Source organism: Mercenaria mercenaria, chromosome 4, assembly GCF_021730395.1.
Source record: "Mercenaria mercenaria strain notata chromosome 4, MADL_Memer_1, whole genome shotgun sequence".
NCBI classification, from domain to species: Eukaryota; Metazoa; Mollusca; class Bivalvia; order Venerida; family Veneridae; genus Mercenaria; species Mercenaria mercenaria.
In genome coordinates, this window is record NC_069364.1 from 15,457,896 (window position 1) to 15,517,500 (window position 59,605).

At 34.1% G+C, this 59,605-nt stretch overlaps 2 protein-coding genes and 1 long non-coding RNA gene across 3 annotated transcripts; all 3 read right to left on the bottom strand.

Annotated features, from left to right (window-relative positions):
- Positions 1-20,691: 20,691 nt before the first annotated feature.
- Positions 20,692-25,057, bottom strand: LOC128556728 (uncharacterized). Its single transcript, XR_008370798.1, has 3 exons — positions 24,929-25,057; positions 22,941-23,006; positions 20,692-21,629 (listed from the first exon to the last, which is right to left on the bottom strand). It is a non-coding gene; the product is annotated as an uncharacterized LOC128556728 (long non-coding RNA).
- Positions 25,058-25,925: 868 nt separating this feature from the next.
- Positions 25,926-28,685, bottom strand: LOC128556557 (uncharacterized). Its single transcript, XM_053542060.1, has 4 exons — positions 28,550-28,685; positions 27,598-27,770; positions 26,519-26,666; positions 25,926-25,972 (listed from the first exon to the last, which is right to left on the bottom strand). Exons 1-4 carry the CDS (start codon positions 28,683-28,685, stop codon positions 25,926-25,928), a joined length of 504 nt encoding a protein of 167 aa, XP_053398035.1.
- Positions 28,686-54,422: 25,737 nt separating this feature from the next.
- Positions 54,423-57,553, bottom strand: LOC123553218 (growth hormone secretagogue receptor type 1-like). The gene is made up of 2 exons (XM_045342962.2): positions 57,447-57,553; positions 54,423-56,049 (listed from the first exon to the last, which is right to left on the bottom strand). Exons 1-2 carry the CDS (start codon positions 57,447-57,449, stop codon positions 55,513-55,515), a joined length of 540 nt encoding a protein of 179 aa, XP_045198897.2. The 5' UTR covers positions 57,450-57,553; the 3' UTR covers positions 54,423-55,512.
- Positions 57,554-59,605: the final 2,052 nt, after the last annotated feature.

Consider the following 59,605-nt stretch of genomic DNA (forward strand, 5'->3'; position numbering starts at 1 on the left):
GCGCATGCGCAATGCTATCTTCATGCCCCGTTAAAACAGAAAGTTGTTTTGTAAACACAAGTGAGTTATCATCAAAAACCCAAACATTATACGGCCTTATAAAATAGTGTTTTTGTAGACATGAAGAACAAACATCTAAATGTTCTAGATAAAACAATTACATGAATAACAACGAAATAAAGAGGTTATTGCATGTGTCTGGAAACTGGTCCTGTCCGGAAAATGGTTCCTAACCAGTATAAATTTTGCAGTTTTCAAACTTTTGATCTGTAAATTTTTAATGATTGTTGTGGGTAATTATTTTAGGATATTTTATACATACCAGTTTATGTTTCCCATTCATGACAGTCCTCAAAAAAGCCTTGTCCACTCAATACTTTTGAAAGGACTCGTTTCATGGATTTAATTTTTTGTACACAACACAGGTATATATAATCATAAAATGCAGTCCATGTTTGATTTCGGCTTAGGCCCAATAATTTTTCATAGAGTTGCGGCCTCTTTTTGACTTAGGTCAGTTTAACAAAAAATGTCTTGTTCACTCACGGCTCATTTGGGGGCATTCGTCATCTTCTTTAACATCTGTTGTTTAATATTTATTTTAGATTTACCTACACAGTATGATAGAAGGAAGGTTGGCCGACTAGAAGACTGGGACGAATTAAGGAAGCCAGTACTTCAGGCTTTCCTAGAAGAGCAAGTTTTGATGAAAAATCTGTGTGGACAGTGCCAGACAGAGTGTGCTGAAATGTTCAGATGTGTTGACTGTGTGCAGTGGCAGTCTTTGTGTAAAGACTGTCTACATTTGCGACATGGACATCCACATTTGCACATGTTTGAGATATGGAAGGTAAATATCGTTATACAAGACTATACCTGCTTCTAATCTTTAATACCATAGTCAGTCCTGTTGGTCACTTGTGTTTAAAAAAAGTTAAACATCAACATTTAAAACATGACTGTAAAAAATTAAAAATCTTCTGTGGTTCGTGATGGCTCGGATCTTTAAAGGTGGTCAGTCACATTTAAACAACATTTAATGACATTTTTTACTTTTTGTATATTCTGGTAGAGAATTATTTAAGGAACAAAAAGACCGATTACATAAAGTTAGATTCCTATTTGAAATGTATATTTTATTATTTTTTATAAAATTTTGTAATTACTCCCCTTTAATATGAAAGTATATAAAAAGCTGGGTATTTCTTTTTATTTCGATACAATGTCTAGTTTTACATTTGCATTTGATAGACATATCAACTATTGAACAATCTGAACCAAAATGCAAGTTTAAAAGCTATGTGTAGCTTCTGAATTCATTTATTTCCAATCTATCTTGGTTGCGCAACCAAGATAGGCAAAGGGAGGTAATAATAATTTTTCAAACTTGCGTTTCTAAATGAAATTTTAAAAATACCTCCAGTGAAAATCTAATTTGTATTAAGTGTTAAGTGAACATAAATGAGTGTAAATGATCAGATGCTTAAGTTTCGAACAAATCCGTTACATGGCCAAAATCTGATTATCCACATTTAATACATGTATTGACATCTGAACAGTTCTTCCCAAAATCACTCAAAATTTATTTTGAATAATTTATTTTGATGAATTTTTATCACAGTGTGTTCTTCACTTTTAAATTGTTATTAAACTGTTAAATTACCAATCTTGAATTTATTCCAGAACGTATCTTTTATTGGCTACTCTGAGGAGACACCAGTTTGGCACAATTACTTTCATCAATGTGATTCGATGTATTTGAAGCCATTAATTGTCATAGATGGTAAAGGTTAGTGCTTTTCAATGACAATATGTGTAGTAAGTTGGTAGCTAGTAGTTGGCTACAATCTTTTTCTCTCCCCCCCCCCTCTGAAACTCAGTGGGAGCATAATATAGATTTGGTCTGTCTGTGCGTCCATCCGTTTGTCCGAAAAGAATTCATGTCATGCCAAGCTCAAAAACTATTGGATATGTCCTTTATACAGCCTTGCACATGTATTTATCATGACATGATCTTGTGCACCTTCTGTTTTAATTTGACTACGCTCCCTATTTCCAGATTTATTGCCCCTGAAACAACAGATGTGAAATATTACAAAATGCATATTTTCACCTTGTGACGCAACTATAGCTTAAAAAGTAATTGATAAAAATTAATGAAACCTTGCATGAGTGGTTATCATGACTTGAACTTGCGTACTTTCTATTTTTGATCAGGCTTTGCCTCTATTTCCAGAGTTATGGAAATTGACGTTTGTGAATACAATTTGATATTTTCTTGGGAAAAGGCCAGAAATTAATCTTTACTTTTATTAGGTAACATTGTTTATTGACAACCATTTTGTAAGTTTATGTGATTTTTTACTGTGGACTCTGTCTCAGTAGGTCTCAGTATGTTCTACTGGCAATTAAACTTCAGCTTGGGTATGGTTTTAAACCAGATCTTGTTTTGTTTGTTAATCACATTCTACTACAAAAAGGTTATTTGGTTTTTGTTTCTTTTTGGAACAACTGATGTTATACGTTTTAGCACCAAGAAATTTTAACCAAGTCATTTAGGAGCAATTTAACTTTAAATGGCAATTCCTTTTGTGCGCTTTTTCAGATTATGCTACTCCATCTTCCTACTGCAGAAGTTGTTGGAAGAATGTGGAAGTGATGACAAAATCTGTATCATGTATGATATAGCATGCAGTCTGAAGCGTCACTTACTAGTAAGTTTAATGTCAGTCAGTCCAATACTTGTTAATTTGAAATGATTTTATTTCAGTCCATTCTTTGATCTTTATATCATATCAAATGGTTTTACATAGACTTGTATAGTAAGAACTGCAGAAATCTTTTTCTCTGAACTGCAAGGCAATGAGCTAAGTATATGAAAACAGTAAAAAATTATAAAAAAAACTGCAAACACAAGGCACAGACTATAGCATCACCTAATGGGGTAGTGTCAACTCAGCCCCAGGTGTCAAATCATATAGCAACAAACTTTGTTGTATACCCATTGTGTATGCCCAATGTAAATAGGATTGTATTATGGGAGTGGTGTCCCATTGGTCCAGCGCCTGGATTTTGTCACCTTAACTCCTCATTCATTATAAGACAGACTTGAAATTCTGACCTTTTTTCCTGAATTATGGCCTTTGATTTTTTGTGATAGGGAAATTTTGTCATCTCAACGATATATTCATTATAACACAGATTTTCTTCAAACTAGCAGTGATGACCAACATTGACCCTTCTTGTGTGATAAGAGGATTCACGGACATGTCTAGCTGAAAACAAAAAAAAAATGCCTCAGACGTATTACTGTTTGGTGGCGCTCGTGTTAAAATGTATTAAACTGCATTACTATAAGTGCCTTCATGACCCTTTTGTATAATTCAGATTCATGGCCGCACAGATATTATACAGCAAGTGGAATTTGCCATACCAGTGTTTCATGCATACGGCCACAAAATGGAATGTCAGGTAATGTTCATAAAACCTTTTTCTAGAAAATGCATGTATAGGTTGGAATACTTGTACTTCGGATTTTGTTTGGGTCACATTAAAAAATATGAACCACCCCAAGAAAAACCAACGTAGTGCGTTTGCGACCAGCATGGATCTGGACCAGTCTGTGCATCCATACAGTCTGGTCAGGATCCATGCTGTTTGCTAACAGTTTATCTAATTCCAATAGGGTTTGAAACAGCATGGATCCTGACCAGACTGCGCAGATGTAAACACACTATGTTGGTTTTCTTTTGGTGCAGCTCATATGTTTGCCATAACCTGACCCTGTTTTTAAGGGTTTTTTTAAACATTCAATACTTGTTAACTATCAAAAGGGTAATCTATTACAACAAGGCAAAGAAAAATTAGAATTCTCAATAACTATCAAAGATATTTGTTTGAAACTCGACATACTTCTCAACTTAAGAATTTTCACTTAAGGTCAAATTTTCCAGATCTGTAAGAGTTGTTATTAACTTTAAACTCAACATTCTTGATCACAGTGATGACCACATTCTGTAGACAAGAGGAGGTAACTCTGTCAAGGATTTTTGATGGAATTATTGCCCATTTTCAACTTTAATATAAATTTCTCGAACTGCTTCCTCTTTACTATCCAGTACAAGAAAGTCAAGCGTCCAGCACCAGTGAGCAGTGCTCTTGTTTAGTATTATCTTCACTAAACTCAGAAGTATGCCCAAACATTATAAAAAGTTATAAAAGATCTCCGACAGTGTAAAAGAAACAAAAAAATTAGAGAGCAGAACGCACTTGAAACATCAGGGAAATTTATGAAAGCTAAGCACAAAGCACAAGACAGAAGCAGATGAAGGACAGTATTGGAAGCCCTATGCCTGCTTATGGATGAAGAGGATTTTTATTGCCACATTTTTTGTTTGCTTTTCAGGTGCTTTATAGCCCCAGAAGAGTGAACGGCCTAGGGTTAACTGATGGGGAAGGTATGGAACGGTTATGGTCATATCTAGGCAAGTTCTCAAAAATAACAAAAGAGATGACCCCTGAAAATCGTATCGACCTTCTAGTAGATTGCCTCCTGCACTATGGAAGACGGATACGTAATAAACTTGGTGAGCATTATTTAAGAATCGGAAACATAATACTTTCTTAAGACCGTTTGAAATATCACAAGAACTTCATCAACAAAATGAAAAAAAAAAAATGGCAACAAAAGCCACAAGTTAATGTTGCAAAACAACATAGTCTGACGGATCAAATATCACCTAAGTCCTTTAGAGAAGAAGGATTTTGGATATCCTCTGACCCAAATTACATGTTTTTAGCAAACAAGTAAACATGTTAAATTTATTGGACAGTCCGGGCCCTGTTAATGCATTACAGTAAGGGAAAATATAGGGGAAAAAATTAAACTTTTTCATGGATGTCATTTTTTCAGGTGGGTTTGTTTCCTACAAAAGCCTTTTTTGGAGAAAAAATGTAAAATTGATTTAATTGTTTTGAAAAAAAATGATTATTTAATTAAGGGGAGCATTGGTTTGGGGGAAAGTTGTTTATGCTCAGGGTGAGAGTTTGCCCCCCAAAACAGGTGCTGATAAAAAGGGACCCCCAGAAAGGGTTTTTTTCCAAAAAGGCAAACTCAAGATTTGGACTTGAAAAAGCTACAAGCTTTCCTCCCCAAATTTTGCCCCCCCCCCCCTTTAAAAATTAAATTATTTTAAACCCCCCTAAAAAAAAACTTTTTAGGGGGATCTTTTTGTCCCCCAGGGCCAAAAAAAGTATTTAAGGGGAGTTTACGGGTTTTCCCGGTTGTCTGTCTTTGGGCCTTTTGTGGACCAAAATTTGTGCGAACCATTTTCCCCTTACCCCCTTGAAAAAATTTTAAAGAAACTTCCCCAGTGACAGTAACAACAGAGTTTTGTGATTTTGTTTCTTGTTAAAATACGGTTTTAACAGTCTGCATAGCAATCTTGTGCACGCCTAATTTTCCCAAAACCCCTCGCAACAATTTAAATAAAACTTAAAAAAAGTAATCATTTCCCAAACCCCTATTTGTGCCCCCGGTTGCATCATTGGGACCCATTTTTCTTTCTTTTAAAATAACTTCCTGCATTTTATGGGATTTTTGTTTTTTTTTTTACTTTACTGAAAATTTCAGTAAATTTTATCTTTAAAGTCCACATATTTAAGGAATTATGCAATCGTTTGTGCATAAAAATTGCAGTTGTACTGGTCAGTGCATGCCGGGGGGGGGGGGGGGAAAACATTCATCCCCTTTTTAGTTTGGGCTCTTTTTTCTTTTGGGTTAAAAATTTTTTTGAAATCTGTAATTTAAATTTAACAAAAAAAATTTGAAAAAAATTACCCTTTTTTAATTATTTAATTACTGGCTTTTTTTTCCTCCCTGGGAAATTTGGTAAACTAAAAAATTTGAATTTAAAAAAAAAAAAATTTCGGATTAAAAACAATTGTGTAGGGATACACTAAACTTAAGTTGTTTTGTCTTAATTTATAGCACACCTTCAAGGAATTTTCCCAAAAGGAAATTTATTCATGGCCAAGGGTAATGTTTTTGTTTTTCTTTTGTTTTGGTTTTTTATAGCAAAATTAAGTAAAACAAAAAAGAATGATATTTAAATGAAAAGTTTGGGCCTGAAAAAACTAAAAAGAGCTATTGATAGGGGAAAAAAAAGAGTGAAAGGAGGCCCTGAAAAACAGCTAAAAATTCTTACAGGGGGGTGTTTGTACTAGTATATTAGTTCTTTCAAATTTAAAAAACATGTTCTTTGAAATCTTTCCCCAGGTTTTGTGAGGCGGTTCGGGGGTTTCTTTGCCTTGGTAGCGATCCCCAACTTTTGTGATATTTTGGGATCGCATAAAAATTTGGTCAGAATGTCAAGATGAATTCAATGTAAAGTTCGAATAGGGGTTTTTTTCGGGGGAAAAAAAAGTTGGTTGAAATTAAAAATCCTTGTGTAGGGCAACAAAAGGGGCTGCTTTTTTTTTTTTGGGACCTTATTATCTTTTAAATTGTGCATGAAAACATAAAAAAAATTTTGATCCCTTTGAAACAAATTAATTCATTAAAATGGGTTACTGAAAACCCTATTTTCTTATGTTTAACAGTTTTGGAAAAAAAGTGTTTCTTATCCGGCATTTTTTTAGTAGAAATAAGAAAGGGTTTAAATTTTTTAAAAATTTTTTTTTTTTAAATATCCAAAAGGAGTTGTTAAAGAAGTTGTCCAAAAATGGTTGGAAGATGAAAAATAGTTGTAAAAGACAGTCTTAAACCCGGGGGCCCGGAAAATGGTAAAGCTTTTATTTTTTAAATTTCCCCATAAGAATTTAGAAAAAAAAAATTTGTACAGAATAAAGTAAATGGAAACACATTTAAAAAAAATTAAAATAAATGCATGCAAAAAAATTTTAACCCACACACTCCCTTTTTTACCTATAAAAATTGAGTAAAAAAAAAATCTCAATTATTCACAAAGTTATACAGGTTTTGGCCAACCAGGTATAACCAGTTTATGTTTGTTTTTTGTAATGAAAATCATTAAAAAGGTATATTTTAATTTACCTATGTTAAAAAATTCCCTTTCAATTTTTTTTTAGGCCCGTTTCATTATTCTGGATAATCAAAAAAACTTCATGTTAAGATATATTTTCAGTTTCATTTTTTTTACTTAAAAATTCCTTTTTTTTATCATTTTGTTGAAAAAAGCAGTTTTTATAAAAAAAAAAAATAAAATAAAAAATAAAAAACCCGGGAAAAATATAATTTTTTTGAAATTAAAAAGCCAAAGTCTGCTTATAACAAAAAAATGAACATGTTACAAAGTAAAATCAAAAAGTGAAAAAATAGACCTTTGATGTAGTCCTATGGGGTAAAAAATGACTTTTTAATTTCTGCAAAAAAACATTGTTTTTTGTTTGTTTTCGGTCATTGTTATGCAATAAATTTAAAGGTGTCATGTCAAGGTTTTTGTCACTTTTTGCCTGGAAAATGGGTTCTATGAGTTTGGGGAAAAGGGAAAAGCTGTTAAACCCCGCCTAAAATTAAATTTTTATGGAAAATGGCACAAAAAATTGTATGTGAAAATATTATAAAAAAGCGGTTATGGCGGGGAAAAAACCCCTATTGGTTTTAAATTTTTATTTTCATAAGAAAAGGATTACGGAAAAAAACTGTCTTAAAAAAATGGTTGTTTTTGTCATAGCTTTAAATGAAACTCCCATTAGTAAAATTTTTTACCCGTATATTTAAATTTTTCCCCCTAAGGCCCGGGGATATGCAGAGGGAAGGGAAAATTTTTGCCTTCTTTCAAGGTCAAAATTGCATGTAGAAACTGCTTTTGTACCCTGTATCTCTTTAACTAAAAGGGGTTATTGGATCTGTCCAGGGGAATTCTTTCTTTATTTTAAACGACTTTTTATAATATTTGGGAAATTTTAAAGATATATATCCGGGATGTACATGTGTTTTTACAAAAGGTTTTTATTGTGAACAGTGCCAAAATAATGTTTGATCATGACTTTTTGTCTCATTTAAAACAGCCCTAAGTAATTTTTCCCTTTAGGCCCTTGACTTAAACCCCCGGAAAAACAGTACTGTGTTCAAATTTATGATATGAATGGTTTCCCAAAAGGGAACTTAAAACTTTTCTCTGTACGATGGGCATTCACGCTGTCTGCATTTATGAAATTAACTGGAAAATTCCCAAAACCCCTTTTCAGTATATTTAGGGTTTCTTCAGAATAAAATAAAAAATTTTTCATGAAATTTGAGGGTTGTAAAAGTGGGGATTTGTAAAAAATAAAGTGGTTTTAAATTTTAAGAAAAATTTTTTTCTTTCCCCCCTTGCAAAAAATTTGTTTAAATTTTTTAAAAGAACCCCCCTTGTTTCAAAAAATCGCAAAAAGTTTCGCTGTGGTACAGGTTAAAAAGGGGGGAAAATCTTTGAATGACAGAATAAGGGTTTAAAAATTTTTAAATAAAAAGTAATCTGCTTCCGGAAAAAAAAGGATCTTCCCGGTTTTGTCCCTCTTTTTTGCCGCTATATGGAGTTTTTACCGGTGAAAATCACAGCAAAAATTGAAGAAATCGCAGACCACAGCAAACAGAAAATCAAAATTTGTTCGTACGTAGAAACAAAATTCCAAATAAATTTACAAATTCTTGTTCATTTCTCACGTTTTTAAATGCAATTTGGAATTTTGTTCGTACGTACGAACAAATCCTGGCTGTTCGTACGTATGAACAATAATTCATATTCCGTATTATTTTTCAGTTTGACATGCTGTTCAAACAGCTCAATTTGTTCGTACGTCCGAACAAAATTCCAAAATAGCTTTAAAAATTTATTTTTCATTTCTCACTATCATTTGTTGTACGCATGAACAGCCTGGATTTGTTCGTACGTACGAACAAATGAGAGAACTGAAAAAGAATTTATTCTTAAAAAAATGCAATTTGAAATTTTGTTCGTACGTACGAACAAATCCTGTCCATATTATTTTTCAATTCTGATATTCTGTTCAAACAGCCCAGATTTGTTCGGACGTACGAACAAAATCCCAAACTGCTTTAAAAATTCTTTTTCATTTCTCACTATCATTTGTTCGTACGTACGAACAAATGAGAGAACTGAAAAAGAATTTTTTCTTAAAGAAATGCAATTTGGAATTGTTCGTACGTACGAACAAATCCTGTCCATATTATTTTTCAATTCTGATATTCTGTTCGACAAGAATTTTTCTTTAAAAAAATGCAATTTGGAATTTTGTTCGTACGTACGAACAATCCTGTCCATATTATTTTTCAATTCTGATATTCTGTTCGAACAGCCCAGATTTGTTCGGACGTACGAACAAAATTCCAAACTGCTTTAAAAAATTCTTTTTTCATTTTTCAATATCATTTGTTCGTATGTACAACAGTCTGGATTTGTTCGTACGTACGAACAAATAAGAGAACTGAAAAAGAATTTATTCTTAAAATAATGCAACTTAGAATTTTGTTCGTACGTACGAACAAATCTTGTCCATATTTTTTTTCAATTCTGATATTCTGTTCAAACAGCCCAGATTTGTTCGGACGTACGAACAAAATTCCAAGCTGCTTTAAAAATTCTTTTTCATTTCTTACTATCATTTGTTTGTATGTACGAACAGCCTGGATTTGTTCGTACGTACGAACAAATGAGAGAACTGAAAAAGAATTTATTCTAAAAAAAAAAAATGCAATTTGGAATTTTGTTCGGACGTACGAACAATCCTGTCCATATTATTTTTCAATTCAGATATTCTGTTCTACAAATCCTGTCCATATTATTTTTTAATTCTGATATTCTGTTCGAACAGCCCAATTTGTTCGGACGTACGAACAAAATTCCCCAAACTGCTTTAAAAAATTCTTTTTTCATTTCTCACTTACCTATTTGTTCGTACGTACGACAAATGAGAGAACAGAAAAAGAATTTTATTCTTAAAAAAAATGCAATTTGGAATTTTGTTCGTAACGTACAAACAAATCATGTCCATTATTTTTTTCAATTCTGATATTCTGTTCAAACAGCCCAGATTTGTTCGGAACGTACGAACAAATTCCAAACTGCTTTAAAATTCTTTTTCATTTCTCACTATTCATTTTGTTCATACGTACGAACAAATGAGAGAACTGAAAAAGAATTTATTCTTAAAAAATGCAATTTGGAATTTTGTTCGTACGTATGAACAAATCCTGTCCATTTTATTTTTCAATTCTGATATTCTGTTCGAACAGCCCAGATTTGTTCGGACGTACGAACGAAATTCCAACTGCTTTAAAAATTCTTTTTCATTCACAATCATTGTTCGTAATGAGCAGCCTGCATTTTGTTCGTACGTACGAACAAATGCAAGAACTGAAAAAGAATTAACTTTTTAAAAAAAAAAATCAATTTGGAATTTTGTTCATACGTACGAAACAATTTCCAAACTGTAATAAATTCTTTTTCATTTCTCATAATCATTTGTCGTACGAACAAATGAGAGAAAAGAAAAAGAAATTTAATTTAAAAAAAAATACAATTTGGAATTTTTCTGTTTGTCTGGATTTGTTTGTAACGCATTGAAAATAATCCAAATATGAACAAATGTGAGAACTGAATAAGAATCTGTAAACATTTGGAATATTGTTCGTATTTATGTAGCGTAATTAATTGACCTGCGGCGCCATAGGTGCGACACTGAATATTATATATTAACTGTATAATACTTGTATGCTATTTAAATGTTAATCCGTCCATCCAAATCCTGAAATATCTTACAAATAATTTATAAATATATGTATATGATTAATGTCAAAATCCATTGTAATTGTATGAATGTCATCTGTATTTTCAGGCCATACAATATGCTTGTAATGTATTTATCACGAGGAACTTTTAGTTCAAGTGAAATAAAATTCTGTTCTGTTCTGTTTGTATTTATGGACAAATGCCACTTAATATCATTTTGCAAAAAATACAAATATCACTGAAAATTTCAAACATATTTTAATCTATTTATTTAAAAAAAATACCAAAACAAATACTTATGAACATAATAAATATAACACAAAAGTCTAACATAAATAAACAAGAGTGCCAGAATGTCACAATATACGCCCGTCACAGCAATTTCTTACACTAGCACCTGTATTTGCAAATGGAATTTTAATTTTGTGGTAGTGATTATTGTAATTCTTTTGTTTTTCTAAATCAACATAAAAACATCTTACTAGGTAGAGATACCTTAAAATACACCTAAAATTTGAAATGGCATCTATGTTGTACCACAGAAAAGTGGTCTTGGTTTTTTCCCTACGGTCAATTATAAACAAGAGTGCCAGAATGTCACAATTATACGCCGTCACAGCAAATTTCTTTACTCTAGCACCTGTATTTGCAAATGGAATTTTAATTTGTGGCTGTTTAGTAATCATTGTAAGTCATTTGTTTTTCTAAGTCCAAAAAAAACTCTTTACCAGGTAGAGATACCTTAAAATACACCTAAAATTTGAAAGTAACATCTATGTTGTACCACAGAAAAGTGGTCTTGTTTTTTCCCTACGGTTAATTATAAAAAAGTTACAATATAAGTTATTTATAGTAACAACTAAGGGAAGATAATCTCAAAAAAAAAATTGTCCACACAAAAATCTTTACCAGGTAGAGATTGGTTTAAATACACCTCATAATTGGATGTAGCATGCATGTTGTACTACAGAAAAGTGGTCTCGATTTTTCCCTACGACTATAATGAAAAAGTCTCAATAAGCTATTATAGTAACAACAAAGGGAAGTAATTCTAAAGAAGGAACTGCGCATGACACTTCATCTCATGATGGTGTATAATTGTGCAAAGTTACATCAAAATCCCTCCATGCATGAAGAAGAAATGCTTCGGACAAAGTCATTCTTGTATCTGACCTTTGGCCTCTAAGTGTGACCTTGACCTTTGACCTGGTTCTTGCGCATGACACTCCGCCTTGTGGTTGTGAACATTTGTGCCAAGTTATAACAAAATCCCTCCATGCATGAAGAAGATATGCTCCGGACAAAGTTTTCTTTCTTGTATCCTTTGACCTCTAAGTGTGACCTTGACCTTAGACCTAGGGACCTGGTTCTTGCGCATGACACTCTGTCTTATGATGATGAACAATTGTGCCAACTTTCATCAAAATCCCTCCATGCATGAAGAAGATATGCTCCGGACAAAGTCATTCCTGAATTTGACCTTTGACCTCTATGTGTGACCTTGACCTTAAACCTAGGGACCTGGTTTTTGCGCATGACACTCCGTCTCATAATGGTGAAGAACTGTGCCAAGTTTCATCAAAATCCCTTCATACACGTAGAAGATATGCTCCGGTCAAAATGTGGACTGGTACGAAAAACTTAACCAAGGTGTGACGCCGACGCCGTGGTGAGAAGGATAGCTCTACTTATTCTTCGAATATTTGAGCTAATAAAATCATAAATGAAGCTGCTATTGTGCAGACAAGGTCAAAACAGCTAATTCTGGCCCTTTCAGGGGCCATAACTCTGGAACCCATAATGGAATCTCACCAGTTCATGAAAGGAACCAAGATCTTACGGTGATACAAGTTGTGTGCCAGTTTGGTTAAAATCAAATCATAAATAAAGCTGCTATTGTTCAGACAAGGTCAAAATAGCTAATTTTGGCCCTTTCAGGGCCATAACTCTGAAACCCATACGGGATCTGGCCAGTTCAAGAAAGGAACCAAGATCTTATGGTGATACAAGTTGTGTGCAAGTTTGGTTAAAATCATAAATGAACCACTATCGTGCAGACAAGAAATTGTTTGACGGACAGACGCACGGACTGATGCCGGACGAAGGGTGATCACAAAAGCTCGACTTGTCACTATGTGACAGGTGAGCTAAAAAAAGGATCTGCCAAAGATAAACAAGAGCACCGCAATGCAGGGCAATATACACAAGAAACAAAGTCATATGACCTTTGACCCCTAAGTGAGACCTTGACTTAAAGCGATCCATCTGAAGAGAAAAGTCGTTTCAAGGTATTTCTATTTTCAGCCCCTAAAAGGGGCCAAGTGCCCCCATTTGAACAAACTTGAGGAAGGACCTTATAGTGATTCTACAGATCAGGTTTGATGAAAATCCATCGAACAGTTGATGAGAAGTTGTTTAAAGGTACTTCTATGTTTAGCTCTCGCAGCCCCTAAAAGTGGCCAAATGCCCCCATTTGAAAAAAAAATTGGCAAGGACCATATAACGATGATGCTACAGATCAAGTTTGATGAAAATCAATCAAGCAGTTTGTGATAAGAAGTCATTTAAACATATTTCTATTTTTAGCTCTAGCAGCCCCTAAAAGGGGCAAAGTGCTCCCACTCGAACAAACTTCATAGAGGACCATATAATGATGCTAAAGACTAAGTTTGATGAAGATCTATCCAGCGGTTCATGTTAAGAAGTCATTTAAATGTATTTTTCTTTTGATGAAGATCCATTTGGCAGTTCATGAGTTGTTTTAAAGGTTTTTTCTATTTTTAGCTCTAGCGACCTCTAAAAGGTGCCAAAGCCCCCATTTGAACAAACTTGATAGAGGACCTCACCAGGATGCTACAGACCAAATTGGTATTAGTTTGACACGTAGTTTCAGAGATTTTTCAGTAAAAATGTGGATGACGGACGACACATGGCCATCCACCCTATACTAATAGCTCACCCTGAAAAAGCAACCAATGTCCATACTTCCCATATTTATGAAGAAGCTAAAAACACAAACTAGCTCATAAATTAAAGAACAGAATATAAATTTTATATTCAAAAATGATGTGGAGGGTGACAGAAATTACTAAATACACAACAACAACACACTAGATGTAAAAAATTGTGGGTTAGCATAATTATGATAAATTCTGTGAAATCATTAATTTTTGTGCGGAACTAATTTTAGTGGATTTGTGGTTGATTAAAAGCACAAAATTAATTCCTATGAACAAATAAAATTCCAGTTGTCAAAACATGAAATTCATTCATTAAATCCCCATGAAATAATCCTTCTGGTTAAAACCACGAAAATTCATGCCCACACAATGAGCTGATTTCGCAGTATTCCAATGTTTTTATTTTTTTTCGGGTTTAACTCCATTTTTCAACAATATTTCAGTTGTGTAACGGTGGGCAATAAATTAACCAGTGCTTTTGGATTCTAGCTGTACCAGTACAAACCTGTTCTTCGCAAGTAACCGCCAACTTCCCAACATGATTGGAGGAGGAATGATTACAGACACAATGTCTTTTATTAAATAGTCACGGAGAACATTTGGCCAGCCTGGGGATCGAACTCGCAACCCCGTCATCTGTAGATCTGCCCTTTCACTACTGAGCTAAGCGAGTGGGTTCAAATATATATATATATATATGAACATTTCTTTAACTTACAAATAAATTTCAAAGATAAACATTTCATCAAAAAAACATGCATTATATGCAAAAATCACATTAAAATAATATTGTTTTAATATTTTCAAAAGTTAAAGCATTAACTCTAAGAAACAACTAAAATGTCAAAGTTGCAAAACCACAAAAGAAATGAATGTCCAACTAAACAGATTTATCTATAAAGATCAAAGGACAGTCTGAATAAGGGAAAGGAATCCAGTCTCTAATGTCCCTTTATTTATAAAGCAGGTTTGCAGCAGACTCCTGTTCTTGGTGTGTCGTCTATATGTATATGTATGTTTATGAGGCGAGGTCCCGCCATAACACATTCTTATCATACAGTACTTGGTTGTACTAGAGTCAGTTTATAGGAAAGTTTTAACACTAGATGCCCACGGGCAACATGTCAAGCCCGCCAGCTGTCAAAAGGACTAGGAGTTGCACAGGACACCCTGTCTCATTGAGGCAAACATTTATGCCAAATAAAAAATGATTGCAAAAAGTTACAAAATAAGTTATTCATAGTAACAACAAAGGGAAGTAAATCTTTAAAAAAAATCTAAGTCCACACAAAAATCCTTACCAGTAGAGATAGGTCTAAATACACCTCAAAATTGGATGTAACATGCATATTGTACTACAGAATAGTGGTCTTGATTTTTCCCTACGACCAGTAATAAAAAAGTTCAATATAAGCTATTTATAGTAACAACAAAGGGAAGTAATTCTAGGTTCTTGCACATGACACTCCATCTCATGATGGTGAACAATTGTGCCAAGTTACATCAAAATTCCTCTATGCATGAAAAAGAAATGCTTCGGACCTTTGACCTCTAAGTTTGACCATGACCTTATAGTTAGACCTAGGGTCCTGGTTCTTGTGCATGACACTCTGTCAAATGGTTGTGAACATTTGTGCCAAGTTACATCAAAATCCCTCCATGCATGAAGAAGAAAATTAATGCTCCGGACAGTCATTATTGAATTTGACCTTTGAGATAGGAACCTGCAGTTTGCGCATGACACTCCGTCTCACTGAGGTTAACATTCATGCCAAATATAAACGAGATTGCTCCACGCATGTCAGTTATGGTCCGGACAAACAAATCCTGACAGACGGACGCACGCACACACACACATACACAGAACAGCCATTTGGACATCTATCTTTGCTTCCGCAAGCGGGCTCGACAAAATTGAAGATATAACATGTTTGCCAGTACATCTGACACAGGTACTGTTGATACATATTTGAGAACAGAAGTATCTGCAGCTGAATTAACATCACTGGAGCCAGCATATGAAATGAGTGTTTTGTTGTCTTGTTGATGTGTTAAAGCCAGCATACATCTTTGCTTACAATTTTAACAACTGGAACAGTTGCAATATTTTGGACTTTCCTCAATTCACCTAAACACCGAGACCTGAAGAAATAAAGCATAAAGTAAACATAAAAAGCTGAAAAACAAAGATTTTTACTTGGGATTTTTGTTTTCATAGCGATCTTCACGGCGATCCTCAAAAAGAGTGAGTGGGTGAGTGAGTGAGTTGGGTTTTACGGCGAATTGACACAAAATGGTCATATTCGAAGATTCTATTCTAAAATTTCTCGTTTATTTTCAGAATGAAGATTCACATGTGGCCTAGGAATCATCAAGATAAACATTCTGACCAAGTTTCATGAAAATAGGGTCTTAAATGTGGCCTCCAGAGTGTTAACAAGCTTTTCTTTTGACTTGACCGGGTGACCTAGTTTTTGATCCAACATGACCCAGATTTGGGCATGGCCTAGAGCTCATCCAGATAAACATTCTGACCAAGTTTCACAACGATAGGGTCATAATTGTGGCCTCTAGAGTGTTAACAAGCTTTTCATTTGATTTGACTGGGTGACCTAGTTTTTGACCAAACATGACCCAGATTCGAACTTGGCCTAGAGGTCATCAAGATAAACATTCTGACCAAGTTTCACAAAGATAGGGTCATAAATGTGGCCTCTAGAGACTAGTAGAGTGTTAACAATTTTTTCCTTCCATTTGACCTGGTGACCTAGTTTTTGACCCCAGATGACCCAATATTGAACTCGTCCAAGTTCTTTTTAGGGTAACATTCTCACCAAGTTTTATTAAGATTGGACCAAAACTGTGACCTCCAGAGTGTCACGGACGACGGATGACAGACACAGGGCGATCACAAAAGCTCACCTTGAGCACTTTGTGCTCTGGTGAGCTAAAAATCTGGAGGTGTTCAGGTTTCGATGGAGGCCTTGGGAAACAAAAATCAAACAACACCAAATCATAGAAAGAAAGAGTTGTTTGACATGAAAATTGAACAGCATGTAAAACATATATATTACTTTAAAAACAAGTGTCAGTATACTGATATAAACATTGAATTCCGAAAAGGGCTGCCTAAAGGGGCTCCACTTCCGGACAGTTAAACGCCTTTAAAAACTCACACATTTTCAAAGAACAGTTACACAGTTCGTTTTGATGCATTTGCAATAGCGTGCGAGTGATGAAATTTCGCATAACAAGGTGGAACACAGTTTTCAGCAATTGTTTTATCATTATTTCTTTACATATGGCATTTATTTTCAAAGGAGACAAGTTCCCGATTATTTTTTGTACAAATGGCATTCATTTTCAAAGGGAAACAACTTTTCCTATGTCAACAAGAGCTCGTCGAACACGAAATGCCCCCCTTGATGCATTCAGTAATTGCACAAGGAACAGAAATCATATGCTCACTGTAAACAAAAGTTCTACCATTCTGGTTTAATCTGACCTTGACCTTTAACCTATTAACCTAACAAGAGATTACAGAGTGATCTTGGTGCCATCCACTGAGCCATTTTTGAATGTTCCAAATTTCAAGACTTATTCAAGGTCAAAATCAAGGTCAAATTTCATTTTGGTACAAAACAATGTGTATGTGGTCCGAATTTAAAAGCTGTGGCTTGAGAAATGTGGAAGTAGGTCACTAGGTCAATCTCAAGATCAAAGTTCATTTCGGTACACAAAACTATGCATGTGGTTCAAATTTGAAGGCTGTAGCTTGAGAAATGTGAAAGTAGGTCACTAGATCAAAATCAAGGTCAAATTTTATTTCGGAACACAAAACTATGCAAGTGGTCCAAATTTGAAGCCTATACCTTCAGAAATATGAAAGTAGGTCACTAGGTCAATCTCAAGATCAAAGTTCATTTCGGTACACAAAACTATGCATGTGGTTCAAATTTGAAGGCTGTAGCTTGAGAAATGTGAAAGTAGGTCACTAGATCAAAATCAAGGTCAAATTTTATTTCGGAACACAAAACTATGCAAGTGGTCCAAATTTGAAGCCTATACCTTCAGAAATATGAAAGTAGGTCACTAGGTCAATCTCAAGATCAAAGTTCATTTCAGTACACAAAACTATGCATGTGGTTCAAATTTGAAGGCTGTAGCTTGAGAAATGTGAAAGTAGGTCACTATGTCAATAACAAGGTCAAAGTTTTTTTTGGTACACAAACCTATGCATGTGGTCATAATTTGAAGGCTGTAGCTATAGAAATGTGAAAGTAGGTCACTAGGTCAAGATCAAGGTCAACTCGTGTCAAAGTTCATCTTGCCACTCAAAACTACACATGTGGTCCAAATTTGAATGATGTAAGTTATTGACATGAAGATTCTAAGTTTTCCCCTATATAAGTCTATATGAACCATATGACCCCTGGGGCAGGGCTATATTTGACCCTAGAGGGATAATTTGAACAAACTTGGTTGAGAACCACTAAATGATGCTACATAACAAAATATCAAAGCCATAGTCTTTGTGGTTTGGACAAGAAGATTTTCAAAGTTTTTCCCTATATAAGTCTATGTAAACCATGTAACCCACAGGGCGGAGCCATATTTGAGTCTAGGGGAATAATTTGAACAATCTTAGTAGAGGACCACTTGATGATGTCATATACAAAATATCAAAGCCCTAGGCACTGTGGCTTTGGACAAGAGGTTTTTCAAAGTTTTTTCCTATATAAGTCTGTATAAACCATGTGACCCCCAGGGTGGGGCCATATTTGACCCCAGGGAAATAATCTGAACAGTCTTGGTAGAGGACCACTAGATTATGCTACATACCAAATATCAAAGCCCTAGGCCCTATGCTTTTGGACAAAAAGATCAGAAACCGTTTAACTGTTACTGGTCAATGTGACCTTGACCTTTGACCTCAAAATTAATAGGGGTCAACTGCTGGTCATGGCCAACCTAACTATCAATTTTTCTGACATTAGGCCCAAGCGTTCTTGAGTTATTGCCTGGAAACCATTTTACTGTTCCTGGTCACTGTGACCTTGACCTTTGACGTACTGACCTCAAAATCAATAGGGGTCATCTGCTGGTCATGATCAACCTCCCTATTAACTTTCGTGACCCTAGGCCTAAGCGTTCTTGAGTTATCATCCAGAAACCGTTTTACTGTTCAGGGTCACTGTGACCTTGACCTTTAACATACTGATCTCAAAATCAATAGAGGTCATCTGCTGGCCATTACCAACCCCCCTATCAACTTTCATGATCCCAGGCCCAAGTATTCTTTAGTTATCATCCGGAAACCGTTTTATTATTCAGGGTCACTGTGACCTTGACCTTTGACATACAGACCTCAAAATAAATAGGGGTCATCTGCTGGTGATGACCAACCTCCCTATCAACTTTCATGATCCTAGGCCCAAGCGTTCTTGAGTTATCATCCGGAAAGGGATTGGTCTACATTCCCACCGACCGACAGACCGACCGACTGACCTACCGACCGACATCTGCAAAACAATATACCCCTCCTTCTTCGAAGGGGGGCATAAAAATATGAATATTAAGTAATAAGAGAGGTAAAGATAAAGAGTATCAAAACACTATGTAAGTATATTCTAAGCAAAAAGGGGGCATTATTCATTAAATATTGGTGCAAGAGTTATACATTTTTTGTTACATGATGTGGGTGATGATGTGGAACAACTACTGTATAGCGGGTTATTTCTGCTGGTAATACTTCTGCATTTCTGCGGTCTCTTGGTAGAATAGCAAAAATATTTCCAGCAGAATATTCATCCAGCAAAAATTTATAACGCAAAAAAATCTGCATTTTTTCACTGTTGTTTCCCAACGTAATCCGAAGTTCACAATGGCCTGGTCTAATTATTGATAATGGTATAATTATGATAATTAGGTGTGATGGTCAATCAAAGCCCTAACTGTTAATCCCTCAGAAAACGTTTTACTTTTGTGAATGAAATAAACTGAGTGAATTTCACTTGTGTTGTTCTTATTAATCCCTTGTGGCGATCTTCCAACCTAGGTATACTTTAGTAACTTTTATTTAAGTGTAACCATTATATATTATATTATATATATATATATATTAGGTTATCATATCCTACAATGTATTCATTAAATGCAAATTACTTTACAGCAGTTACCAGTAATTTAGTATATTGTTTTCATACTCTATCATTCTCACAACGTCCTCTCATGTGAGGAATTACCTCCTCCTTAGCATAGAAAAGCAGAAATTTCCCTTCCTTTTAAATGAAAATGCAGAAATTAAACACGCAGAAATTTGTTTCACATTTTCTGGGGCCAAAACGCAGAATATTTTGACCGCAGAAATAATCCGCTATACAGTACTTCAAGTTTGAATCAAAGGCATTTCATAATAACTGAGACGCTGGAGCCAGGTTGAGTAGGATAGCTCTGCTTATACTTCATTTAGTCAAGCTAAAAAAAATGGACCGGGAAAACAATTGAACTTAAAAGAATTTAGTCAAATTTTCAATCAGAAAGGGGCCACACTCCGTCAAAAGTTACTTTACCGAAGCAAAAATTAACTGAACCTGCACTTGATGAATAATATACCTGTGAACCAATAATAAATTCAATCTATTAATCCATTCAGAAGTTACTGAGCGGACAAGTTTTTGTAACGAACGAATTAACTGGCTAACGGCTGATTAACATATGATTGTAATATATAATCTCTATGCCTCATTAATAAAATACATAAATATGACAATAAACACAAGCAAATGGTCGTTTTTTAAGTAGAACTATAAGAGACATAGCTATCACAAAGACTTATGACATTACATAACTTCCTAACTTGATCAAGTATGCCCACCTGAACACAGATGGTATCCAACCCTGTGGAGTAAGGTGTAATCAATACTGATACTACTAAAATGCACAGACATTGCACAGACATATATTCCCCTCATGAATATATCCCTGATCAAGCCTGACAGATCTATTTTAAGCTATTTACATATGCAAAAAGTAAAATACATTGTACCTTTGCTAATCACAGTTCATACATGTATAAAATAAAGCTTAAAGATCCAGTAACACTTAGAATTTACTTACAGAACAATAATCTTTATTGATGGTTTAGTGAAAGAACTTTGTATAATTTTACTTTAAAAGGATGTTACCATTAACCAGACATTTTAGTCCCTTCCAGTTAAAACTGGTAGGAAATTATAACGAATCTACCTAATAGACAGTATTAACTGTAGTTTGATTAGCAAAAATACTTTACTAGTACAAAAACATTATTTATTTAAGTAGAAACAAAATCCCCATTACTTCACAATACTAATAAAAGTTGACAAGTGATAAAAAATAAATCATTATTTTATTACTGAATCAGATACTTAACGCAATGCCTAAAAAAATTAGACTGGTCACGTACCTAAAAATTATCATGGTCTGTAGGTCAGATTTTTTTTTTTTATTTCTTTTTTTTTTTATTTTATTTTATTTTTACATTGAAATCTATTGCCAAATGTCTGTTGTGGTGAAATGACGGGAACTATTGTCCATAAAGTCAATAATGAGCAAGTTGATAATGAAACACGATTTGTTTCACTGTTTGGACATAATATTGACACTTCCTTTGTGTAGACATAGCGAATGACAAGAAGAAGAAGACACTTTCTTTGAATAATTCAAGACAGTCAATTTCTAAACTGCCAAAAAAACTTTGAGTCGGCAACAAAAATTATGGTCTGTTGAATGACTAGATACAATTCCTATTTTTTTGCCTAACACAAGATCTATTTTTTCTCTATTCTGTGCCTTTTCTCCAATTGTTCAAGTTGATTTTGGACACAACGTTGGCGTTTAGACTTTACTTCACTTGAACCTTCCTGGGGCTTGCCTGAAATAGTAAATCAATGATCTCAGCACAACTGTGATAGGTTTTTAGTTAAATCAATTGAAATAGAAATAAACTTACTCACTTTAACTATAACAAGTCATTCTGGCCCTAAGTCGTTCATCTGACTTAAGTATAATTTCAGCTTTTGGGCAGTTTTTTTATTCTAGATGACCAAGATTTAAACCTGACCTAGAAATCATCAACATAAATATTCTGAATAATTTTCAACTTGATTGGACTTTAAATGGAGTGCATATCAAAATCCGCTCCTCTGAAAAATGACTGGGTGTTACAAAATCCCCTTCACACATCAAAGGGTATTATAATCCCCTCTGTGATTAACATTTTTGATATATAGATATCAGTGCTCCAAATTATATCATGTTTGCTAAAGGCATTGTATTTACGTGCTTTATGTAATAGAGTTTTAAGTTGTATATACTGGGTCGTATTTGAACTTGATGAAATAGGTCAAAATCACAGAGGGGATTATGACACCCCCTGCAAAATTATGAAGGAGATTTTGTAACACCCTTGTGACCAACTTTTTGACACCAGATGACCCAGATTCAAACTTGACCTAGAAATCATCAATATAAATGTTCTGAGTAATTTTTAAGTTGATTGAACTTTAAATGTGTCCTCTAGAGTGATCACAAGGTTTTTCTGTAATTTGACCTAGTTTTTGATTCCACATGACCCATTTTCAAACTTGGCTGAGAATTTATCAAGACAAACATTTTCACCAAATTTCATGAAGGTAGGACTTTAACTGTGGCCTCTAGTGTTCAAAAGGTAAATATGAACAGACAGAGGACAGACTGACGACTGACAAAAGAAGATCACAATAGTTCATCTTTGAGCACTTTGTGCTCAGATGAGCTAAAAATTAAGAAGCAAACATCATTTTTCTCTGAGTCATATTGGAGGAAGATCCATGAAAATAAAATGAAAATTTAGCCCTTAACAAGTAAACATTGATTTGGACACTAAGACATATGTTTGAATGATGTAGCTATTAGACAGGAGGTATGAATTCTATGAATTTTGCATCTAAAGAAGAACATTTTAAAGACAGACAAAAAGAAAGACAGGATATAACAGACAAGATAGACAGACTGACTGGCTGGACAGATAGACCAGACTAGACAGAACACACGAGACTGACTGACAGACCAGATACACTGTATTGAACACACAGTTGGGTGATTCCATGTACAGACAGTCAGACCAACAGACAGTCTGGCAGATGAGAAAGTGGCAGACTGTCAGTTCTTGTTATTTGAGCAAAAATTCTGAGTTTAAAGTTACCTTGTCTCTTGGCCGCACTTCTTTTCTTTAACTGTTTACCAGTGGCCGTCATAACATTAGTTGCAACTGAAGAAGATGAACAACAATATAGTTTTTAAAATAACAAGAGCTGTTAATAGAACGGCGCATTTGACTATACCATAGTTTTGATAGTATACATTTTCCGAAGTTGAAACAAGGCCAATGACCTTAATAATGACCTCAGATAAATGTGTGAAGTTTCAATTGAATTATTAGTAGTAGTTACAGAGATATAAACATGTACACATACTTAACCTGATTTTTTCTAAGAACAAAATGTTTGCAAAGATGCAGGTCAAAGTTATGGGCCTTAGCCAGTGACCTAACATAATGACCCAAAAGACGTATGTCAAGTTTCAATTTAATACCTGTAGAAGTAACAGTGATATGACCTTGTACACAACCTGTAACCTGACTTTTTAAAAGTATAATACAGGGCATAATTCTGCTTACATGCAGGTCTGAGTTATGGGCCTTGGCCGATGACTTTTAATAAAGACCCCAGAAGACATGTGAATATATATAGTATTTACAGATTGTGACCTTATTATTAATTCTGAAAAGAGAGGATCCTTTTGAAGCATGGAGAACATAAAAATTGCAGACTTGGATTACTGAGTCTGTTCATGAACAGTAATGGAAACTGCAACACTGCTCACGTCCCCAAGCAGGGAGACAATCAAAATCCCCTTGATCAAAATCCCCTCCACTGAAAAATGACAGGGTGTTACAAAATCCCCTTCATACTTTTGCAGGGGGTATCATAATCCCCTCTGTGATTTTTACTTATTTCATCAGGTTCAAATACAACTATACACAGTTTAAAAGTCTATTACATAAAGCACGTAAATACAATGCCTTTAGCAAACATAATTTAATTTGGGGCACTGATATCTATATATCTATAATGAAAATCACAGAGGGGATTATGATACCCCCTGCAAAAGTATGAAGGGGATTTTGTAACTCCCAGTCATTTTTCAGTGGAGGGGATTTTGATCAAGGGGATTTTGATATACACTCTCCCAAGCACTGGCTTAAGTGAAACTCAATCTTTAAAACTAAATGCTAAAGCCACTTTTTACGGCCACAACACAGACACTTCAGATTTGCTGTTCACATTAACCTGATGTCACAGTAGATGACAAATGCCTCCCCACCCCCCTCCCCCTCAAATAAGTAATTGAGTGGAAAAGGAAATTTTGTCAAATTTTTAGTTGAAAAGGGGCCATAAGTCCATCAAAATTATGGTTATATACCTGTATACGAAAAATAAAAGGGCCCATAACTCTGTCAAAAATTATTGGACTGTGGAAATTAAAAATTGACCTGCACTTTATGAATTTTTAACTAACTGTGTATCAAAAAAAATTTTTTTTTAAAGTTTTAAAGCAATAGTTTTGATAGTTTAGAGAAAGGCTGACCTAAACATAAAAATTAACCAGGCAACGCCAACGCCCCACACAGATGACAATAACTAATTTTCCCCCCTAAAAATCGAAATAGCTAAAATATCACATGTCTACCGCATAAAATCAATGTCTGAACACAGGGTGATTTTGTGCATGACACATCATATCATGATGATGAACATTTGTGCTAGGTTATTTCTAAATCTAATTGTGCAAGGAAAGTAACTGACTAACTGCCCAGATAAGATATTTATTTCATTCATTTTATTTACCTCTGTGACCTTGTTTGAGACACATGGTCTTTGTGTTTTGAAAGTGGCTACAGGAATCTGATTAAAATGAGGCAAAATTTTAGCAATTCAGTTTCAATGTGTCAGTTTGTCTAAAAATAGTTGCTACAATTTTCTGAGGCCAAGGATGGCCCTGAAATATCACGCTTTATAAGTGATGATTTCCAAACACTTTAATTCACTCATGTATATTTCACACATATAATTACTTAAATCACCAAACACTGGTTGAATGGTCATGATGATAAAACTTGTTTTTACTTACTGTTTTTTTGTCTTTGGAGTGCTTCCACCATCACTTCTGTTACTCTATTCTCGGGTTCTGCAAATATTTTACAGCTGTATAGTAAAAGGACTATGATTTACTAAAAATATCTGTCATACTGAAAACTCAGGGTATATATTTTTTCTTGCATATCTATATATAATAACCCTTTTCTATTGCATCCTATTTATAATTTATGCTACACTATTTGCTTGTAGTAGCGGAGTAACTTACTACAGAGTCCATGCATTCATTCATAGACATAGTTCTCTTCAGTAATTCTAAAGAAGGGACCTGCACATGACACTTCATCTCATGGTGTATAATTGTGCCAAGTTACATCAAAATTCCTCCTTAAAGAAATGTCCACACAAAAATCCTAAACAAAAGAGAAAGGTCAAAATACACCTCAAAATTGGAAGTAACATGCATATTGTACTAGAAAAAAGTGGTCTTGATTTTCTCCTACGACCAGTAATAAAAATGTTACAATATAAGCTATTTAGAGTAACAACAAAGCGAAGTAATTCTAGGTTCTTGCACGTGACACTCCGTCTCATGATGGTGAACCACTATGCCAAGTTACATCAAAATCCCTCCATGCATGAAAAAGAAATGCTCCAGACAAAGTCATTGTAGTATCTGACCTTGACCTTAGACCTAGGGTCCTGGTTTTTGCACATGACACTCTGTCATATGGTTGTGAACACTTGTGCTAAGTTACATCAATGATGTAACTTGGCACAAATGTATGATCAAAAGCCCTCCATGCATGAAGAAGAAATGCTCCGGACAAAGTCATTACTGAATTTAGCCTTTGACCTCCAAGTGTGACCTTGACCTTTAAGATAGGAGCCTGCAGTTTGCGCATGACACTCAGGTTAACATTCACACCAAAAATAAACAAGATTGCTCCATGCATGTCAAAATTATGGTCTGGACAAAAAAATCTGGACGGACAGATGCACATACATACACTGAACAGCCATTTGGACAACTATGTCTTCGCTTCAGCAAGCAGGCTTGACAAAAATAAAGCAACAACTGATAAAATAGATTTTGGAAACTGTTAAATTACACCATTAGAAGCAGGATAGAGTTTCAATTGATATTTGAACTTGGTTAAAGTGGCATTATGCGCATCTAATACTGCATATAGTGTTTTGGGTGCGTTTATTGTATAAAAGCAATTTTGGTTGCTGTGCATTTAGATGTGTTAAATTAACAATAATGCCATATTAGTATTTGAAGTTGATGCTTTAAAAATAAAGAAATCGGACGGATAAAATAATAGATATTTTTTTCAATCTTCTGCGCAATGGTCTCCCTTACCTGACAATGGAAATTTTTGAAGTAGAAGGGAAGCAACTCCTGCTAGCAGTTTGACGTTTTTTTTAAAAAGACTGCCCCAGTCAAAATAAGAAAAGTCATATTTGGAAACTTATTATTTTGTACTGGTAACAGGAAGAGTTTGGTATGTTGGGTTAAAAGCTATAATATCCTCCATCCTTTTTACATGCACATCTATTTAAGCTTGATTTTTACTTGAAAAAATGCATATAATTCCACTTTAAGAAATAAAACACTTACTGAAATGCCTTGTGTATTGCGCTTGCAGTTCTGGTTTGTTCATGAACTGAACACCAAGGTGGGAGCCAACAACCACTGGTGGACACTTCTCAGTCGTGTCCACACCAATTCCACCGAAATGAAAACCAAAACTGCTCAGCCTGTCACACTGAAAGAACAACAAATTAACCAATTCAATTTATAACAAGATGCAGTCACAGACAGCTATGAAAACAATAGTTCAGTGAAAATTGTGAAAATCGCTTAAAAATGTATTAAATAATTATTGTATAAACTGAGGATATCGTTAATGCAACAAGGTTACAACGCTTTGTATTTTACAAAACAAAGTCGTTGAGAACTTCACAATCTTTAGTCTCAACTGTCACATATGTATATAAGTGTTCATAAGTAAAATTAAAAGAAGGGCAACTACTCTGCCAAAAATGACTTAATGGTGATTGCCTGACAAAATGCACTGCGGCACTTAGTATAGTATAACAAAAGTTCTATTAAAAATCGCATTAGAAATGTAGGTATATTTGCTCACAGAAGCATTAGTAAGTAAAATTAAACAAAGGGCAATAACTCTGCCAAAAATGACTGAATCATGAAAGCGTGGCATTATGTGGTGCTGCACTTGATAATAATAGTTCTGTGAAAGTTTGGTGAAAATCGCATGGGAAATGACGCCTACCATTATTGTATCCCCTTCGCTGAAATTCTTTGGCAGGGGATAATAGAAAGGCCATGATGACGATAAAGTCACACACCATTCATATTGATTTAATCACAGAAAAGCACAGTAATAATCTGTGACTTGTGATTCCAAAGTAAATGATTTTCATAGTTTATTCTATGTAGAAACATTTTACCACAGGGCAGGGCCAATTTGACTCCAGGAGTCATTGCCAGAACAAACTTAGACGGGGTCAATTATACAATACAGGGTTTGACAGGTTGGTACCTGCAGAAGTTTGTTTGTCTGAGGCATGTTACTTGAGCTTCTGTCATGGATGGAACCCATGACCCCAGATTAGAACAGGGAGGGCACTACAAATCAAGCTATGGAGTCAAGTTTAACAAAATCTAAGACTTACACATTTTGACATGATCGCCAGCTCCGTATGAATTAATTTCTCCCTCGACATACCCTTCATCGGATCCTGTCGTAACTTGGCTGCCTCCTCCTGAATCGGTTGCTTTTCATTCTCAGGCAGCAACCGCCATTTGGCTGCTGCCTTTGTAAAAAATGCTGCTTTATCCTCATTCCCTGCATATGGAAGTTAATGATATAATCATCTCATCTTTATTAAATAAAACCTGACCACGGTAGTGAACAAAAAGGATCATCATGACCATATATTGCCATGTGTTAAACATGCTTTCCATAGTGTTGGTCTAGTGGCAATAATTGTTCAGCATTTTAAATGGACATATTCTGGCCTAAAAAGACTTCATTTGAAAACATTTACTTAGGAATTTAATTTGATTCCAACTGAAATTCAAATAGATACAGAGATATCACTATCCAAAAGATAACAAAATGTGATTTTAAAACACAATGACCTTGGTGGCAATTTTTTTTTTTAAATTTGCCAAGTGTTTTACCTTGAAAATGGTCACACTGGAAGTCATGGCCACTTGTTTATACATCAATGTGAAGGACCTGTGGCAATGAATTGTATGCATGAATATTGTAGAAATTTATAAAATAAAAGAAAAAGTTATGTCCAAAATTGGGAAATTTGGAAGTGTCTGACTTTGAAAAAAGTCACCATGAAAGTCAAGGTCACATATCAATACTTCAATGTAAAGGACTTGTTACAAGGAGTAAGGTGTATGAGTTACGTAGAGATTCATCAAGAAACAAATAATTTATAGGCAATTATGTCAAAAATAGAAAGAATTGCTAAGTGTTTGACTTTTCACTGGACATTTAGCCAATTTTGGCTATGTCAGTGTTCACTGACCCGGTCAATTAAAACTCTTGTTCACAGAAATCAAAAGTAAAATATTGTATAGTATAAAGTGTTGCATGTTAGTACATACCTCTTTTCATCTTGCTTAAAAATAAGCTGAACGCATTTGGTCCACTCGTATACCGGTATGATTTTTTATTTTTGGTCACACTGCTCTCCCCTTTCCTCTTCTCCTTCCCCCTCTTGTTTCCAATCCATATCTGCATAGAACAAGACAGTGCATTTAAATTGTGCTTAAAAATATGTTACAACATACTGACATATTGCCTAAAAAAATGTCATGTATTATTATGTACATGTATTGCCCTTGACAAAAAAAAAAAACGAACAAAAAAGACAGTGTACAATACCAAAGGGCAATAACTCCAAAAATATTGACAACAGAGTTACGATTCTTGTGCACTGTTGTTTTTGATTACATATTGCATTGTTTGTCCTTTTTTCCACACACATGCAGACAAAGTATTAAAGTATCTTACACTTCACCTATCAACTTACGTTACTTTGTCCTAGTGTGAAAAGTGAATTTTTAAGAAAATACGTCTTTTTTTGTCAAACAAAGATCATTTCATAAACTATATACAAGAGCGCCATAATGGCCCTTTATCGTTCAGCTGTTATCATTGCACTTAAGGACTTGTCCTAGTGTGAAAAGTGAATTTTTAAGAAAATACGTTTTTTTTTGTCAAACAAAGATTATTTCATAAACTATAAACAAGAGCACCATAATGGCCCTTTATCGCTCAGCTGTTATCATTGCACTTAAGGACAAGAAGGTCAAAAAATCATAATCAAGATCAATCAAAAGAATTATATGAAAATGTAGTTGAAATTTTCTCAAAGTTACTTCAAATAAAATTATTTTCAAATCGGGCCAGTAGTTTCATACAAGAATTTTTCTGTATAGACATATGGGAAGATTGTGCCCCTCCCCAATGCGGCCACCTTTTCAATGAATCAAAATTATCTGAAGGAATTTGGTTGAGGGTCTCCCAAGAAACATTTGTGTAAAATTATTCTGAAAATGGACCAGCACTTTCTGACAAAAATTTTTCAGACTTCTATATAGGCATATAGGGAAAATAAGCAAAACCTCTTGGGGGCCATGTTTTTCGCTGAATCAAAATTATTTGAAGGAATATAGTAGAGGGTCACCCAAGGAACACTAGTATTGTGTAAAATTGTTTTGAAATCAGTTTTCTATATAGCCATAAGTCCAAAGGGCAGGCACAACAAAGAGAAGAAACTTACCAAAAAGAAAAAAGAAATCTTACATGGTACACATGTCAAAATTCACCTAAAATTGGAGATACCATCCATGTTGTACTACAGAAAAGTCTTCTCGGTTTTACTATACAGACAATAATAAAAAAAAGTTACTAAATAAGCTATTTTTAGTAATATAAAAGGGAAGTAATTAAAACAAGAGCTGTCACTCATGGTGACAAATGCCCCCACAGCACCTTGACCTTTGACCTGGTGACTGCAAAGCCAGTAGGGGTCGTGTAATCAATAAATACTATCAGCATTTAAGTTTGAAGGTCCTGGGTGCAGTGGTGCACGAGTAAAGTGCCTTCATGCAAAAAGTTAATGTTGGGACGAACGAACAGACACTTGAAAACTAATTATTGTTCATGAACAAAAGAAGGATCTTCCAAATAAAAACAAGAGCACTGCAATGCAAAGCAAATGCAGAGTAATATACACACAAAACAGTCATATGACCTTGAACCCCTAAGTGTTACCTTGACCTTGAAGTGAGACATCCGAAACATGCACTCTGCACATCATTTCGATGAGGTGAACATTTTTGTCAGGTTTCTTTGAAATCCTTCAAGGAGTTCAAGAGTTACAGAGTGGAAAGGAAATTGCTAACCAACAGACAAACAGACAGACGTACACCGAGGCAATAACATAATAAGTCCCTTTAGGTGTATAAAAAGGAATCAAGATCATATGGTGATACAAGTTGTGTGGAAGTTTGGTTAAACCAAATCATAAATGAAGCTGCTATTGTGCAAACAAGGTAAAACTAGTTAATTCTGGCTCTATCATTGGTCATAACTCTGGAACCCATAAAGGTCACAGGGTTTTTTCTTGCTGTTTTGGGAAAATAGTCTATACCCCCAAACTTGGGAATTTTGACGCGTAAATGTTCCAGATTGGGAAATATTTAGACCCATAAAATATAGTAAGGATGTGTTTACGCACTTTCTCATACACTTCAAAAAGTCTTGTTTCACATTGTACAATCTCTTTAACATACTGCCATTACAAAATTGTCTATAATTTGGTCAATGTTTGTGCAATTTTGATACTTTTTTTCTCAGAATGTAGATTGGGAATTTTTGCACTCAATTTGAGAAAAAAAAACATACTTTTCGGCATTGGGAATATAGCCCAATAATGGCAATAAAAACGGTCGAAAAAACAAGAGATCACAGAGTGATCTTGGCGCCCACCAATGTGCCATTTTTGAGTGTTCCAAATTTCAAGACTTACTGACTAGCTCAAGGTCAAATTTCATTTCCGTACACAACACAAATCTATGCAAGTGGTCCAAATTTGAAGGCTGTAGCTTGAGAAATGTAAAAGTAGGTCACTAGGTCAAAATCAAGGTCAAATTTTATTTCAGAATACAAAACTATGCATGTGGTCCAAATTTGAAGCCTGTACCTTCAAAAATGTGAAAGTAGGTCACTAGGTCAATGTCAAGGTCAAAGTTTTTTTCGGTACACAAAACTATGCATGTAGTCCAAATTTGAAGGCTGTAGCTTGAGAAATGTGAAAGTAGGTCACTAGGTCAAAATCAATGTCAAATTTCTTTTTGAAACAGGAAACTTTGCATATGGTCCAAATTTGATGCCTGTACCTTCAAAAATGTGAAAGTAGGTCACTAGGTCAAAATAAAGGTCAAAGTTTTTTCCAGTGCACAAAATTATGCATGTGGTCCAAATTTGAAGGCTGTAGCTACAGAAATGTGAAAGTAGGTCACTAGGTCAAAATCAAGGTCAACTCATGTCAAGGTTCATCTTGCCACTCAAAAATATACATGTGGTCCAAGTTTGAATGTTGTAGTTACTGACAAGAACATTTTAAAAGCTTTTCCCTATATAAGTCTATATGAACCATGTGACCCCCGGGGCGGGGCCATATTTAACCCTAGGAGGATAATTTGAACAAACTTGGTAGAGAACCACTAGATGATGCTACATTACAAGTATCAAAGCCCTAGGCTTTGTGGTTTGGACAAGAAGATTTTCAAAGTTTTTCCCTATATAAGTCTATGTAAACCATATGACCCCCAGGGCGGGGCCATATTTGACCCCAGAGAAATAATTTGAATCATCTTGGTAGAGGACCACTAGATGATGCTTCATACCAAATATCAAAGCCCTAGGCTCTGTGGTTTTGGACAAGAAGGTTTTCAAAGTTTTTCCCTATATAAATCTATATAAATTATAGAAATAAACAAAGGGCCATAACTCACTCATAAATTGTTGAACCAGTCTGATTTTCAGGGGGACACAACTAGGGTACCAATACATCATTCTGACAAAGTTTGGTCAAAATCCCCCCAGTAGTTTCTGAGGAGATGCGATAACGAGAAATTGTTAACGGACGGACGGACGGACGGAATGACGGACGGACGGACCACGGACGCAGAGTGATTTTAATAGCCCACCATCATCATGATGGTGGGCTAAAAAACCTGAAGGAATATGGCTAGTTCCAGAAAGGAACCAAGATCTTATGTTGATACAAATTGTGTGCAAGTTTCATAAAAACCAAATCATAAAAAATGCTGTTATTGCGCAGACAAGATCAAAATAGCTTATTTAACTCTGGAACCCATAATGGGATCTGATCAGTTCAATAAAGGAACCAAGATCTTATGGTGATACAAGTTGTGTGCAAATTTGGTTAAAATAAAATGATAAAAGAAACCACTATCATGCAGACAAAAAATTGTTGATGCAGGCACAATAGCAATAGCAAACTCTGGCCCTTTAAGGGGCAATAACTCTAGAACACAAGATGGGATCTGGCCAGTTTTCAAGAACCGAGATATCATGACAATACAAGTTTTGTACAGTTTGATCAAAGTTAATAGCAAAATGTGGTCTCTATCATGTTCACAAGAAATTGTGGACGGACAGGCGAAGAGTGATTACAAAAGCTCACCGTCACTACATGACAGAAGTGACTGTCTGGGTTTTTAATGCTTTTTTTGACCAGTGTTTGCCAATTAAAAATTATCCAAAGGCAATCGGTACTAGCCCTCAGAGTTAGGCACAACATTATTTTGCAAAAGGTAGTCTAAGTTTTCAACAGTAACAGTGCTTGACTCACTGAGAGCCTTTCAGTGGTATAATTATATAAACACATTAATGTTGATACCATATCATGTTTACATACATAGCGTTACTAACATCTAGAAACAATTTTTCAAGAAAGTGGAAAAGCTGTTTTGATTATTAATACCGGTACCTGGGATATAACAAGAAATGTCACAGTAGATGACAAGGCATTTTTGGTCAAATTTAAGTGGAAAAGGGGTGGGTGGCATAATAACTTGTTAAACAAGAGCTGTCCATAAGACAGCACGCTCAACCATTCTCAGTGCTTGACTTGTAAAAAAAATATCCAAGTTAAAAAGAGACATAACGCTGTCAAAATTCAAATAACAGTAATGGGGATAGTTTCTACTGGTGCAGACTGATAGTAAATAACTCTTTTAAGTTTCAAGTCAAAAGCTTTAATAGTAACAGAGATATAAGACTTTAATAAAAACATTTAACACAAAATTCTAAGTTAAACAAGAGCACCACCTTGCGGGTGCTGATACTCATCTGATTTTTTTGTATAATAGAAATATTGTTCTAAGTCTAAGAAGGGCCATCATTCTTGCAAATAGCAGGATAAAGTTATGTAAACATAAAACTTAACCAAAGTCCAAAAGGGGCAGTAATTCTTGCAAAAAGCAGGCTGGAGTTATGTTTCTTGATGTACAGCGCCCGCTTATGATGGTGAATAACTGTTGCAAGTTTTAAAGCAATAGTTTTGATAGTTTATGAGAAAAGTTGACTTAAACATAATACTCAACCAAGAAAATGATTTTTCTAAGTCCAAAAGGAGCAATAATTCTTGCAAAAAGCAGGATGGAGTTATGTTGCTTGTTGTACAGGGTCAGCTTAAGATGGTGAACAAGTGTTGCGAGTTTCAAGCAGTAGCTTTGATAGTTTATGAAAATAAGTTGACCTAAACATAAAACTTAACCAAGAAATCTGATACTTTCTAAGTCCAAAAGGGGCCATAAATCTTGCAAAAAGCAGGATGGAGTTACGTTTCTTGCTGTACAGGGTTAGCTTATGATGGTGAACAAGTGTTGTTTTGCAAGTTTTAAAGCAAAACCTTTATAGTTTAGGAGAAAAGCCGACCTAAACCAAGAAAACTGATTTTTTATTTTCAGCTTATGATTGTGAACAAGTGATGCAAGTTTCAAAGCAATAGCTTTGATAGTTTAGGAGAAAAGTTGACCTACACATAAAACTTAACCAAGAAATCTGATATTTTCTAAGTACAAAAGGGGCCATAAATCTTGCAAAAAGCAGGATGGAGTTATGTTTCTTAAACTATACAGGGTCAGCTTATGATGGTGAACAAGTGTTCCAAGTTTCAAAGCAATAGCTTTGATAGTTTAAGAAAAGCTTGAGAAAAGATGACCTAAACATAAAACTTAACCAGGCAACGCCCATGCTGCTCAAGTGATGATTTTTAAAAAAATCAATGAGCTAAATAGGGGCATAATTCTGTTAAAATTCAATCAGAGTTATGGAGTTAGTTTTTCCTGTTGTAGAATTTGATAGTAAATAACATTTTTAAGTTTCAAGTCAAAAGCTTTAATAGTAATGGAGATATTTGACTTCATCAAAAATGTTAACAAAAAATTCTAAATTAAAAAGGGGCATAATTCTGTCAAATTTCAAATCAGAGTTTTGGGATTGTTTCTCCTGGTGAAGACTTTGATAGTTAATAAGTAGTTTAAGTTTCAAATCAATAGCTTTGATAGTAAAAGATATATTTGACTTTATCAAAAAAATTAACCAACAGCAACTCCGACTTTGACACTGGGGCGAGTGCAATAGCTCTACTTTTTCTTTCAATCTTTGAAGAGTCAAGCTAAAAATTATTGGATCCGAACCGAATCAACTTAGCCTGTCTAATTTTAAGTTTATTATCCTGTGTAACACAAATAATTCAATCCATTAATCCCAATAAATCCTTTCAAAAGTTATAGAACAGAAAAAAATGTAACAGACAAACAGACAGATGAACGGACGGACAGTGCAATTACTATATGCCTCCCTACCATGGGCATAAAAATGTAGTTTTAGTTATGTACAAGTACATCATCCATTTAGAATAACAAACAAATTCTTACTCGAATTCTCTCCACAGTTGTATGCAACCTCTCCGCACAATTTTTTATCTTCTCTTCACACGCCTTTCCTGATGATGTCATGCCCCTTTCCCACTCCTCATTCAACACTGATACCTCTTCCAAAGTGAAATCATGGCGCTGTCTTTTTCCATCCTGTGCCTAAAATAAAAACTGAAATTAAAACAAGATAACCCTTAATCACTCACCTCTCTAATATAAAGTGATTGCCATTAATTCTGAATAGAAGTCGAGTGAGAATCATTTTTCTTCTTTGCCGAGTCTTCTTTCAACATAATTTATTATGCAAATTTTAATTTAGTAATAAATCAGAATGATAGTAAATTTAATTGTAAAAAATGTTATTTCAAGCCACAACTCTGCCTACATAATAATGGCTGAAAACAAAAATGGACGTCTACTGCATAAAATCACCGATTATTATCATTCACAATGGCGGCTATTGACAGCAGTGAAAATAGATAACAGATTCGCTTATCAGTAGCTGTTTCCAATCCTGATAGTATATATTCATCCCAGACAGAAGCAATTGTTTAAATTTAATTCTAACCCCCTACCCCCTCCCCACCCAATCCAAAAACAAATTTTAAAAAATCATCAGGATTTCTTCCCTTTTTTGTGTTATCCTTGTTATTGAAGTAACTCAACTGATATGGTTCTTTACATATGCATAGTTTTTTTATCTTAATATCATGATTTTAATACAATAACATGAATGATGTTATTGTTACTTAGTTGTTAACAAAGAAACAAAATTAAAATTACAATTTTTTTAATCAAATCTGGGGAAATCTTTTTTTCAGAAAATTTTGAGTCTATAGAGGAAAAAAAATGAAAAAAAAAGCAGTTCCAAAAAAATATGACATTGTTATTTTTGGAAAAAAAACAAAACAAATCGATATTTTCGCTGCAGTGAAAATAAAATATGAAAATATGTCACAGGTAAAATTAAATAAATACTTCTATTCCAATATTTTCCATATCCAAGTTAGATAACTAATGGATAATTTTACAAAGGAATTTCTATTACACCACTTCAGAGATCCAAAATCAAGTAAATAGTCCTAAACTGATTTCACCACCATTCTGCATCATGATCCACCCATGAAACAGTTATTATCCAATGATAACACAGAACTGTCTGTCTGTCATTATTACAAAATGTATCATTAGGGTTCCAGTAGGCCTCTTGCTGTAAATACATCAAAGACATTTCCAGTATTTCACAAGTATATGTCACTTTCTTTTATCTTAAATTGGCACCCTAGTTGGTCCAGTCACTCCAGACACCTGATGTTATGCCAAAAGGCTAAGAACTAATTCCATAATTTGCTAATCATTAGAGTCTGAAATATTCTTTTTGATCCTAGATTACACAGCATGCATAAGAACATTTATTTTAGAATATTAAAAACTTGAGTTTCAAATAAAATATGGTATAAAATATATCTCGGTGACAAAGTCAAGCTCTAGTACTTGCAGCTTTTTTCCTAAAAAAAAAAATTCTTTGTTTCCGGTAACATGCTCAAAAAAATTAGGGTAGGTAGGTGGAAAAAAATTTTTTTTTTGGAAATTTTTTTTATTAAGGGAGACTTTTCGGAAATTATTTTTAGGTCAAAAAATTAATACAAATAAGGGGGTCATGCCTTTAGAGCATCAGGAAGTTGATTTTTAACATCACTGACCATGTTTAAAACATAAGAAGTGCAGTTTGGCAACTTTTTGTCAAAAAGTTGAAAAAATTATTCTCCAAGGCCATAAAAACATTTAGGGTCGGGCCAAAAATTTAGGGTAGGTCGGGATACCGGAAACAATTTTTTTTTACGCCTAAGGGGAAATTGGTGTGTATGTGTGTGTGTGTGGGGGGGGGGGGATGTCATGATTAAGATGATGATGCCAAGCCATTTCTTTTCTTTTAATTTATATTTCCTGGAAAATATAGTGCTATGTTGAAAACTTTTATTTCACTTGTAGGTGATCATTTTATCAGTCAGAAAAATATCAGAACCAAACCTGATCTACTTTCAGATCATATCTATGTTCCCATAAGGGGTTTGGCATAAAAAGGAAGATAGATACAGTAGATATATAATTAAAAGGAAGTCTAGGGGTATGGATCAGTACATTTAGAAGTGCTTCTACTAGAGTGGTGGAACCTATGCTCGCGGTATTTTGTACATATATAATCTTTTTAAGAAGCAAGAAAAAATTATTATTTCGATTTGCCTATGCAAAAACATAAAGTTATCCTCCTTTTATCGAAACATATTGTTGATGTGCGTCATCACGTGACTTAGTCGTCTCGTGAGCTATCGACACGGCATACGTGAAAAGGTGAAAATTCGCCCTGAAGGGAACCTATGCTGGCGGTATGTAATATCGATTAAACTAAGGACGAAAAAAAAATCAGCAGGCTAAAAATGAACAAACAAGCATATGCGAATATAATATTTAGAACATTACTCATTTATTATGTGAAAAACAAAATAAATGGGGATAAAATTTAGTATGTGCCTCTATGTGTATATTTCCCTTTCAGAAATGGAGTCACTATTAGAACAAAGCTTAAAAACGTGTAATAATGTTGTTTAAAAACAGAATGTTCAAGTATTAAAGATTCAAACAACGACAGTGATTAACTCGCTAATGTTTTCTACACTTCTTTTGTGTGTAGGAAATTTACTCCTCCCTACATCTCAGAAAGAACCATTTGGACTTTGTCAAAATACTAAGATCAACATCGATCTTTTCATGGTTCGAAAGGCACTCGTAGTGTAGCCAGGCGTCACATTCATCACATCTTGCTCATAAATGTATCTTATATCTGAATGTAATGCATGATTTCTAAATAAAAAACTAACTTTAGTTTAGTGATTTTGACATATTTGTGTGAGATTTGTGCGACGGATACAGATTGCGTAAAATGTATCGGCTGCTGTATACGTCACGTGAACGGCACGCGCGGCTATGGCTACGTTTGTTGTAAAGGCATTTCACCACTGGTCGGTGTTGAACATAGCATGATGAAATATTTTTATCAGTGTTTCTGCAGAGAGCATATTTATCGAAATACCGCGAGCATAGGAATACCGCGAGCATAGGTTCCACCACTCTAGTACCGATCGTGCCCCCACTCTTCCGATTTGAAAACCCCTACTCCATATATATCTTCAATTTTAGACAAATGCCTGCCTGAAAAAGTTGGGGTTTTTTTGTAACAGAATCTGTTTGGTAAAATGTTATATTAGTAGCCAAGCAATAATTTTTGGCAAACATTTTGTTAGAGAAACATATTTTCAAGATGGCGGATATCTGGATATCCTGCCTAAAATTGAAAAAAAGCGCTCATACATCCTTAAGACTCATCCATAAAGGAATTGCATTGTAATGATGTCAATTAAACACCTCTAACACAATAAATATCCACCTTTAGATAATTAGAATATGCTATCAACACTTGTCGTCAAGTTATTTTATTGCATTATGGTATTCTCTGTCCTCCTACAGTACATGTGATGGTCGGTCGTTTCTTCTTAAAAAGGGAGACAACTTTATGATTATCTAAAATAACTATCAGGGTCATTCACTGGTCCACTACAAAATATTACTTTATGGACTGGGGACAGTATGAAACGGCAGTCTGCGAGAAGGATCTGCCTTGTGAAGTCGTATTATTGAGATTAAGTGGTCAAACGACAATGTGGTAGACATCTGTAGGTAATAGGCTGTTCAGTTTAGGCGTTTGTTTGTTTCAGGTATCTCGACCTACCCTATTTTTTTGACCCGACCGTAAATGTTTTTATAGCCTTAAGTTGAAAACCTGCACTTTTTATGATTTAAACATGGCCAGTGATGTTAGAAATCAACTAACTGATGCTCTAAAGGCATAACCCCCTCATTTGTATTCATTTTTTTGACACAAAAATAATTTCTGAAAAGTCTGCCTTAGGCCTAATAAAAAATAAATAAATCCGACCCACCTACCCTATTTTTTTAGCATGTTACCGAAAAGAAAAAATGTTTTAGGCCTTATCTTATTATTTACTGGAGAGCAATAGTTTGTCGCACATCTTTAGCACTGTACATAGCTCGTGTTATATATGTTGGATTATATGCGACGTTAAATGAAGCTTACCTTTTACCTTTTCCAAACTACGTGATTACAACCTAGGCCTACATTTTAAGAAAATGTGTTAATTTTACGTTTAAGATAGATCTACTGTCAGTAAACATTTTTTCAAGGGTGAGGAACAGTTTCCGAACCGCTGATCCGGCGACATTTTTAGGTGCGTATCTTTTTGAAACTCTGGCTTCGCCCGTGCCATGCATGATGGACAGAGCCAGTGGCAGTGTGTGTAGTTCGCTAAATTACTCTAAGAACTAGTAGTTTAACTACTCACCATTTCCATCTTATACTCTGGATCTTGTTGTTGATCTCCAAGACTAATGGTTCGTACGTAGAGGGTTCGTAAATTCAAAAATCGCTAGTCGAGTACAGTACGGATATCATTTTCTGTTCCGTAATGACGTTCCGTGATGACGTAACATTAAATCCGCATCCTAATCTGACGTCATCAGCGATTCTCTCGAAATATTGGATTCATGATTTTCTATAGGATTTCCCGACGATATTATTTATACATGTATGTCGCGTTCGTGTTCATCGACTAGAAAAAGGAAAACTGGCATTTAAAACATATTATGCGTATCATTTGTCATAAACAAATAATGTGCATCGTTACCAGGGCGATTCATATTTGGTGTATTACGCCCGAGATTATACTTATGGAGATGGCAGAGGCTTTCCGATTGTCCGCCTCGGTGAATTTTGATTGGTCGGCGTTAAACATACTATGCATGCTTACATGCTGTACAGACACGCTGTTAGTGCTACTAGCGCTAACAGCTATACTGTGGCGTACAAAATCTGTCTTTTGTTAGTGCTACTAGCAGCCTAACAATACTAACAATTTTCTACTAGTAGCAGCTAATAAAGTACAATCGGGTGAACAGACTGCATGTATGTGCAGGCTGATCTTGGTCTGCAGTGGACGCAAAGGCAGAATCAGTTGCCACCAGCAGGCTACAGGCTAATTGATGTCTCACTTTAACAAGTAGCTTTCTTCATCTAAATCGAAACTGCCTGTTAGCCAAGGTATTTGTTGACAAGTGAAAAGGCTGCAATTTTTCACATTAACAATTTAACTATTTTCCTATTATGTTATCCTTTACTGTCATTCCAGTTGCTGTGAAGCAATCTTACTGCCAAAACTAGGTGCATGCGAATTTGGAGTTCTTTTAATTGATAGTAAATAACTTTGAATAACTTAGTTGAATAATTCAAAGAATCATTGAGTGGTACTGTGTAAGTAAACTGAAATTAGATAAACTTGTTTTAACTAATTTCTAATCATCTCAATTACTTTTGCGTTAAGAGAATGTGACATTACACTTTTACTTTAATTTATCAAGAGGATACTTTTCAGAAACTGAAAAGAAAATGAAAGGAAAGTAAACAATTACATGACATGCCTACTCTAGTATGCTTCCTTCCTGCATTACCTGAAATTAAGAAAACATGGAAATTTTCCCTTTGAATTATTTTATGTGTATCAAGAATTAATTGCAATTTACTCTCCATTGCTAATTGTACCGTTATTACATACTTCTGATATTAGATAAAACTAAATAATATGCGGATATGGGTAATATTCTTGTTGTATACATACATAACAGAACGAACATAATAGTTCTGGTCCAATTTACTGGTATATGCTTGAAACGCTATTATTTCAGATACTGCATTTATTTCCTTATTCAGACCCCGGGAAAATGCCAGACTGTGTAAGAAGAATGCTATACGAGAGTACCTAAACTAAAAGACGTAGGACATTTCAAACAAAGGCATTGTTTGAAGTATATTAATCCGGATCTTACCATTCCACGCATCGGGAGAATATTTCGATACATTTTCATTATCTCGTCATTTCATAATTTCTGTTAATATTCATAAACCTAAACTAAATAGTCTAAAAGCATTTATGAAAATTTACATTAGTAACAAGATCCCTAGGACGCTGTGAATGCAACCAAGCAGAATACTAGCAGATTCGGTTTGATTGAGTCTGTTCATGAGAGGTGAGGGAAAGTGCAACACTCCTAACGCCCCTTAGCACCGGCTTAAGCGGTACTCCATAATTCAAACGACCAGAAAACACAACAACACTGAATCCAAGTATTGGGAGATATTATAGGTCAATGATATTCTTAATATGCATGCCTTAAACACACATATTTACCCTAAAGTATGTCCCGTTATATATGTATCTATTACACTAATTCAGATAAACGTGTTCCTTTTGAGTGTTTTTTACAGAAAGACGTACTTAAATGATCTTATTTTATACTGCTTCCATTGTCAGTCATCAAATGTCGATTTCGGACGTTACAAGATGAAATGTGAAAAAAAAATCTTGAATTTTCAATATTGCAAACTTATCTAAATGTCTTAAAAGAGCTGGAAATACTTTAATTTTAAATCATTTCACTAATGCTTTGCAATCTGCTATGTAAAATAAAAGATGCAACCACGTGCATCTACATCTTTTGTCTGTAGAGTTCTTTTTGAACTTAATTTATGTTCATTCATTACAATTTATAGATACTAATTGAATATGTTATTGCCACAGGAAATATTTTCTCTATAGACACATATCGTAGTTTTGGATGCAGAAGCAATCGTTTATGAATGGAAAACAGTATTCATACACCATTTTTTGAAGGGTTTGTAAAGATAAATTCAGATAATATCATACCATAAATTAACTGATGCTGCGATAAGACATTATGCACATTATCTATTCATAACCTTGGGGGTAAATTAAAGAGAGCCTTAAAACGATTTTATTTATATCATACAAATCGTAAAACCGCACGTTTAGCATCGATACTCAAAATCTAACAAGAATGAAATTTATTGCAAATAAATCTTACAATTCTTTCGCATATAGATTTAGATTTTTCGTAAAGGTCATATTGAGCATTACAAGGGAGATTTGTTTGCTTGTTTCTCCAGCTTTTGGTGGTAAAAGAAGATCACAAGGAGGCCCTGTAGTGTTACTTCCGGTGGCTATCTAAAGCACTACCGACTATCTGCATATTCCGCTGAATGGCTTCATATGACAACAAAAAATACTCGAAGGATTCAGTCAACGGCCTAAAGTACTTATTTACGGAGGACCTTCTAGTGTGTATGCTTTGCCGAACGGATATAAAAATATCTGGGACTGAATATTCTTTTGTATATTCTTTTGTATAATAAAGTAAAATTGTTATAAACCAAACATGATTAAATTCAAAGTTCATAAACGTTGTTCAAGGGCAACCGAACTGGTAGTTATTTCAGACCAGTTTTTTATTGTACAAAATAAATAGATTCTTTTTCATATAGTCTAAAAGATGAGACGAAACAAAGAAACAAGGACAAAAGTCCAACAGGATTTGTCATATTCATAAATACAGCGCTCCACATGCAAATAAAGGTATATGTAAGTGCATACACGTACACAGCGGCTGAGTGTACACAAATAAATGCAGTAATAACATATCATACACATACAAGAAGAAGGAATAGAGTAGTAGGGCACTGCCATGGAAGTGTCAATGGGAAAAAACTCCACTGGGTTAACGGACAAAATAATGCGCGGCTATTCTATATATACTAGAATATAAGTTTAGGCCTAAAGGTATGACGATGCCTTTAAAGAAGAACTATAGCCGGCCAATTTTATCTTTCAATACAATTTTTGTCGTTTTTTCCCTCTTTTATCATTGCTGATCTTTCAATAACATCAACTTGGACATATTACCAAGGACAAATCACTGATTATATTTGAAATGAGAATGATGATGGTGTTGAAAAATGTGTTAAATATCTTTACAGAAATCATACGCTATAAATCATTCACAACTGGACAGATATGAGCATGCTTGAAAATCCAAAACAAATTAATCGCTCCAAGCGGAAGTAACAAAGAATCCAGTGATTTAATTCAGAAAAGAAAATCTTTTGAGTTATTATAATATTTATGTGCCGTCATAGTTTGCAATAATCAGTGACCAGCTAAGAACAATTGATAGTTTATATTTTGAATATAAGGATACTGATGTTGAAAACAACTAAGTTCTTGTTCATTCTTATTATTTAATAGTAGGATCTAGTAGTAGAAGTAGAGCTAGTAGTAGGCCTAGTAGTATAATCCTTAATTTTCTCTGGCACTTCTATGTATTTATACGGAGCAAAAGTCAAAAGAAATGTCAACATTATTTCTCATGTTTAGGTTCAATGCAATCTGACTAAAGTACATCTCCTATTACGCTACGCATAGGATCTGACAACGAGCTATTGATGGCCTCGTTCTGACAACCCTTCCGCCAGCCAATCAAAAGTTAACTTACAACATTCTGCAAGCTTTAAAAAGCCTTGATATTTGATATTAACAATTTTTATGTAAAAAATGGCAGATAGCCGGTTAGCTCAGTCGTTAGCGCACTTGCTCTGTAAGCGAGAGGTCCCGGGTTCGAGTCCTGGCTTAACTGCAAATTTTTCTTACTCTGACATTCGAACAAGTTGTCCGATTGGTTCAAACAAAAATAGATTTGCGAAAATAAAAATAGCAATCTTGGAAATCCAAAATATACAGAAGACGAATGTGAATGGGTCGTTCTCAGATCTTCGTTTAGAAGATCAAGTACTTTAGTCAGATTGGGTTCAATGCAAAGTAAAAACTGTTATAAATGTCATAATATAATAATTTGTCAAATACGTGATTAATTAAGGCATCGCCTACAGTGGCGGCCATTTGTCTCAAAATTTTACATGCACATTTTTATAAAAAATAATTAAATATCTATGTGAACATATGCAAGTAAAAGGATGTGCATTTCACTACCTGTATTATGCCTTAATTCGATATTTTTCTATGACAAAATTTTGCAATTTTACGTGCAGTCAGACTCAATATATATTCAATACATTTCAAAGATAATTACAGCCAATTGTAAAGCAGACTGTGAAGAATAAAGTCTTCAGAAATTATTTTGAAATGTTACCTGATTACTGAATTATACACAAAAATCCCAACACCATCAATTTATCCAATTTGTGTTATCTGTTCACACATAATTTACATGTATATAAACAGGTGATATTATAGGATTATGTATAGGTTTACCTGGCTACCTGTGGTCAGTAATGCATGTACAAACAACATAATTAAATTTAATTTACATGGGGTTGTCTTTTTGTGTCTTATGCAATAACCAGGAACAATTTTGACAAAAATCCATAAGAGTTTGCAGTATACATATTGTACTATGAATTTAACTAAATTTTGTCTTTGTAATATTTTTTATATTGGAGTTTGACTGCACATAAAATTTCAATATTTTGGGGTAAACTTTTGGTCTAAACGAGATTCTAACATTTTACAAATGGCATATATATACTATAAATCATCATATGCTTCTTATGTTGATGATAATTTGACCAGCTGTTAAGGCTTTAGTGCAATTTTCAAGAGAAAAATACTCTGCCTGAAAATATGAACTGATACTGAGTTGTGACTGTGGCGATGCCTTAAGTTATTACTAAAAGAAAAATTCTCTTGGGGAAAGCTGAAAATTTGACCTGTCAATTTTCGTTAGCGTTCGTCTGGGATACAACCTGAAATATGACAAATATAACTGTATTTTTAATCAATGTCGTCTGCGGTTACGGATGTTTATTCATATTTTCAACGTTGATTTATCTTTTTATGAATTGAAAACAAGCCATTATTGTAAGATTAACCCAAGATGTCAAATGAATAAAATATCCTGCTGATTATAAAATAGTTTGATGTCAATATGCCTGTCTCATATCTTTCCAAAAGAAATTTATATGCTGAAAAATACGATTTTACATTAATAGTTGTCTCAAACTGTCATTTGAGTTTTTCACATCGACTTCAGGGAGAAGACAAAATTTTAGAAACAAATCAAATTTCATACTTATGTTTGTCTGAATGAGATAGAAAAACTGGTTTCATATTACATACTGGTTAATTTGACAAGACATTGTATTCAATGACACAATTGAGAAAGGCTATCAAGTTTGTTAAAATGTATTTTAGTTAAATCAAAGGAATGAGTCTGTTATATATAAAAAGTTGAACGTGATTGCTGTGGCCTCCGTGGCCGAGCGGTTAAGGTCGCTCACTTCAAATCACTTGCCCCTCACCGATAGCTCTCTCGAGGCGCTGAATTCTTTGTGTGAGTAAGCCATCCAGCTTGGGTACAGAAGGTCAGGTCAGGTCTACATAGGTGCTCGCTCGTAATTAAATAATGCACGGAGGGATGCCTGGTGTCTTCCTCCATCATCAAAGCTGAGAAGTCGTCATATGACATATAAATGTTTCGGTGCCTCGATATTAAACCCAACAAAAACAAAAATCAAATAAACATGATTGCCGTTTCGTAGAACATGAAGATATGTATTAATTACTGTTTTCACTCAAATTGACGTAGTGCAGTAATGCATAGATATTTAGGTTTACCTTTTTTCATAGCTTCCTATCAATGTATGCGCTTCATTGATGAAATATGCCGGGAACTAGTCCGCACCAATTAGGGCCAAGAAGCATGTTTCGGACCGTCAAGGGTTGGGAGAAGTACATTCACAATGCAAGAAAGTGATCGAAGAGTGATCCTCAACCTTATCATTTTAATATGTAATTTAGTCTAAACATATTTATTTCGAAAATAACATCAAGTCAAACTTTTGCAAGTATACATATACTGTGAAATCATTAATATTCATGGGGGACTAATTTTCGTGGATTTCGTGGTTGAGTCAATCCACGAAATTTAATCCAAACGAACAAGTAAAATTCCCATTCATTTTATGTTCAAAAGTTGAAATCCACGAATTTATATCTCCACGAAACTGCGTTTTGACCAAAACCACGAAATTTCATGCCCACGAAATTAAATGATTTTACAGTATTATACAAATACGAAAGAGATTAGAACGAAAGGAAGTTTATACAGTTCCTCTCCCTATGTAATTTACCGCTTTTATCACATTTGAGAACAAACACGCTATACACTCCATCGTTCTGTAAATATAACCAACTATAATGCTTTTTACTTAAATTACAACTGGAATCCAACTGCTTGTAACTTTGTGTTGTATAGAAAGTTGCAGCGTTTCTCTGTATAAATGGAGCAGGCTTGGCTTAAAACGATAAGTCAATTAGCGCATGACAATCAAACTTTAAGGTTTACATCAGAACTGATAGAAAGAGCTATTAAAAGGAAAAAGGAGGAATATCCAACATATAAGCCATTTTCCAAAAACGCAGCCTCCTCAGACCGCAAGCCACAACAGTCATTCACAACATTTGAATACTTACACTTCCGTACTCACCTCGAGCATTCGTTTTGTTTGTTTTTGTTTTTTGTTGTTGTTGTTTTGGGGTTTTCTATTTTTTTGTTTTTTATTTATTTATTTTTTTTTCCAATGCACATTTTTCTTGGAGAAGAAATGACTACAACGGCTACAACGCACTTCCATCAAAATACAGTTTAAGACATCCTAAAGATTGCTGAAAAAATCGCATAATCGTGTGGAATCAGTTTTAATCATTACTGCGAGAAAAGGGAGCTTTTTTGAAAATTTGACAAAAAGATTTTTCGAACGTAGCCATTTTGTTTATGTCTTTGTGAACGACGTCAGATTACATGTGCAATCTCGCGGAAAGGTCGCCCTATAGATATTACTGCACCAAGGTTGTTTATACGAAAAATAAACGTCATTTTCGTTCTATATCAAATGCATCAAAATCTGGAAATCATTTTCTTAAATCTAAAATTCTTATCAATCCACAACTTTGCAATACCTAAAGTACCTTACAACATGCAACATGAAAATTAGTGCACATTTATCACCAAAAAATAACATAATTTATTACGTAAGTGTTTAGGAAACTGATGTTAGGTAATACATAAGCATTTAGGAAACTGATGCTAGGTAATACATAATCATTTAGGAAACTGATGTTAGGTAATACATAAGCATTTAGGAAACTGATGTTAGGTAATACATAAGCGTTTTGGAAATTGATGTTAGGTAATACATAAATGTTTAGGAAACAGATGTTAGCTAATACATACATACATAAGCGTTTAAGAAACTGATGTTAGATAATACATAAGCGTTTAGGAAACTGACGTTAGGTAATAATAAGCGTTTAGGAAACTGATGTTAGGTAATACATAAGCGTTTAGAAAACTGATGTTAGGTAATACATAAGCATTTAGGAAACTGATGTTAGGTAATACATAAGCGTTTAGGAAACTGATGTTAGGTAATGATAAACGTTTAGGAAACTGATGTTAGCTAATGCATAAGCGTTTAGAAAACTGATGTTAGGTAATACATAAGCGTTTAGAAAACTGATGTTAGGTAATACATAAGCGTTTAGAAAACTGATGTTAGGTAATACATAAGCGTTTAGGAAACTGATGTTAGGTAATACATAAGTGTTTAGAAAACTGGTGTTAGGCAATACATAAGCGTTTAGGAAACTAATGTTAGGTAATACATAAGTTTTAAGGAAACTGATGTTAGGTAATACATAAGCGTTTAGGAAACTGATGTTAGGTAATACATAAATGTTTAGGAAACTGATGTTAGGTAATACATAAGCGTTTAGCAAACTGGTGTTAGGTAATACATAAGCTTTTAGGAAATTGATGTTAAGTTATAAATAAATTTTCAGAAAACTGATGTTTGGTAATACATAAGCGTTTAGGAAACTGATGTTAGGTAATAATAAGCGTTTAGGAAACTGATGTTAGGTAATACATAAATGTTTAGGAGACTGATGTTAAGAAATACATAAGTGTTTAGGAAACTGGTGTTAGGTTATAATAAGCGTTTAGGAAACTGATGTTAGGTAATGTATAAGTGTTTAGGAAACTGATGTTAAATAATACATAAGCGTTTAGGAAACTGATGTTAGGTAATAATAAGCGTTTAGGAAACTGATGTTAGGTAATACATAAATGTTTAGGAGACTGATGTTAAGAAATACATAAGTGTTTAGGAAACTGATGTTAGGTAATACATAAGCGTTTAGGAAGCTGGTGACATTAAGCTGAGAGGGAATGTCAGTCATATAAATATTTAGAGTCCTTTCATCTTCCTTTATAGTGCTAGAAATTTTCCGGTGAATTTTCCTTGAAGGAATTTAAGTCCGTTTAAATATTAAAGTACAGTGTCACAACATTGTTACATAATGTCACAACACAAGCAAAAATCTTATCTTTAAACGTATCATTTCATCTTAAATTTCCATAGGCCCACATTCGTATCACTTGCGTTTATTTTTCTTTTCTGTCTTCTTTTATTGTCTTTATGTCGGTTTTTGTTTTGTTTTTAAAGGGGGTGGGGGAGGGGAGGATTGGAGCTTTGTCCGGCTCCACTCGTACATCCTAAAACCTAAACAGCAATATGAACTTTTGTGACGTTGATGCAAGTTATCTCACTTGTCAATGAGCATTGCAAACATCAAGGGAATGATGGACGAACAGAAAATAATTGTGCACCTTTTCAACTGATCCATTTAGCTATTCATCTATAAGTAATTAGATACAACTATATATTGAAATGTTGCTGGTTTTAATCTCGTGCATACACGATAATATATATCAAACATAGAAACTGATTTGAATAGAGAATCATTTAATTTGATTAAATTTGACACACCTAGGTATTTTATGGATTACTGTATACATCTACCAACCCGCTTTATGGTACTCCGTGGCCGTGAAGTAAGAACCACTTGCCTCTCATTGCTGTTAGTTCAACTCTTCGCTTCAGTGCATAATTCTTTCATATTAGAAAACCATCCAACTGGTTTACGGAAGGTCTACCCAGGTGCCGCCAGTGTCTGAAATAACGCCAGTTTTGTCACCAGGGGTATTTATCTGCCATTAAAAATGTCGTATAAGGTCAAACTAGCATAAATAGTATATATTCTATATAAAACTGACTCTTTTTTAATGCTCTACAAAAAAAAAGCTAGACCCATTTCAGAGAACAAATCCCTACTTCATTTTAAAGAGTTATGATAAAACTGACATAAAATGAAAAGAAAAGTAGGGGTCAAGAGAAGTCTCTTGTCACAGTTGCTTACTGTAAAATCACACCAAAATCACATTGCTGTGACCTGGATATACCTGTCTTATTAAAATTAAGTTTCTCTTCACCAAATACAACCTCCTCTCCCAACTTGTCTACCTAAATATCAAAAATACACACACAATGAAATTTAAACAGAAACCAGCTTTAATATAGACTCTCTAGCCATGCGAAGTGAAAAATTAGTGTTCAAAAACCTGTCCGCCATTACCCGACTAGACCAGATGGCTTCCACGCTGGTTTTTTTACTGTAGTTAGGCTTATAACTCTACAAAGAGAATAATAGACTTTTGCATAAGGTTATCTTCAGTTAATGTTTGTACATCTTTTCACAGAAAATGGGGCACTTCGCAGTTAGCCAATCCATTTGTCTATAAATTTCGAATCATGCTGCGGTTTATTTTCCCCTGTAAATAGAGCGGGATACAGAATTCTGCATGGCAGACATGACATTTTATTCCGATTGAGATGAAAGACAAATATTGGCTACTTGTTTAGTCAAGGTGTGATGTCAATTCAAACAACTGCTTAATGATATGTGTTCTTCCTTGTATGAGACTGTAAACAAGTGTTAATTAGATATTTTTATTTCTATCTGTAAGACGATTGTCTGACAATAAAGTCGAATAGATATTTATAGATAATTACGAATGATATTCCCTTTAAGACCATAAAGTTAACTTATGTAACTTATGTATTGACGGAAGCAGAGTAGCATCTTGAATGGCGTAAAGATTAAATAGTAGAAATTCGGTCAAAAATGTGCTTCCGTGGTGTATGATGTTTTTGTTCATTTTAAGGTTTTAGACGAGTAATGCAGGTAATAAAAATGTCTACTAAATACGGTTTAAGATGTTAAGGATGTCGTGGAAAAGTTTGCAAATGGGAATGTTATATTTTTTGATTCAGAGACAGATCAATGCAGGGAAAACTGTGCTTTTCAAGGTTACATTGTACCAGTTCGGTTCCTTCTTTATTTCATATAAACAATTAAATATTGGGTCTTCATTTCAGTGCTTTTGAGCACTTCAATGATATAAAAACCAGATATAGCCATTTAGTATAACATGTCTTCTTACCAAACATGAAAAAAGTATTGAGATGTAATGTTACATATAAGAAAAATAAATAATCTGTTCTGATAAGACTGATAAATATCACCTTCTGAAAATGCTCCCATGAAAATTTCATTTAGCGACGCAATGAATAAAACTAAAACCTGGAAATTCACAATGAAAGTGGTCTAGATCTTTTCTCAATACAGTAAGCAATATAACTAAGCCAACTATTTAATTATTATACCTCTCTTTTGCCTACAATGATAAAATCCCATTACCAGAGAAAGAAATATTTTGACTATCAACCTTTTCGACACGTGACCAAGCGAAAGTGACTGTCAGATCATGTGACCGCGCTGATATTTTAAAATGTCATATAAGGGCAATAAACTGCTTCAATTGTTTAGCCATATGATTGCCTCCCTTGTACACATATAGTAGTGACGTCACTATTCACTTGTGATTATCGCGCTAAACATGAAATTGTCAAAGGAATTAAAAACATTTTTAAACATTTTTATGCACTAGATCTAAATTTTGTTCGGTATAATAAAATAAATATCATATGGCAGCGTGTGTGACATTGATATTGTCAACCCTCCAAACAGAATGTCACCACTCGGCTTTCGTCTCGGGTGACATTCTGCCCTTGGGTTGACAATATTAATGTCACACACGCTGCCATATGATATTTATATACTGTCACATCCTTATACCAGATCTCATCAACAACATGGAACTATATATTGGACTACTTCACACGTAACACTGAGTAGTCACTTCCTTTTTGGTGTAATCAGTGCTTTAAGTAGATGAGCGCAGGATGCATTACACAGTAGAAAACAGAATTCGCAACATAATTATTCCTATTTCTTGCAAAGATATAATAACATTTGAGACATGTGTAAAAGAATAGTGGGAGACTGAAGGCTAAGGTCCAATAGTTGAATAGATATTGAGTGCTTCTTATACTTGAACGGTTTTCATATTTACATTAAGGTTTAAGACTAAGGAGTATATCATCAAAACACAGTAATATTGGATAAACGAACAGAATCTTTACCAACAATCTACCTGAGCATTACATGTTCTGCTGTACTGTCCCTCACGGTGGATACTTGAAATATTCTGAAAAAAGTTGACCCCACACCTTTAAAAATGAATACCATTTGTAAAGAAATAAAAATAGACAATTTGGGGTACATGTAGTTTGATTTTTTTTTCACAATTTTTCTAGTGTTACCATGCTACGTACGTTTTTGAAAATTTACTCTAGTGCAAACTCAATGCTACTTTTTCAAGGTTTGTTTTTACAAACTACGTTATAAAATAATTATATTTTTGTGACTGGGCATCATTTTGGGCGTTTTGTCACACGTCTTCGCGGTTTACATTTTGTCCGAATTGTTGACGGCTTTTATTGAGTATAAGAGTTGGTTCGATGTTATAATGATTATATTTTGCATTATTTCCTCCAACGAAGGCAGAGTAAAGCTGTTTCCGTTAATTTATCAGGAAAAGTGGTATAAAGATAGCATGCTGGCCTGTCTTTTTCATGAAAATCTGTTTTTCAAAAAAAAAAAATGTTAAACAGCTTTTGTTTCTCAGAGCTTTCTATATTAGAAGATACGTTATACCATGGTTCGATTTGCTTGTCGGTTAAACAAAGAAGGAAGTCAAGCTTTGCGCATTTCCTGACGCGCTGACCGGTGAGAGAACATTGTGATGTCACTTAGGATTCAATTCTACATGGATGAGTGAATTTCAGCTCTGGTTTCCTTAGCTTATTAGATTGAAAATTAAAAAAAACCTTGGTTCATCATATTTAGATTCTTGAATTTTTAACCACTTAGGCTTTCGCTACCGTTGTTCAATTTCTGCACCCCTGAACTCTGAAACATGGTAAATCAGACGATAAAGAACGCGAATGCATTAATTATATATAAAGCTTGTTTATAAGTGTTTATAAGTGAGCTCTAATATTATAAATTGGTAGTTATCATCAACATGTTTAACCATCTATATACAAGATGTGACATTGTTTGCTAACCGAAGCTGCAATTGCTTGAAAACTTTGACCTGTGCTCGCGTTAAATAACAATATTCATGAGATGTATATAACATAACGACCATAGCTATTATGAAAACTGATAATTGTCCAATTACTAATAATAAGGACACAACAAGGAAATATACATGTGTTATTTAGAAAAGTCAGTTAAATGCATCAAATTTCATACAAAGACCGTGTCATCAACAGTGTATCGCGGATTTATATATAATGACGAATGAAATACTGTATTTTTACATGAAATAAAATTCATGCCAGTTCTCTAAGTGCTCTAATAATGTCAATAACTGGAAATAGCCAGTTGTTGCCAAAATAACGTTCAATGTTTTGTACAAACCAGAGATGTAATTTGCAATTAATTATGACAATGGTAACGTAGAAATGCTACCAGCGGGAAAACTCCGAATATAGGTCAGTATCTTCATTTAAAAGAGGCTATTGTCAGATCCATCAAATCCATAACATTTTTTTCTTGACTCTGTTTTGCAACATCTAATTACGTCATTATAACTCTAGCTAGGGGTTATAGTAGGATTTTGTTTTATTTTTAAATATATATTCAAAAATATCGATACTATAATTAAAGAGAAATATTTTTTTTAAACTTTGTTACAGAAAATGTGTATCAAGCAGTTATAACATTATTAAGGTACTTCTACGGAAAAATGACGTAACGGAAACTCAAGAATTATGCCTGGTCGCCGTTATATGGTTAGCATGGTTAGCATAAATATTTATAACGTGTATAAAGTGCTAACCAAGTCAGAACTACTGTCTTTCTCAAAGTTAATTTTGACAACTTATAGATACTAGTAACACTAGTAATATAAAACAAGCAGCAACGTAAGGACTCCATCAGACTTTTGGTACATTGTGCAAAATATAGCAGACGGACCTATACATTGTACTTTACCATATGGTTTTAAATATGTAAATCTACAACGTTGAAAAGTTTCATTATATAATCTACATACTGCAGCTGGAACTTTTTCTATTTGCAAAAATGTCACCAAAATTGCAATTTTCCCATGGAAGCCCACTGTGAAAATTGGCTAGAAGACAACTAATATTATGTTCAAGTCGGTCTAATAAAAATTAATTACAAGACCCTATCTTTTTTATTGGCTGTATTGCCTTAGGTACAATGCTGCTTTAAAACGGTATGGTTTAATAAAATTCTACATTATAGAATAATATTTGTTTCAAACGCGCAGAACTACATTAATCAACTTTGATTACAGCGCCGAATTAAGGAATAAATGTTTAAAACATTCGTAATATTCATGATGGCACTGCAGTACAATAAATTACTGGTAAAGATAAAACTGTTTACGTCTTATTCACTTAAAGTCGTTTAAGTAGCAAGTAGCAAGCGATTTCACAAAAAAAACAAGTAACCAAAATACTGTAAATATATGCTGGAAACATTTCATTTTTTGTGCTAGGGGCGTAAGAGGCGTTACACATTTCACAGATTATACCGATTCTCCTATTGTTTCAGCTTCGTTGCGTTCTGGGCTTCTAAAGGACCTCATATATTTTATGAACTGTCACAAGAACGATCTTTAAGTGCAATGTGGCCGCTGCAATAAAGTCTCCCCGCACTTGGGTTCTCCGTTGTTAAATTTTCTGGTCCTTTATGACCATGAAGTCCATCCAATATCTATGGATGATAGAGACGGTGCTAGAAATGTTATCGATGTTACACGTTTCATTACCTCTCATAAACAAACATATTCAAACCAAGTCTGTTATTGTTTCTGTTTTGTTTGTTTTATATACTTCCAAAAGACATCTAATAGATTTTATTTTGAATTTAATAACAAATGTTTCAACGACATCTTCTTGCTGAAAGTTCGAAAAAAATAGTCTTGTCTAAAAACAGATACTACAATTTTTATGCTGAATTACAGATTGACTAATAAAACACCAACCCACAAATACCGAGATCACCTGCTGCTTAATTATTAACCAAATACAGACAAGACATTATTTTAACAACAAGAACAATAGTGTTCTCACGATTAACGATCATTCTTATATATTTATTACAAATCTTGTTCATGTGTACATTATCTGAATATACAAACAATTGTCAATTTACAAAATTGCCAATTTATTATAGATACAAATAATAAAATGTTGTCTCAACATGCAAAATGTTCTGTACCATTCCTTCGGTGAAAGCTATGGGAGAATTATTTTTAAAACTGGGTCATGTAATTTTGCAAGTGTGTGTTTTGGGGGTTTGTTTTGGTGGGGGTGGGGGGAAGTTGATCATGAAACGTTCATTCCAAAAGTAAATGACCCTTTCTTTTGACGCACACCGCGTATTTAGTGTTAGATCCTTCGTGTTACGTGTTCCTCTTCAGTTCGGTGGAAGGCTCCATGATTGGCAGGTTTTAAAGCCGACTAGGACTGAATTGCTTTGATATTTGTCTTCTGGACTTATTCATTGAGTCATTAATGTGCTGTTATTGTTGCTTTTGTTTTCTGCAGATACATTCACTTCTTACACATTTGTTACTTTATTTCGAATAATTTTACACAAGTATTGTTGTGGTATTTTGATACCAATACATAAGAGATTCTCCTGGAGAGGGTAACTTTTTTATATTGTCCTGTAACTGTTAAAACATTACAAAGAGTGAGGGTTTGCGCACAGTTAAGCAGTTTATGCTCTCCCAGTGATATATTTTGCCGCTGACCATTTGATCGCGGTTCATCTGTTCGTCTCTTAATGTGTCTTTCTTGGTCCATGTCAATGCAAACCAGTTTCTACTTCGTACAAAATATCATTAGCATTTTTACGTTATAGAATACTATCAGAGCTAAAACCAAATTTCATTTACTTTTTCTATGTTTCCATGTTGTACAAAGAGTAAATTTTATGATTTTTTCAAGTGGTCATTTCTCATAAAATCCTCTTCTGTCGGAAATTTACGAATTAAATAGTGTTTCTATGATGGTCTACTGCGGGGATACATTTTTTACCTTTTAAAAGCCATTACGCCATTGAAAATTTATATTGCTTCACTGAGCAAAACAGGCATTCCAAATATCCACCTTAGTGAGGTAAAGTCACGTAACAAATGATAAATGGAAAACCATGGAACTTTCGATAATCATATAGTATCAAAATGTTGTGAGTGGCTTTGTGCATGAATTGAAACTTTTTCCTGTTATGTAATCGTGTTTATGGCTTTCGATTACTTGAACTTTTGACTATCATGCGCTTAGTGACTGATCTTTTGAAGTCAGATCTGCTCCATTTTTTCAGAGAAACGCTCTTCAATGCCTGTCTAAATTTTCTTGAGACGAAGTTATATACAATTGGGTTCAAGGCGTGATTTAGGTAGAAAATAATTCTTGTAGCATACAGAATAGTCAGATATTTTTCCAGACCAAGGGAATATATGACGTTTTTGTCCTCAAAAGTGAACCACAGTCCCGCTACGCGTAGAGGTAAATGACACAGAAAGAAAACAAATACGATTGAACTGATGAGGTTCAGGACCTGTCTCTGAGAACGTTTTCTTTCACTGTAGAATGCAATTCTCCCAACCTCCGATTGTCCGAAGCGTGCTCCTTGGTCCATGTTGCTACGGACTAGTTCTCGGCAAATTTCTACATAAATGGCGAGCAATATTACGCATGGAACCATATAGAAGAGTGCCGTCAAGCCGGTAATGTAGACGCGTTGCCAGTAAAGACGAATTGGATTTCGACACACCTAAAAAGATGAAAAATTAATTACAGCATCAAAGGATTACTGACGCTTACCGCCAATTTGATGAGTCTAACATTCAAAGTTTAAACCGTAACTACTGATGTTTATGTTAGAACAAACTCGCGTCTCGTAAACCTTTTTGAAATTTCAAATTACTTGTTTTCTTTAATGTGACATTTTCTCAATGTAATTATAATCATTTACGTCCAAGGTTAGTTAACGTTCTTCCAAATATGGGCGCAGTTGATGTCATTGTCAAGAAATCATTATGGTAATATGATTACTTAGTGTGACGCCGCACTCGTCAACCAAGGTAATTCCGAAAACGATGTGATTTTGAGCAGAGAATTCTAAAATTTAGTGAGTTAAAAAGTTTGAAGCACTTACTTGTATCAATGGAAATTTACAAATATATAGTAAAGAGAACACTAATTTTACAGACAATGAACAACTAACCCAGATACGAAATTTGTAATGTCATAACTTTGGATCCTTATCCCTACACATTCGATAAAATTATGTTGGCTTTCCAGTTTCATGGGCCATTATCTTCATGTATTCTTTTTAGAGTAAATGACTGACCATCTATTAAAAAATTCATGCTAACACTTCTTGTGAAATTTAGAATAGTTTAATTAATATTTAATTCTACTATAATTCACGGGAAATGTCACACAAAAAGACAGTTATTATCATGTAAGGGAATAGTATTTCTACAATGTACTGAATTTCACTGAATTCCGAAAATCAAATATGGCTCAACTTCAGCAATAATTTTGGTTTTGGTTTAGGTAAATTTGGATGTTATAAAAACATTATCCAGCGTGACATTTTCATCATCTGGCTTTCTGAATATAGTAATAAACGTAATCGTTTCACTCATTTGGCTGGCTAGATGTAATAAACTGTTACAATACATAAACAGAAACCCATCGAGACAAGGAAACAATAGACAAAAAAATACCAAATTCAATTGATTAAGGTACATTTATATAATAATATTAGCTTAAACATTAGACTCCCAGACAATGCAAGTAGAAATTGACATTTCAGCTTGCCTCACGAGATTATATTTCTTAAAACCTTATTCATGCATTTGGAAAATTATTATATCTTGACATGAATAACTAAAACGACAGATATTTTTTATGTGACTTGGAACGAAAACATGAAGGACGATTGACCTTTGCGTATCTAATACGTTTTTACAATAAGTAGCAACATTTTGAGATAATCGGAAAAAGAAAGACAACAGCGACAAAAAATCCTCACATTAAAATAAAATATATCAAAGAATTGTTTAAATGTTCTTCGAAAATTCCAAGATGTAATTGACACTTGGCCATAATTAATAATTAGATATTACTGTTATACATAAAACTGACCAGAATTTATATTACCATAATTGGTGTTCCGTCCACTAGCTGAGAGCTTCTGTAAACAGCGATATAAAACCATGGAAGACTAGCAAAGACAGAGATTATCCAAATGAAGATGATCACCTTGACGACCTACAATACAGACAGTATAAGGTTAATGAATGAGAAAGAAAAACTTCACTTCGCTTTCAATGTAAACGCTGTGCCAAACAAAGCAGTGTATGTAGTACTGATAGAACAGGATGTAATGCTGATGCCTTTGTTGTAGAACCTAGGCAAACAGACAGTCTGATGGGGTTTCATGAATGTTGGACAAAGAGGCGTGAAACTCACAGTTTGAAAGGAAAAAACAATGTGGCTATTTAGATTACCAATTTGCATAATTTAACCTTGAACTATAATGCCAAACAAAAGTAAGATTAAGGACGTCCTTGGTAAAATTAACAAAATTTTACGAAACACAAACCTTAAAATACAAGTCATGATTTGATATCTTATTCGTGTGTTTGTGAAAATTTCAATTTCAATTTTTAAATGTTAAATTATCAAAGCATTAAAATACACAGGGGATGACGATACGTAACTCTAAAAACGACTTATAACGAAGAAGTACGTAAAGTACCAAGAATATAAGTATCTTCTTCAAATAACTGCATAAATATATGGATCACCTTTTTCATAAAGAAATGTACACTTGAAACAAAATGGCTCGGACAATTCACACCTTCAAGAATTCTGATTTTTGTCATTTGTATCAATAAATAATTTTACATGAAAGGTCCTATAAGAACTTTTGTCGGAAGATAAAATCAGTATATCTTATATTGCAAATTGGTTGTTTCCGCTGTGCGATTACAAAACGCGCGGATTGGTTATTTGCATGAAAAGGAAAAGATGTTATAGAGGTAGTCAATGACTTTAATTATTTAGGGATTGCACTTAATTATACTAGAACTTTTAATTTAAGTACTCAAACCTTCTATGGTAATGGTTTAAAAGCTCTTATTACCCTCATAGCTAATTTAAAGAAATATGATACAAAACCAAAACTGGCGTTACAGCTATTTGATTCCTTTGTGGCATCGACAATTATGTATGGTAGCGAAATATGGGGCTTTTCTAAGTCGAAAAAATTAGAAAATATTCATATTAGATTTTGTAAAGTTCTTCTTAGTGTAAGACAGTCTAGTTGTAATGTAGCTGTGTACGGTGAACTTGGAAGATATCCGCTATGTATAAATAGATACATCCGCATCATTAGATATTGGTTTAAAATAACGAATGCAAATAATATTATTATCCAGTGTATAGTTGATTCTGGTTAGAAAGATGCCCGTAATGGATGCAATAACTGGTTCACACAAGTACGAAACTTACTTGAAAGATATGGCTTTTTAGAGGTTTGGTTAAATCCTACAAATGTAAACCAGAGTCAGTTTTTGAGTGGTTTTAAACAAAGATTATTAGACGAGTATATACAAGAATGGAGAGCCAGTATAGATTCGAATAATGTTCTTATATTGTATAGATCTGTTAAAATTAATTTTGGATTGGAATCTTATTTAGAAAATATAGTATCGAGAAAACTAAGAATAGCATTAACAAAAATAAGAATCTCAACACATAGTCTCAGAATACAAACAGGTAGATTTTCACGTGAAAGAGTAGATCGTAGCCAAAGATTTTGTGAAATTTGTAATACAAATGATATTGAAGATGAATTCCATTTTGTTTTTAAGTGTCCAGCATATGAAAGGTTAAGACCGTTGTATATTAAAAGTAATTACAGAAATAGACCAAGTATGTTAAAATTTATACCATTACAATGTATTAAATAGTAGCAGAAAAAAAATGAAGTTATGCAAATTTATTTATGAAGCAGTGGAACTGCGATTCCAAATCATGAATAGTTAGTCCAATAAATGTAATATATGTGGAATTATGTTCATGCAAACTGAAGTTAAACAGTTCCGAACTACTTTTAGTGTTCTATATACTTTAGCCATTTATTGTTGTTATTAAAGCATAAATGCCATTTATATCGTGTTTCAAAACTGCGTAATATTGTAACGCAACATGTTTTTGTAATGTGTCCATTTTACATATCGCTACATTATAAAAGTCAGTATCTTAGTTAACTATACATGAATCAGACATGAAGATTCCAATAATGAGATAAA

Coding starts and splice junctions, on each gene's coding strand:
- LOC128556557 (XM_053542060.1), bottom strand. CDS start 28,685: ATGCAGATATGGATTGGAAACAAGAGGGGGAAGGAGAAGAGGAAAGGG. Junction 27,771..28,549: donor TTTAAGCAAGATGAAAAGAG/GTATGTACTAAC, acceptor TTCCATATGCAG/GGAATGAGGATAAAGCAGCA. Junction 25,973..26,518: donor GCAATACACAAGGCATTTCA/GTAAGTGTTTTA, acceptor CTATTTTATCAG/TTGTTGCTTTATTTTTGTCA.